Source organism: Cataglyphis hispanica, chromosome 9, assembly GCF_021464435.1.
Source record: "Cataglyphis hispanica isolate Lineage 1 chromosome 9, ULB_Chis1_1.0, whole genome shotgun sequence".
Lineage (NCBI taxonomy): Eukaryota > Metazoa > Arthropoda > Insecta > Hymenoptera > Formicidae > Cataglyphis > Cataglyphis hispanica.
The window spans coordinates 1,541,957-1,614,045 of record NC_065962.1 but is presented as its reverse complement, the minus strand read 5'-3'; the positions used below and the strand labels follow the sequence as shown (position 1 = coordinate 1,614,045).

At 34.4% G+C, this 72,089-nt stretch overlaps 3 protein-coding genes across 3 annotated transcripts in view; 1 reads left to right on the top strand and 2 right to left on the bottom strand.

Moving 5' to 3' along the window:
• Window positions 1–9,241, bottom strand: part of LOC126851850 (uncharacterized) — a 13,777-nt gene extending 4,536 nt beyond the window's left edge. The window contains exons 1-2 of the mRNA XM_050596188.1: window positions 9,203–9,241; window positions 8,673–8,941 (exon numbers count right to left, since the gene is read on the bottom strand). Of these exons, the coding sequence (XP_050452145.1) occupies window positions 8,673–8,941; window positions 9,203–9,241 (308 nt within the window). The remainder of the gene's footprint in view (window positions 1–8,672; window positions 8,942–9,202) is intronic.
• Window positions 9,242–9,284: 43 nt separating this feature from the next.
• Window positions 9,285–11,683, bottom strand: LOC126852025 (maltase A2-like). The gene is made up of 2 exons (XM_050596492.1): window positions 11,476–11,683; window positions 9,285–10,198 (listed from the first exon to the last, which is right to left on the bottom strand). Exons 1-2 carry the CDS (start codon window positions 11,535–11,537, stop codon window positions 9,622–9,624), a joined length of 639 nt encoding a protein of 212 aa, XP_050452449.1. The 5' UTR covers window positions 11,538–11,683; the 3' UTR covers window positions 9,285–9,621.
• Window positions 11,684–37,877: 26,194 nt separating this feature from the next.
• Window positions 37,878–71,785, top strand: LOC126851849 (uncharacterized). Its single transcript, XM_050596187.1, is given in 8 exon segments — window positions 37,878–37,961; window positions 58,906–59,353; window positions 59,632–59,917; window positions 60,043–60,142; window positions 60,566–60,633; window positions 60,635–60,674; window positions 70,587–70,854; window positions 71,220–71,785. Coding segments are annotated over 8 exon segments (1,860 nt in total).
• The last annotated feature ends 304 nt before the right edge of the window (window positions 71,786–72,089 follow it).

Below are 72,089 nucleotides of genomic sequence, written 5' to 3'. Positions count from 1 at the left end.
TGAGTATATGTTACCGTTGTATCGAGAAAAGTCCGGAATAATTTACTCCGACACGGACAGTCTTATCTATCGAATCGAGTACGAGGACATGAAGCGCGATATCGATAGATTCGACACGAACGATTATGCGATGTGTACGGTATTCTTCTTGTTAATAAGAGAGTACCGGGTTTAATGAAAGATGAGAATAATGATGCGATTATGACGGAATTTGTCGGACTTAGAACAAAAATGGACGTGCTGCGAGTAGACGATAGAAGCGAGACGAAGAAGATCAAAAGCGTGAAGAGCGCTATCATCGCAAGAATGATGACCTTCGACGATTACGCGCGCTGTTTGCGACGAGAAATCGAGATGACGCACGAGCAGTCATGCTTAAGATCAAAGTTACGATATTGGAGTCGAAGATCGCGCTTAGTCCGAACGACGACAAGCGGTACGTCGTACCCGGAACGACGAGTACTCTACTATAGGGACATTATAAAATACCGCTGTAATAATCTTTATTTTTTAGGCGATAGAATTTTATTAAGTTATGTAATAAAATACAATTATTTTATTAATAAATTATTTAAAATAAATACATTTTTATCCAATATGGGGAGCATTTTACTCCCGTTCGTCGGCGCAACCTAACATCCGCGCGGCGGAGAAATCGTGACGGCGGACACGCGTCGCGTTCGCGAAGGGAAAAATCGTTGCAGCACACATACAATATTGTCTCTCAAGACATACTTTTGCACACTCAAGCAAATAATCGTACATGAGTTCTGCAAACGCGCCTTGAGGGACAAAATCGTTTTGCTTGTGTGCGTGCGAGCATATATGTATGAATCTGAAAGTTGAAAGAGAAATAAATCTCACAATCCTGACAATATGATTATCATATCGCAAGATTGACTGCACCATTCTTATTCAAACTGGTCGCAATCGAAAGCTTGCAATCCACATTATATAATAAAAGTGCCATTAGATTTTTGATTACCACTCTGGTTTCTGAGATATTTTAATCAAAAGTTTATTAAAACAATTATAGATATAAAACTCCGGATAAGCTACTTGGTAGCATCGCGACCCCTATATATAGGCAAAACTCTTGACAGCCAGAAAAAATCTTTTTTCTATACTTGGCGTTTTTTATGAACTTATCGTCGCGACGCTACCGCGTTGCTTAATTACAATATTATTAACCGCATTTTGCAGATTTTATATACATTCATGATAAAATCTTGAATACGAGTACAGATAGTGAGTAACGTGTCACATAGCGGTAAGCGACTCAACTATAAATATTAATAAACACCAAATATTTCAATTGTTGTAATAAATTACAGATTTTGTTCGATTTTTTCTGTTTATCTGCCCTCAAATTGCGCATATCAAATCTTGCTCAGTTTCTGCCATTAATCTGATGTCAACCATATCAGCAAGCTTTACTCGGTTTTTGACACCAATTTGCTGTCCGAATATGTCAGCAAGTTTTACTCGGTTTTTGCTGACAATTTGTCAGTTTAATCAGTAATAACAACTCTACCAAATTTGTAGCTTTTTTTCTGACAATAATTTGTAGCAAGCATTTGGCAATATATGTTAAAACAGACATGGCTGACTAGGAATGAAAAGAGTACGTCAGGGATGTGTGATGAATCCATTTTTGTTTAATTTGTTATAGCTGATATAGATAAAGAATTGAAAATACGAAACATAGAAGGTGTACGATTAGATGACAAAAGATTATAGTCATTAGAATATGCTAATGATATGGTATTTTTGGCAAAAAATAGGGACGCATTATTAGATATGATGCAGACAATGAAAAGACTTTTAAATAAAAAAAAATTGGTATTATGAGGTATTATGTACAGAGAAAACAAAAGTGCTAGTTTTTAATAAAAAAAAATAGGGAAAGAAAAGAAAGTTGGAAATGGAAAGGGAAATTGAAGAAGTTAAAGTTTTAAATAGATTAGATTTCGTGTTTAATAAGGATAATTATAAGGATCATATAAGTAATAAAAGAAGGATAGCAGCCAACAAAACGTGGGAATTAGGGGAACGGATCTACAGGGATAATTTTATCACAAGATAGGGATTGTTTAGGTATTACAAAGTGTGACATCTTACTTGGAGGTGGAAATATGAGGATGAGAAGAAAAAAAGAAATTCGAAAAAATAATATTGGATTATGTGAGATGAATCTTCAGATTAGAATTTTGTAGGCATTTAATAACAAGAGAATTAAGATTAAATAAGTTAAGGGCAATAAAGCATAAGGAAAAGATAAGAGAGTTGAATGAAAATAAATGATTAAAAAGTATTGGAGTGAAAAAGAAAATAAAGGATGGGAGGATATGTATAGTAGAGGAAGGATGGGATATTATAATAAAAATGGATGGAGTATCGAAGATCATCTAGAAGATTTAAGAAGGAGAGGAGGTGACTTAAAGAAAGAATTAGGTAAAAGATATTGGGATGTATAAAGGCAAGTAGAGGAAGGTAAAATTAGAGAGACCGGGTACAATAAAAAATATAATAGGAATATAATATAATAGAAAAGAGAAGAATATAATAGAAGTTGAAAACAGGGATACAAGGACTAAGATATTTGAGGAAGGGCAGTATAGGTAATATAGGAGATATGATTAGGGCATTGTTAAAAGTAAGATGTGGAGGAAATATGGAGGAACGAAATGAGTATTGATTGGAGGAAGAAGCGACGTTGTGCGTATTTTGCGGGCGAGATTGTATAAATTATTATATAAACTGTAACGGGCCGCTTCACGAGCGGTTCCGAATACGCGCGCGGACAGCGCAATCGGGATCAAGGTTCGTGAAGGGGTTGAAACGCAACAGACGTGAGTTGTTGTGTACGTCGTTTATTCGCCACTCGAGGCAATGGTCAACTTTTACAATGAGAAGAACGTTTACAATAAATCGCGCTAATATAATAGTACGGGCGTAATGTTGTGACGCGGGTCTAGACGGTGTTTTTGCGCGTCTAGTTAAAGGGCCCGGCTCGTGGCGCGGGGCGCGCGCGGTGAGACGGGCTCGTGTTGTCGGCTTCGCGGTTGCTGGCGCGAGGTGCGCGCGGTAAGGCGGGCGCGTGTTGTCGTCTCGCGTTTATTGATGCGAGGTGCGCGCGGTAAGGCGGGCGCGTATTGACACCGCGTGTCAGTATCTCGATATCTCGCAATTTGATATCGTGCGAGATACGTGAGTTCAAACGCGTGTTGCGTGCGGCTGGATGTTCGGCGCGGACTGCAGGGTGTCAGGCCTGCAGTCGGGTAGATGCGTCGATGACGCGGTGCAAGTTCCCAGCGATAATCGCGGGAGTGCAGTTTGGACGTTCGGATGGTCGGAGCGTCAGGTCTCGAGAATACTCGAGGAAAGCGGCGAACTCGTCCACTCTCTTGTCCTGTACGCAGGGTTGGATGGTCAGGTGACAGGACCGTAATAGCTCGAGAATTCTCGAGGAAAGCGGCGAACTCGTCCACTCTCGTTCTTATACGGATGGTTTTTAGACTGGAGTCGTTTCTAGAGCAGATGGTCGAGAATTCTCGACGGAGGCTGCGAACTCGTCAACCTCCGGGCCACTGTCTATAGACGTTGAGGATCGGTTTCTGGATTTGTCTCGGAGTGTACCGCTCGAGCGGAATCAGGTGCCGGTCTGGTTTCGTCTGGTGTTCGGTAGGGCTTTTTATACCCTACCGAAGCGAGCGTGACACCCGCGCCGTTCGCATCCCTCTCGGGGTGGGGGAGACGACGCGAGCCTCCAGTAGCGCGCGTTTCGGCGATCGGCATTCGCCGGAAACGTTCGGTGCCGTTCGGCGCTCGCTTTGTTTATGACAAACACTAACGGCTTGTGTTTGTCATAAACATCGTACGCATGTTTAAAAATGGGCGCTAAGCGCCTCTGCCTCTGCCCGGCTGGTGTTCGCCGGGCGGCAGACTTCCGACGGGTGACGTGTCGGGAACGATGGGGGGATGCATCGTTACAAAACGAATGTGAAACAACTATAAGGATTAGTTTAAAGATTTAGGTACAAATTGTAATAAAATAAAGGCTAGGATTTGGAGTAATGTGATGGTTAATATAAAAGAAAGGTTATTGCGGAAACTTTGGATAGAGAAATAAATTATTATTAAGATAAGAATATAAATGTAAATGTGAATTAATCTTACTAGTCATAGAGATACGTGTACGAATGGAAAATATGAGTGTGTAAGGAAATTATCGTGAACCAAGTCCACTTCTTGGCTAATAGTCAAGTTTAATAGCGAAGTTTCAATAAATATATATAATATATGAAAAATAGTGATTAGTATGTTTGCAAACAGAATTATTTCCTACACTATATAGTAAAAGAGCGTTATGTGAAATAGAAGCGTACATATAATTAGAGAGACACACAAACAATTGTAACGTCCGATAAACGATAATATAATATAGATAACGCTGAGCAACGCAAATTCATGATTATACTCCATGCGAGCGAAACAAAAAATCAAAATAATATGCAAAAATTAAATAGCAAAAAAATATAAATTTTCTTCTCTTTAGAAAACTTAAAACTACTTCTTTAAGTAATCTTTTTTCACCACTGGGATTTTAAGACTTATATGTCTAATCGACTAAAGACATATCTTTAATGCACGAGTCAGAAATCAGAAGTTGGCTATATCGCAAGACATGAAAAAGTAGACATCGTCTGCAAAATTTTAAGTTAATTTCAATAAAATTTGTTTAATATATAAAGTATTTACATTAAACCATACATTGTAATATTAATTTCAAACAGCGCTACAACTTTTATTGTATCGAAATATCTACATTGTTATAAAATATAATTATGCATACCTCTCCGTTTGTTAACATAAGTAGCTTTTGTAAACAACAACTGCTCACAATAGAGTTCAATTTGAATCAGTTTGAGTTTAATTTGATTTATATTTGTTACAGTCTATCTCTTTTAGCTTTTAAGATAAAAAAGTTGGCTACTTTTAATGAGATATATGGGACATCCATATATTGTGTATAAATCAGTACATATTGTATATATTGTATATATATAAATCAGATGTTTTGTTTGAACATTTTGTTTAAATAACTAAATACTATGATGACCGTTACAACAAACAATTTTATTACAGTAATATATTACAATGCATGATACCTTTTTCTGTTATTATACTTTTTCATCAACATCTTCAGAACCAAAATAAATGCAAATAATAACTGCAAACTATATTTTCCAGACAGTTTTTATTTGGCATAAAGTTATTTAGCATTTTTGTTTGATTTCTATTTGAACATTTTTATGACGAAAATGACATTTGAATCGTGAAATTGGCGGCCTTTGTCATATCTTCACAACAATAATGTCACATATCGACATCAAAAATATGTCATTATTTTCATTTTATTATTTACAATTTATTAACGTCATAATAATAGACAACATTAAATCATTATTAAATTTATTATAACCTAGTAAGCACTAATTATGTGTGTATATCACCCTTAATCGGATTTAATAATGTAGTTCTAAAACGGTCAATCATAGTCATTTCATTCCTCAGAGAAATAGACATAATTGGTCAGTTTTAAAACTATAAATGTTATTAAATTCAATTAAAGATAATGCTTAAACATATAATCGCCGTTATATTAATATTATATAAATATAACAGAATTGAAAATTGCTAGATAATATTGTATAAGTATTATTGGTAAAATACCAACTAGTTGTAAAAATTTTTTACTCATAAATGTAACATATATAATAAATTATCATTATATCATATTATATATATATATATATTAATAATTGAGTCAAACATAATCGAAACAAATAATAAAATAAATTATATTTAATTCAGACGAAAATTTAATTTAGACGACATTTTACTATCTAAGAAAGAGTTGTTATTAAGATATATAGAATTTGGAATAATTACGCAGTTTAGAGGCGACCTTATAAATTTCAATGACTTTGATTTACATTATCAAGGATATCCTGAATAACTTTTAAAAGATTTTATCCGTCGCTTTTATTGTTTATTAAAAAGTTATTAACAAAATAAGTTTAATGAATAGCACGTACTTTTCCGACATTATGTACATTTAGAACATAATCACACACACACACACACGCGCGCGCACACACACACACCACACACATATATATTTTGAGCTTGCCTCTAACCTGCATAATTACTTAGAGTTTCAATGTAATTGAAACTCTAACTCTAAAATACAATCACACACATCAAGTCGCTTTTATTCACATAGATGATATGCATAAAAATTTGTTTATTAAGATCTAATATTTTAATATAGATATTAATATAAAATAATAAAGTTTATAATGCTATTATAAACACATTTATATTAGTCATTGTGATTTTATTAGTTGCTTCATTTCTTAATTTAGCATTATATTTTTGTATAATTAAAAAATTAAGTTTTGGTAATTCGTTTTAACGAACATAACTTATCATTAGATGATCTTCACTTCAAATCTTAACATCATTCTTTACTACTATGAAAATCAATGATTTCAATCTTAAGGTTATGTGTCTTTGAAAATTTAAATAATAATAGCAATAGTGCTCATAATACTAATGATACTATATGATGAAAAATTAGCAAATAAGAGGCGCAGTTCTTAGAATAAAAAAAAATATGATTTTTTTGAAATTGACCAATCGTAGCTATTTCTCTAAAAAAAAGAGTAACTATTTGGCCGATTTTGACATTATGGCTGCGATCGGGAAGATGCTAGAAAGTCTTCGAAGTGTTTGATTGACCAATCAGGACAAAAAGAGCAAAGATTTCTTTATTCTGATTGGTTAATGTAATGCTTCGAAGCATTTCTAGTGTCTTCCCGACCGCAGTTTATATCATTATTACATCATTACTTCATTAGTCCTATTAGATCTACAATAGGTTTAGTAATCTTCAAGCTATAAGAAATTGATCAATTACATGTGAGCAGAATAATCAATTGTTATTGGTAATTTCTTTACGGTTTAAGACTTACTACCTAATTGTAGATCCGACCTTATGGTTTGGATCATCGACAAATACATATGTAACGATGTCTAATATGCACTTGTTGTCTAATATGCACAGACTCTACTCGGATTTTGAATTGTTGTTCAATGTCGCTTATCACTTATCGATTTTAATTCAATTTTTGGTTGTAACCTTAATTATTATAAAGTATTGTTATAAAATTTAAATTTAAGTAATTTCCCGATAATTTTAATACATCGTTTAGTAGCATAAAGAGAGAGTTATAATAATGAAGTTTTATAACTTTTGAATTTATAACTTTTTGAAGCAAAGTCTATTTTATATCAACCGTGTCTGTAAAAAATAATAATTACAAATTTTTTAAAAATTTTGTAGAAAAGAATTGTATATAGAGAATATGTATATAGAGATTATATTGTATATAGAGAAATATATATAGAAATTTTTTAGAAATATTTTGTTGTAATGATATCCATGTTTTTAATGTAATTGTTTCACGATAAAAATAAAAATGTAACTCTAACATTACTCAGCAATATATTTTAATTGAGACTCTCATTTATCCAATTTTATAACAAATGCTTCTCCAGATGGAACAATAAGTTCTTTGAAGTACACTTCTCGATTCATTCTATAAGTTGGTCCTACAACAACACCATAATAAAGAAATGATAAATCCTTTTTGCGTGTCTCGTTGCCAAAATTTGCGACAAGTACATAGGAATTTCTTCGTGGATACCATCGCTCTATCACTATCATTTCATTTTCAACATATCTAAACAAAATAACATCAAATTAAGTTATAAATATTTCAGTAATATACATATATTAATGCTAAAACAAGCCACAAAATTTGCAATCTGAGAAAAATATAAAATTTGCATAACTTACAATTAGAATAACGAAAGTTCATATACATATACATATACATATATATATATATATATATATATATATATATATATATATACAGGGTGTCCGATAATTCGCGGATCACTCTCTAAGGAAAGGTAGAGGATGTTATTCTGAATAAAAAAATCCTGTACCATTTTGTGATTTTCTCAATATTTAAGAAAATATTAATTTTAAAAAATCAGCCAACGAAGTGCCGCGAAAAGCTCGCGGCACGAAGATGCCTCCCACTGTCAATTGATACTCGGTCCGCGGCCAAGCAATGGGAAGAGCGGTTTACGAGCGTGCCTCACTATGGCAACCGAAAGAATTACACACATAATGCGCGCTCCGTTTTATGTATGTGATCTTTTCATTATGTCTGTAATTCTTTCGATTGCCATAGCGAAGCACGCTCGCAAACCGCTCCTCCCATCGCACGCACGCACGCACGCATTACTTTAGTGATTATATATATATATATATATATATATATATATATATATATATATAATCATTAAATTATATATATATATAATTATTAAATTATATATACATTTAATATATATATCTTATACATAATTATATATAATTATGTATAAGATATATATATTAAAGATTAAAGATATATATATATATATATATATATATATATATATATATATATATTAAAGTTTATATTGAGAAAATTAATTTAAGAAAAAACTTAAGCCTGAAAATTCATAGCAAATACAAAAAATTTTACCTAACATCACAATTTACCTTAATTTGACCCTCTCTTAATACCGCTTTAACATAAATGAATGTAGTTTCTGCTCTTAGTCTTGTCATTTCTTCAACAGTGCCTATTAAACTAGTTTCCATGGGTTTCCTAGCTTCTAGTAACCAAGTAGTAATTCCTAAGGGTGAAAAACTACTACCGGGGCTGTTCTTCTTCTCCCAATACATAGGAACTAGATTATGCACGTGCGCCAAAGCTTTGTGATCCTGACATTCACAATCTTCGATACCTATCTGAGTAAAAAACATAACATAATTATTTTTTCTTGTAATAATGATTTCTTCTTAATAAATCTCAAAGAAATTGCGTCTACTAACATATCAAATTTATATGTCTATTTTCTTCTACAATTGATATATATTGTTAGATACAATGCAATTCTTAATTACATGACAATATGCTATCAGAAATATAAATATAAAATACAAAACAAAACAAAATTTTAATTTAAATATATAATTTCTAGGTTTTAGTTGTGAACCACTTTGATTCACCTCATCTCTATATAATATACTTGGTATTCCAGGTAGCATCATGCTAAGAAGAGAAGCCGCCACGCTTGCATTTTTGATATTAATGGTAGAGGCTACTCTACTGGTGTACACGCCGCCTACTGACCAATGTATTCACGGGTAAACAGGTTTATCAAAAAGTGTACCCTTCGTAATTTGCTTTATTTGTGTCTTGATATCCATTGTACTATTCGTCAAACGAAAAGTCACATCAAGTAAATTTATTCTGGATAGGATAGAGTTTTTTGCACTGATGGAAGTAACGTTCTTTAGAGCTTTTATATGACAAATAAAAATATTGTTTGGATATAGGAGAGACTTCCAATATATGAGGCTCTTCACGAATGTGTCTTCATTGACATAATGCTCCAATCCTTGTAGATAGAAACCATTCACTCCTTTCAATTGCCAAAATTTGATAGCCTCACTGTGGGATCTTTTTGTTGATGATTTAAACGACTCGACGAGGATATTTCCCTTCTCGCCTTCTTTAGCGGTGGTGGTATAGATGATAAGACATCACGAATAGTTTCGACTGATGCAGGCAGTGCGGATGGCTCGCGAACTCGATCATTTGCAGCATCTCGCTTATCCCGAAGCCATTCAATTCCATTTACTTTCGCTGTAGATGCCGATTGGTTACTCAAGGTCTTTATGAATGGATACAAAGGCAAATCCAAAATTATACTCATATTTCGTTTTTGAATCTCGCGTACAAGAACAGAAAAATCTTTTGTTGTACCCAGATCTTTATTTACATCTGTCATATTACTAATTTCCGAGTAATATTCTGGATAATGCGATGCTGAAAATATCGAATTTAATCGAATAACTCCAAGTTTTTTTAAATAATTTAGCCGCATAATTATTCCACGCAAATCGCTGATTCTGTCGGCTCCTTTTGTCGAGTCCTGAAAAGATGCCGGGAATATTTCGTAGAAAGTGCTGCTTTGCCACCATTCCACCTGAGGATCACATCTATAGCACAAAGTTCAATAAAAATAGTGACTTTTTTATCGCAAATTTTGATTATATCATCGATTTTATTATACAATTTTTTATTTTACCAAACTTATTAATCAGAAAAATAACTTTATATATATTTACGATATTATTTTTGTACAAATAAAGCAAAATTGCCTAAACATACAGATAAATTGATTAAACCATAGAGATTCTTAAATTATATCTATATCTATTGTATTTAAAAGTCATTAATACACACACACATACGCACATAACACACACATGAACGCACGCACGCACGCACACACACATTAACTGTAATTTAAAACATACTCTCATGATACCTCATTAGTTTAAAATCATTTTTGTTGACAAACATATCATACAAGAATTAGAAACGAAATTGTTTTAAAGATATTTTTCCATGTTTCTTTAAAAAAAAAGAAAAAATAGAAAATAAATGAGATTTACCATACTCAATTTTAATTTTTGATTTGTAGCAATAATATATACTTTTAAAAAATATTTAATATCACAATTACTTTAATTTATCAAATATAACTCATGCGTGTAGGCTGAGGTTACAAAATATTAGAAACTGCGAAATTTTCGAAATCGCATTATGTTGCTCAAATTGGTATGATTTGTATGATATAATTATAAGATTTCAGTTTTCTTTTTTTACAATACTAAAAATGAGTAGTACAAAATGAAAGAAACTAAAGAAAAAAATTGTTTCTTAAATAAATTTTTTTTTTAAATTATGCTTTTCTTATAATTTATGCACAGTTTTGAAATCATTAAAGACGAATCATTCTGTATAAAAAAAATGCACTAAAGAAAAATAACAAAAAAGAATAAACAAGAAAAAAGAAAATAGTTTCTTAAATCAAAAGTCTTTATAAACTTCAATTTAGCATTCTTATTATTTACATTTTATTATTTCTAGAATTTTTATTATTATTGAAATCACACACAATAAAAGAATTATTTTGTAACTTATTTGAGAATGCACAAAAGAGGATACGATAAAATGTGTGTTATGCAAATAATGGGCACATGAATTATGTAGAATTATATAGAATTATGTAGAATTATGTAGAATTATGTAGAATTATGTAGAATTATGTAGAATTATGAAGAATTATATAGAATTATGTAGAATTATGTAGAATTACGTAGAATTTCAGAAAAAAGTCTAAATACTAATGTGATTTTTAGGTAAAGATTAATTAAAGATGTTTAAACATATACTCAATATAAATTTTTAAACATGTATCGACACATACTTCTTAGGCATCGTAGTAATAATGCCAACAACGAGGGCAGCGCATCCGATCAATACCGACATCAGTCCAATAGCACGTTTTCCGTATCAATGATCAATTCCATTTCATAAAACGATAGTTTTTAGGTGGCTTCGGCACCACTAATTGAATCCCAACGAGGGATGGCTTACCACCGTTCTCCTGGTTGTAAAACTAAACAGTTACAATATGAGTACATATGGCGATGTTAGCAAGTAGCAAGCGATGAATTAGTATACACATCTATGAAACCATTAGAGAGATCGTAATCCTCTTGCCCGCTTATCAGATTCATTCCAATCACAATGCGAGACAGCAGAGTATATAATGTAAATGAAAATCATGGGAAAAAGGCAAAAAGAGAGGGCGGCATCTGCAAACATATCTGCATCTGTTTAAGTGTGTGACGACGCAATGACAAAGTGTCATTCCTAGGGTGACCAAATTTTTAAATTTTTTTTTTATGAGTCCTCAGACTCTGCAGTTTCTTTAGATTTCTTTAGATTCTAGTTTTTTCGGAGAGGCTTCGTTTGCTTACATTCCCGATTGCCTACAGCTTCGTTTGCCTACGACGTTTTGCCGACAGCTTCAATTGCCGACATTCCCGATTGCCTACAGAGCGATTGCCTACAAGTATTATTATACACATATAAAAATTAAAAATACAAATGTACGTTTGTACACATGTCAATATTATGCACATACACATTGTATACATGTCAATATTATGCACATACACATTGTACACATGACATTATTGTGCACATACACATTGTACACATGACATTATTGTACACATACACATTGTACACATTCGTATGATGTTAGCCGACGACTAACACATTTTTAAAATAATTATGTGTGAAATCAATTGTATTTTGTATTTGATGACTGTATTTGATGAGTGTATTTATTTTTGTTTGTTAGTTCATAATTAATTTTTAATTAATTATTTAATTGTAGACCATGAAACTAGCCGACATGTACTATAAAATTACAAAAATAGATGTGAAATCAAAATTGTATTTCGTTTGTAGATGATTGTAGTGCATTTATTTATGTTTGTTAGTTTATAATTAATTTTTAATTAATTATTTAAAGTTTGAAATATACCAAAGTACATGCATGGACAAGAAGCACGAGCGCACGCGCATGCACACACACACACACACGCGGGGGAATACAAGGGAGGCCTTCGGCCCCCCCTCCCGTCGATAGGTTGGGTGGATCTTGCTTTACATTGTAATACAATTGATTTCACACATAATTATTTTAAAAAAGTGTTAGTCGTCGGCCAACATCTTACGAACATGTATGTGTGTCAATATGTATGTACGTAATAACGTCATGTGTACAAAACGTTAATATGAATTTCTTATATTATGTACACAATAATGTCATGTGTACAATGTGTATGTGCACAATAATGTCATGTGTACAATGTGTATGTGCACAATAATGTCATGTATACAATGTGTAATTGCACAATAATGTCATGTGTACAATATGTATGTGTACAATAATGTCATGTGTACAATGTGTATGTGCACAATAATGTCATGTGTACAATGTGTATGTGCTGCGACGATTTTTCCCTTCGCGAGCTCGGAGCGCGTCCGCCATCGCGATCTCTCCGTCGCACGGATGTTTCGTGCGCCGGCGAACGGGAGTACGATTCGCCGGTCGGGAGTTTGTTCCCAGGGCGTGGCGATCAGTAAGCTAGGTCAGGGAACAAGGATTTATCAGGAGTTGGCGGAGCGCGATAACGCTGTGCCAATTGATGACTGGCTTCTATTCGGGTCGATATGTCCTCCAACGCGTCAAGATCGTCCACCTCATCCCGGCGCATCGCGATCTGCAAACGCGGCAACATATTTCGAAACGCAGAACTAACTTGTTCCGCCGCGCTCCAAGGCGGCGATAACCGATCATACATTGCCCTCAAGCACGTCAGGTAATCCGCCACGGACTCCTGTTCCCCTTGCGTTCGCCTTATTATCTCATCTCTCAGCGCGAATTGAAAATCCGGATCCCCGAATCGTATACGCCACGCAGATCTAAATGCGGCCCACGTCGATAGTCGATTCCGCTTTCCGCGGAACCAATGTAGCGCAATACCCGACAAAAAGAATGGTAGGCAGCGGAGAATATCCTCATCCGCTACAGGTACTAAATCGCGACCTTCCTCAATACGCATCAAAAACGTTTCGGCGTCTTCCCCTCGCGCACCCGAAAATTTCAAATTCCATTTCCTCATGACATTATACGCAGTCATCGCGGAATTTCCCGGCGAATCGCGCGTGGAATTATGACCGGGGGTACGGGGTGTACCTGGTGAACGCGACGGCCCTGTTGGACTGTAGCGCGGTATCGGACTATCCGGACGAATCGGCTCCTCCGGGAGCTCCAGACGCTCGGTATCCGACATCCCGTCCTCTCTATACGTGGACGATATTCGAAATCCTCCCCTATCGTCACGCACGCGACGCAACAACCGAGCGGTCAAAATAGAATAACTTCCGTCCGTCGAAAGTCTACGCCTATGTAATTCCTCGATAAGTTGCTCGGGATTCAAAACAAAAACCCAATCGTCCTCGGGATCGACTCGACTCATACGGTCTTCCCTATCCTTGTATTCGAGACTTAAACACGCACGACCGTTACACGTCAACAATAAGATCATAACATCCCAGCGCGATCATGAAAAAACAGAAAAACGATATCTTGAACGGTCGAACAAAGGCTAATAATACACGTAAACACGGTACGAACGAACTTCTAACGACGGTTATTCGAAATTATATCCGCGATAATATCGAAGAACCTTTTCACCAATAATTTTTCTTCACTAAATTTCCTATTAATTCGGAATGATCCGTGAATTTACAAAATTCCGACTTTTTCGTTAATTAAGGGATTCAGGTGCGCACAACACGAAAAGAATGAAGAAGACTAAAACAGAACGAAAAAAAAACAAAAAAAAGAAAGAAAAAAAAATTTATTATTGCCGCCTATCACGAAAGTTGCGATTAAAACATCTTAAACGATGCGCCTCTCACTTTCCCCTCGAATTCAACGAAGTTTTCTGAACTGCCCATTAATCAACTTGGCCCCTTTAATCAACGTGGCCCCACGTTGGGCGCCAAATTTTTGCGACGATTTTTCCCTTCGCGAGCTCGGAGCGCGTCCGCCGTCGCGATCTCTCCGTCGCGCGGATGTTTCGTGGCGCCGGCGAACGGGAGTACGATTCGCCGGTCGGGAGATACGGGAAAAGGGTCGATCGTCGTCAAAAACACAAGGAAATCGAGAAATGGTTACACGCCGGGAAGGAACGGGATGGAAGGTGTTCCGCGCGTGCCGTGACGAAGCTTTAATACTCGCGAGAATTGCAATTGGGCGCCAGATACGGTCTTGCACGTATCAATTTTCGTCGAATACGCGAGATAAACGCGAAAAAGACGCGAAGAAAGAAGTCGATTTCGTCACGGGCGGACTAGCTCACCTAACGGTAGAGGGGCAGGGCGGATGTTGAACTTACGCGATATGGAAGCAAGAGGCCACACAGATAGAGCGACGAACACGTGAAAACGAAATTAAACTCGTCAAGCGTAACAAATAAATAACAGCTTTATTAATTTAGAAGCGGTGCGTCCGAATGATAAACAAAGATAAACGGAGTTATGCCCGATGTCGATAATTTTGCAGAAGCGAGACTGGGTGTTCGAAACGACTTAGCGCCACCGAAATTAAGACGCCGTTAAATCATAATCGGTCGGGCCGGGACCCGAGCGCAATTACGCCAGGTCGATTATCGGACCCCTCGTGGATCGATAATATTCCGCTCGCTGTTCGGACAGGCTACGCAAGCACCACATGCATCCGGTGCACCCCTAACATGCACCGCGCAGACATCGCTCGAAACGCTTCATACACTATTACGCATTAATCGCGAATTCACTCGATCGCTAATCCACTACGAACGAGGTATTCGATACCCATAAACCGAATTATTTTCGCACGAAATACACTCACACTCGACGACTAACCGACGACATACAGAGTCGCGAAACACACTCACACGGCACGACAGACTACTCACACATATCGGACTTAGACGCTAGACGGGCGACAGGTTTCGCGACTATCAGATTACGCCGTATTATCGAACCGCGTTCTCTAGAGAGACGACTTACGCTAAATCTACCGCACGATATAAATCGAATCCGCGAAACCAATAATCCAGACGCTTCGGGGCTCGCTTCGCTTGCAGACGTGGCCGTGTCACAATCACCTTTTTGCCAATGCTAACGCGATAAACACCAATAATTTCGAACCGAGCTCGAACGCACAAATAACGCGAAATCGCGGCCACGACGGCAGAACGATGGATTCCGAACGCGATCGCGCGTGGCTACTTTATGGCGGGATAACCTCATCGGTATCGATGATCTTCCTTCGGGAATCCGGGGGTTCGGCAGCTTCTTCCCGTTCGGCCTTCCGAGATCCAGCCGCAATTCTCCCTCAACCGCCGTGCTCTCAGCCGGGAACCCTCCTCGCTCTCGCTCACGCTACTCGCACTTGCTCTCGATCTTTTGTTTTTCGCTGAAACACGTTTAACGCTTTCTTGCGCTCGCGCCAGTCTGACCCGGGAGCACCGCGATCTAGAATCGGTAACGCAGGGCCAGCCGGGGATGCGCAACCGGGGTGCGTGTTATCACGGCCAATCGCGATAACACGCGAGGCCGCAGCCTGACGGCACGCTCATGATCGTACCGGGGGCGCGCGCACCCCCGAGATCGCGATCAATATATTTTCCACGGGGCCCCTCGGAGAGGGCCTTGGCGAGTTCCGCCGTGATCTCGGAAACGAGGAACGCAACGGTGTCCCTCGCCGATCTCCTCTTTTTCCCGCCGTGTCTCGCGGCGGTGAAGCTCCTTCGGGATCCTTCGGGATACGTCTTTGCACGGTCCTGCGTCGAGGTGCGAGGATCCCCCTCGTCCTCTCGCGCTTCTCGCCACGCTGCTGAATTCGGTGGTTGATAATTCCTTTGCTGTTTTTCTTTCGTCCTCCCGAAGGTCCTCTTCCAAGTTGTTGTTATCTTTGTTTTTGCTGCGGCCGTGTTCGCTTCTTCGGTAAGGCTCCCGTGTCGTATCGGAATAAGGAAATAATATCATAGTTAAAAAAAATGAAATATATCCGACAAATAACGCCCCTCTGGAGATTTCGGTACGGCTCTAATGTTTTGAGACTGGCGCGGATGCGTTTTCCGCGCTCAGCGATCGGAGAGGGATCCGGCGGACGTGCGCGGGATGGCAACGTCACAATATATATACATATATACATATATACATATATATATATATATATGTATGTATATATGTATATATGTATATATATATATATATATATATATATATATGTATGTATGTATGTATGTATGTATGTATGTATGTATGTATGTATGTATGTACGTATGTATGTATGTATATGTGTATATATATATATATATATACAGGGTGATTCAAAACAACCTGATATCCTTAAAATGGCATATTCTTGAGCAAATTCTGAGGCGATTTTTCTTTTTACAAAATTTTGTTCAAAGCTTAATTTTTTAATTATAATTAAAAATAATTAGCTACTTACAAGTCCGGTACAACGGGTAGGCAATAATAGCGCAATGCGTCATTCGAGATTCACTTTATAATTTTACAATAATAATTTTACGAGATAATTTATATTTTATATTAAAATATGTCAGATTAAGATATAAAATAACTCAAAAAGATTTCTAAAAAAATATAATTATTTTATTTATAGTGTTTAGAAAAGCTCTCAAGGTAAGCTACAAAAATATGTAAAAAAAATAGGGAATCCCATTTAAAAAAATAAAGTTAAACTCCACATGACCTTGGCACGTTCACTCAAGATCAAACTAATGACACCATCTTATATCCTCCTTCGAACCAAACAACTTTTGCCTGAAACTTTTTTCTGTATCTTTCATTTTTTCGAGATATTTGTCTGGGACAATTAAAATGAAGTACCCTGTATATACATACACACACACACACACACACGCGCCCACGCACACACACATGCACACGCACACGCACACACACACACACACACACACACACACACATATATATATATATATATATATATATATATATATATTGTTTATAGAACATGTAGATGTGAAACAAAAACATTTTTTTGTTAAAATACAATATTATAATATTATTGGTTAATTCATTTACACTTTACATAGGGCGCTGACTTCAAAATTGCCAATTTTTAATTTAATTTTATTATTTTTAAAATACTTTTTATTATACAAATACAAGCTAATGATTAATCTTAATCTTGATTAATCTTATTAGAAATTTAATTGTTTTACATGTTAAAATAATATAAGTAAAAAATAATATATAAGTAAGAAAAGAATGATATAATCCCTAAAAATTTATCTTTTTAAAAAAAAGGGAAAAAAAAGGCAATAAGTACACGTGTCAGTTGCAAAAAACTGTTATATGTATTTATAAAATTTTCTAAAAAAATACTGATATCAAAAAATTGTACCAAATGAATAAAGATTTATGCTATAAATTTTTTTCTTATTATTATTACTTAAAAACATTTGAACTAAAAAAACTGTTATACAAAGTAGTTATTTTAATTTTCTAGAAAAAAAATAACATCAAAAAATTGTACCAACTGAATAAAAATTTATATTATAAAACTTTTTTATTTTATTATTTTATTATTTTATTATTTATTTCCAATATTAAGAAAAATTATATTTAATAAAATGTAATATAATTAAAACAATAGGCCGTATAGCTAAAATAAAATTATTTTATAATTAACTAAATGAATAATATACATACATCTAATGCTTGGGGATATATTTATTGAAAATTTCTCATAGTCGCATAACTCTAAGTAAGCCGTATAAAACAAATTTACACCAAAGTAAAGTATAAAAACTTTGCATACCCGGTCGCATTAAAACATATACATTTTATAAATATATACATTATTTTGATGTAATATATGCAAATGATATATGTGAATGATTTTTACGTGGCTTTAATAAAGCTATTTAAAGTCACACTAACACATTGCTATTTAATGCGCCACTTAAAACCCGGTATATAAAATATGTCGATATATATTTTTTTTTCTTTTATACATAATCTTTGTATGTACATACAGAAAAAATGATAAAAAAAATAATTTTTAAATAATTTTAAAAAATTATTTTTGCATTGTTTTTTAGAAAAAGTGTAATGTGAAGAAATAAAAAAAAGAAAAGAATTGTTCATATATATAAATTTATGTATGATTATATATAAATAATTTTTTTCAGATTTTCTGTGAAATCTTTCTATTTAGTTATATATAGGTGTTTTTTTCGGGAAAATAAAAAAAAATATAAAACAAGAAGAATGATAAAAAGCATATAAATAGTGATAAATACATAAATAACATTATTAAAGATTATGAGTTAGTTATATGTTTAAATATGCTGAATGTGTATACAATAATTAAGAAAAACATACCATCATTTAAAAGTTTACTCGAACTATTCACTATATTTATGACGTTAAATCCATCTTTCGTATTAATATTCTCAAGCATCGGTGCGGATATCATCTCTAATGAGACGCTTTCCAGAGCATTGAATATTGGCGTCAATTGTGGAGTTTTTTCCGTTTGCATAGGTGGTGAACTAGGTGTTAATAAAGGACAATCAGATGCTTCTTAATCCTGTTAAAAAATAAATAAATAAATATAATATATATATATATATATATATATATATATATATATATATATATGTGCAACAAAATTCTCAGAACAAACCTATTATAGAATAGGCCATTTGTTTTTCTCTAATATAATTTTTATAAATCATGGAACAATGTACTTTTCGTATCATGATGTAAATTATAAATGTAATATTTTTATCATTGCATTTTTAAATATTATGCATATTAGTTAACGCAAAACATCTGTACTAACTACTAGATTAATAAAAAATTGATCAAACTTTTGTCAAAAAAAGTCGTTTCTAAGAAAATTCATCAAGAAAAATCTATATTTTGTTTCTTTCTTCTATATACAAGGTTGTTCTGAAATAGTTCAAAATCAGGCATTGGATTGGTTTCGTCATAAGAATGAAAAAAGTTTCCATAAACATTAGTCCAAAAACGCATCCTTCATGAGTTACAATTCATTTACTTATTAATACCTTTCAGAAAAATAAAAGGCTGTGAAAGAAAAAAATTTATAGAAGTTGTTTATTTACAGAAAATGTCCACCGTTCTAAAATAATTTATTCCATCTAATCTTTCTATACGTCATCTATATGCTTCCGTCTAACCATTGAATCACAATAATTATAACTCGAGATTGATAACAAGATATGTAGACACTGACAGAGACAACACCAGACTGACTTTTTCTTTTTTAGCAATGCTTAGCAATCCCGGGAAAAGATGACTGAGATTGTTGTGTTTTGAATTCTGAAGTGTTGCCTCCGTGCAGATTACTCGATTAAGCTAATTATTGAATATATTGGAGCAATTACGATAACTACAGTCCTTTATTTGAAAGGTTGTTTCTGAAGACATTTTTTACATATCTCAGAAACAATTCGTCAAAAACATTTTTTACTATTTTTCCCGTGTTCCTCGTAAAAAATGCCTTCAGAAACGACCCTTCAAATAGGAGTCGTAGTTATTGTGCCAATACATTAATTAAAAAAGCATAAATCATAGTAAGTACCCAGGGAGAAACATAAAGTCGAATACATGTATAATAGGCATCTATTCGATATATCTAAGATAAATTGATTTTCACATCTAGATAAACATCGTTACGACCACTTTTAGACATGTCTTCTAGATGTTTTATAAATGTCCACAAGACTTCTTATATCAGATTATTCAAGATTGAAATTAAAAATTGAATTTTGATCAATCAGGATAAAGAAATTTTAGCTTTTTGTCCTAATTAATCAAATTTCAATCTTTAATCTTCAATGCACAGTTTGAGACGAACTCAATCCATCAGATAATTACATACAATGACTTAATCCGAATCTACAATATGGATATAATAAGCTTTCAACATTTACTGTGCCTTAAATATTAGTCTTTCTTGAATTTTTCGCACTATAGCAAGAGCATGTATTCTAGTTATGAAATGTAATATTTATTTTATATTTTAAGTAGATAGTAATGAACCACTTCCATTTATTTGGACACTTTACATCCGATCGGACATTTATCTGTCCAATTTTCCAAAAATCAATTCAATATCTGAATTTTCCTATAGAGATAATGTCAGAAATTAAACTGACAGAAATATTTGTTATAATGTTATTAATCGCCTTTTACAGGCTTTATATACACTCCATGACAAAAACTTGATCTCGAATGTATAAAGTGAATAGTGCGCTGCATAAAGATAAGCAAATGAACTATAAACCTGAAGCAGTCAATTACTAGCGATTTTTCCGTAAAATAATAATATTTATTCAATTAATAACCGATTATTGATATAATTGTACATTCAGCAGGTGGCAAAAGAAAACAGATATGCTATCTCTCTCTCTCTTTAGTTGAAATCAGAAACATCGTCAATCTCCAAACTCATATATGATATATTGAGAAATATGTTCTTGACAAAACGAAGTGAATTCTAGTGTATGACCACAAATATATTTTGAGAGTAATTTTCCAACAACAAAAAATTTTTATTTTTGTTATGATGCTACATATTGCATTAATGTTACTTAAAGATCTATTAGATGTCTTGCAGCCCGAAGAGTATTTTATAAATAATATATTGTTCTTGTGTGAATATTAAGTTTTAATTGTGTCTAAAAAATGTAATTACACAAAATTACATAGAATCTAATTCAGATATTTCTAGATGTTCTAGACTAGATGGCTCCGACATCTAATAGACGTATATTCGATCTTGCGCTTCTCCCTGGGTACAATCAAAATTTTGAAAGTATTTATTTTTCAAAATTGATAATTAAAAGAGTAGTAACTCCTGAAGGATACGTGTTCAGATTAATGTTTATAGGAACTTTTTTCATTTTTATCATGAGCTTAATCCAATCCTTGATTTAGAACTATTTCAGGACCACCCTCTATGTCGTATTATGTATGTCATATTAGATTACGATAGTTCAGAAGAATAGACATAGAGTACATGAAAATTGAATTATACTGTAATAATACATACACCTGTTGATCTTGATTTATAAACATTTCTTGTGAATTTGAAGATGATGAAAGTTCAGCTGATATAACTGCTGACAAGAGATGTTCAGACTTCTGGATATTCATCTCTGTTACAATCTCATCCAGAGTGTTCGAGATTGTCATTCCATCGCAATCGGCTTGCAATTGCCGCGCGATATGTCGTCGCCACGCGCGCTCGAATCGAGACAGGCAGCATGCCGTCATTGCGCCTATCGCATCGTTGAGAGCCGTCGGCACCGGCGCCCAATCGGGGGCGGCCTTTTCGCGACCGAGCGAAAGGTCCCGATGCAAAATAAACGTCGTCGGCCTTCGCAAAGGATCCAGAGATAAAATTGTGACAAACAAGTCGCACAAAAACAGTCGGCGGAAATGAGCGAATTTCGAGTGTCTTCTGGATCCTTCAAGAAGGCGGCGACTTTATAAAAGTGAGCCGACGGCAGAGCTCCGTGCAGTCCGCTAAGAACAATCGACGCGTGTACGCTATCCTAGTGATAACAGAAATTCGGTCTCGTGGAGAAATATTTCAGTGCCGTTGTGTGACTACCGGAATTATTCCGAGACAGACGATTTATCGTTGTTCATCCGCCACGTGCGAATTACGATTACAGTCGTGTGACACGCGTAATCTGTCGTGACTAGTGTACATACATAGTGTGCATCGTTCTAGACTTAATCGCGTTGCGATACTCGCGGGTGTGTCTGTCCGTTGTCCGTCTCACTTCACACTTAACTTTCCGCGGCACGCTCGCTCGCGCGTCCACCTAACATTCGCGCACACAGAGAATTTGGCTTATACTGTAGCCTAGTTAACTTTTCCATTTCTTCTCCACTCTTATAATCACTCCTTTGCTTCTTTTTCTTAACTTCAATATTTTCTTACAGTCATGCTCCTGATATCTACCTTATTTTTATTAGCTTTTTAGTAGTTTCACTCTTCTTGCATCGTAGATTTGATAATTATAATATTTGCTTTTTTTCTTTTTAACTGCTTCACTATAACTTCTTGATGGATTATAGGCCTGAATCATTTTCTTCTAATTTTCCAGTTCTTGTTTACATTTCCCTTTCCCGAACTATTTCTTTTATCACCATTCCTTTTTATATACTAACTTATCTTTCATTTCTTTCACTATTCTTACAAGCCAATTTATTTTTACGTATATATTAGATGTACACGTGCCTGCTGCTTTGTTTTCACTATTTGGTGTCGTAATCGATCCTATAGATCTTGTTGAGGTTAATCAATTTTGGCTACTTTCATCGATGTCGACGCCTTCTTCATATCTGCCTTTTTATTACTATTGATTATAAATGTCAATAGACATAACGATCAATTCCTGGATATAGATGTTTAATACAAATCTTGCATGTCATTGCTGGCTTTTTATTACTTTTTCACATGCTGAATATCGATATTCATCATATTCATCGTCATTGTACCGACAATTATCGATCGAAATCATTAATATCAGCGTAGATGATCAGTTATTTTTATTTCCACTTTCACTTTATTATTTATTTATTATTTATTATATATATATATATATATATATATATATATATATATATATACGGGGAGTCCCCTTTAGTATACAAGAATGTAATTTAACATCAGATTTCACAAAATAAAAATGAAAAAAAAGTAAGAAAAACACGGACATAGTAGATTTAAGAAAAACAAAAAATAATCATCATAACAATAAAATAACATTGATAAGAATAAGATAACATTAATGAGATTAAAGATACCATTAATAAATGTAAGAATAAACTAAAATTAGAAAAAATTAACGAAAACATAAAGTAACGATCACTTAAACGAGATAAGAGATGCTTGGAAGAAATCCACACGATCAGAAAATTCATTACCCAGTAAACATAGACGATTTAACGGCTTGAATTTACCGTAGGAAGTACGGTGCGCCTCCTCATAGAAAATTAAGCTTCCTCCTTAAAATTATTATTTCTTAGAGATCTCGCTGGGATATGTAGCTTTACACGTTCCAGTAAGTCTGGACAGATAATATATCCATTAATTAATTTATAGAGGAACAGTAAGTCCAAATATCTCCTTCTGTCTTCCAATGATAACAACTTGAGCTTATTTAACATTAAATCGTAAGAGTGGTTGGAATAAGACATTGGATTATCTGTGAAAAAGCTAGTTCTCCGAAAGAAACGATGTTGAATCTTTTCAATCATTACGCAGTATTTAATTTGATAAGGGGCCCAGATAGTAGTAACATTGCAGCATTTCAACTGTGGTCTAACCAGCGAGCAGAATAATAGTCTCAATGTGTTAATGTTATTAAAGTATTTATAAGAAAGCATAACAAATCCAAACCTTTTGAACGCACGGCTTGTGATGGCCTGAATGTGTTGTGTAAAAGATAAATCAGCGGAGAATATAACGCCTAAGTCACGAATAGAATCAGCTACCGAGAGAGGAGTTCTAGCCAGCGAATAACTGTGTACATACGGTTTCTTTTTGCGATTAAAATGAATTACGCATTTGGATATGTTGAAGTGTAATCTATTCGCATTACTCCAAGAATCTAAGTGAGAAAGATCATGTTGTAAAAGATCCGCGTCCTCTGTCAATCCGATAAAAAATTTTCAGATCATCTGCATACAACAAGAAATCACAATGTTTAAAGGCTTCTTTAATATTATTTATGAATAAATTAAACAAAAACGGACCCATATGCGATCCTTAAGGTACGCTTGAAGTGGCAGTTATTTTTCTGGAGAAGCAATTTTTGAATTTAACAATTTGGGTTCTATTCATAACAAAGCTTGACAGCCATTTTAACATAACTCCGTCAATGCCAAATGCGCGCAATTTACACATAATTAAAGTGTGATCAACGCTATCGAAAGCTTTTCTAAGTCAGTATATATGGCATCGATTTGGAAACCTCCCTCAATAGCTGAGTTAATAAAATTATGGTACAGTAAGAGATTCGTAGCTACTGAGCGCCCAGATACAAAACCATGTTGCTCAATTATTATATTTTTAAACAAGGTTGAAAGTTTGCCTGTGATTATATTTTCGAATATTTTCGGCATAAGATTTTGTTTGCTTATATGTCTGTAATTGGAGGCCAGAGTCTTGTCTCTATTCTTAAATATGGGCGTAACAATAGAGAGCTTTCTAACAGAGTTTAGGAAAAATACCGCACACTAAAGACTTGTTGTAAAAAAAGCCACAGTACCCTTGACATAATATAATTGCAGGATTGGAGCAACATTGGCAGAATGCCATCAGTATCAGGACTAGAATTCATGTGTAAATCATTAATACTTTTGAAAATATCTCCGATAGTAAGATCAATATTTAGTAAGCTAATATTCTGCTCATATACTACTCTTTATCGCACACATTCGTGAATAAACGGATTCAAAATAGTCGGCGAAACAATTAGCAATGGAGGCGTTATCCTCAATATAAACATTATTATGATAGATATGCGTAGGTGATTCATTAAAGGATGTCATAGAATTTATAAATTTCCAAAAAATTTTTACGTTATTTGAAATCGCATTCTCTGAATTTCGCACATAATTCTTAAGGCATCTAGCAGCGACAACTTTACATTGTGTTCTCAGGTTCGAAAAAACAAGATAATCAGAGAATTGATTTGTACACTTAAAACGATAATGTGCTGTTTTTTTTAGCTGTCGTGAGAGATATTAATTCCTTAGAAAACTAGGTAGGATATGAAGACTTGCGCACTGAATACTTTGGAACAAAAATGGAGATTGCGTAATTTAGATGTTTGTATAAAAGATCAACCGCATCATTTATATCGAGAGAACCAAGTACATCATCCCAACAGATGCTGCCCAGATAGTCATTAATGGCTGCATAGTTTGCACGCTTAAAATTTCATTTGTATTTAAAAGTTGGCGGTGAAGATGATCGAGTTAACTTTGGTAAGATTATTACAAAGGCTGGATGATATAGGTCGCATGTGCATAATGACTCCGCTGCTGGTAATACTGAGACATCATGCAATATAGAGAATATCAGATCTAATGTATTATGATTCACATTGAGAATATCATTATGCTGATATAAATTAAATTCATTAAAGAAATGCATGACAGTATTCCTCTGCTCCTGCATTTGACCACCGTGGTCCATATTATATAATAAGTAATCTTCATTATTATGCCAGTGTGTACGGGGCAAATTATAATCGCCGGCAATTAGAAAATCAGCATCAGGCAGCACAGTCATGACCTCTTTAACGGAAAGACAATGTGATTCATAAACAGAAGAATCCGACTGGGGATACTTAAACAGTCCCGAAAATTATGTGTTTATGTTCAAGCCGAATGTCAACAAATAACTGCTCAACGCTCGCAACAGACAATTTCAAGACGCGACTAAATAAATGATTTTTAACTGCAATTAAAACGCCGCCTCCACGCAAATAATCACTATTAATAGAATCTCTGTCCACGCGAAAGATATTAAAATTATCAAAACCTAATTCTGCATAAGTAATGCTATCATTTAGCCATGTCTCAACTAATGTTATAATATCTCGACAAAGCGCAACGGAGATCACACAATTTTGTTCTTAAGCCACGCACATTTTGATAATAAACTAAAGGGGACTGATTCCGTTTTTTGAAATTATATTGCGATTGCTATTAACAATTTTAGGCACATCACATCATTCTTATACCGGATTGTTTTATTAACTTCGCCCGCATCTTTTAATAATTTTAATTCAGATTGCAAGTCCTTTAAATATTTTCTCTGTTTAAGTGTTTGGTCCTGAGCGATTTTGACTGGACCAGAGTTACGCGATTTGTTCCGTAGAATATCACGCGCATCCCGCTCGCTAGGTAGAGAGACTCGCAGTGGACGAAAGCGACCCTGGGATTTCGTTCCAAGTCGCATAGTCTTCACTCCAAGAATATTATCCGGTTGAATCACACCAATAATATCCTTAATCAGGTTGACATCCGTGCGGTCATTTCCCTGAGACTCATCGAGATTGAAAAATATGAGGTTGGTTGCTCTTTTTTTCTATCCTCCATTTCTTCAATAATATCCTCTTCGAATGATAAAGAGGAAGCCGGTTGGAGATCCACAAGTTGATTTTCCAGATGATCAATGCGTTTTGACAGGTTCTGAATATCTTCCGCAATTTTAAGCATATCAGCTCTGTATTCCTCTTATTTCGCTGCGGAAGATATCAAATTCCGAACGTATCATTTCTTTAATTGCGTTAAGAAGAATGGAATTTACTTCTGTGTCCTTGCAGTTTACAAATTGCTCATTCGTATGTGGTTGATCGGTTCGGGAGACACAAGACGGATGAGATGCTACATTGCAGCCTTTACAGATAATAGGCTTGACCACTACTGTTCCACACCCCTTATAGATCCTTCTTCCGTCCATTTCGTGAGAAATCGGATAAATTTAGAACAGAATATATATATATATATATATATATATATGCATGTATGTATACATATATGTATGTATATATGTATGTATGTATAAATGTATGTATATAGTGGAAATCATTATTTTTCTATTCAGAATAACACTCTTTACTTTCCATTAAAGAGTGATCCGCGAATTATCGGATACCTTATATATGCATGTATGTATACATATATGTATGTATATATGTATGTATGTATGTATGTATGTATAAATGTATGTATATAGTGGAAATCATTATTTTTCTATTCAGAATAACACTCTTTACTTTCCGTTAAAGAGTGATCCGCGAATTATCGGACACCTTATATATATATATATATATATATATATATATATATATATATATATATTAGAGGGTGTTATTCTGAATAGAAAAGTACTGTACCATTTTGTGATTTTCTCAATATTTATATTTATATATATATTTATATTTATATATATTGTTACGTCCGCCTTCTGTTTGTCCGCCCCTGCGTGTCGCCTGTGCTGGTGTGCTGTACCGTTTTCGGGAGATGATTCCCTGACGCCCTGATTCCCTAAAGGAGATGTTTATAACAACGGCTGGCATTTAAATGTTTTAAGTCGCCATCTTAGTCTCGCGGCGGATTCGATTCCGTGCGGACGTTTCCGCGATTGATCCCGTTCTTCTTTTGTATCGAGTTTATCTGTTCTGTGTTCTGTATTCTGTGTTCTGTTCCTATATTAAAGTTCCTTCTGTTATTTTCAATAAATGTTGTTATTTACGACGTGGAGCGTGTGTACGAATTGTGACATGCGCGATTCGATAAAACTCGAAGTGGATGCGCGGATGTAACATTTTGGGGGCTCGTCCGGGATTGAGCTAGACAACATAACATTGGATTTGAAACGCGCAACGAGCTTTGGCATTAGAGCAACAAGATCTTACATCTGGTGTTATGACACGGAAAAGATTGTGAGCTGAGACTCCGCTTCGAGCTTCTCTGAAAGCCACGGCAACAGGATCGATGTTGGAAGCATTAACGCTTCAATTTGCGCTGCGGGAGATTCGTCAGCTACGGGAGGAGCGTTTGCAGAAGCGAGCTGAATTTGAGCCACAGATCCAACAGCGAAACGAGATGCTTCGCGGGATGGAAGAAAGGATGTGCCAGCTAGATGCCGATATACAGCTAAGTCGTTTAAATAATAAAAGTAGCTCTAGAGCGGGTAGCTTTCAGAAGGCGGGGGCGCGTATGGAAATCGGAGAGCAGGAGTCGCGAGAGTCTATTAATAGAGAGTTAGGTTACAAATTAAATCGAGATATTTTTGATGGTAGTGTTCCGCTGAGAGAATTCTTTTTACAATTCGAGTTGATCGCGCGAGCTAACCAATGGAGTAATGCGACAAAAACTATAGCGTTAATTTCCTGTTTGAGAGGAAAAGCGCGGCGATTTTAGAATGCGTTGACGAAATTGAAAGTTTAGATTATGAAGAGTTGAAATCCAAATTAGAGTTGCGTTTCGGAGAGGGATGTTGCTCTCAGTCTTATTACTCGCAATTTACAAACAGAAAACAAAATCGGGAGAGGATGAAACAATTATGAGCTCTGAAATTAAACGGTTATCCAAATTAGCCTATCCGGAATGCTCTCATCAAGTGTGTGATAAAATCGCTTGCGCCCAATTTGTTACTGCTTTATCGAATAATTTTATAAGGACTTCACAATTGAAGAGGGTCACTTCTTTGAAAATGGCCATATAAAGAGCAATGACACTTAAGGTAATTCAGGAAAGTAATTTTGAGAAGAAAAGAGATTTTAACAGCGTTAACAATAGTAGTAATAATTATAAAAAAAACAATTATAAGAGAGAAATTTTCTAATTTCAATGAAACTAAGAAATATTATAATAAAAATACTGACAAAAAAGTGATAGAAGTAATGGGAGAAAATTTGAAAATACGAATGATAAATAAAAGAAATTTTTGAAAGAATGTTGGCAGTGTGGCAATGCAGGCCACACGGCGGGGTTTTCGAGCGGAGTGTCCTTTTAAGGAAAAGGGAAACTAGAAATAGTCGAGCTGATCGGGGCAAGTTCGGCGATTAAACAAAAAGCCCCGATAGGATTAAGCAATTATTATAATAGCTGTAGAAATTATAATGTTGAAAATAGAGGAAAATTATTTTATTTTAAGGGTTATGTTGATGAACGGATTTGTACAATTAAAATTGATACAGGCTTGGATGTATCACTGATTAACAGAAATTTGGTTAGAATGCCTAGGCGGCAAATTCCTCTCGATCGATTTTCTCGAATTATATATCCGACGGGGGAAGAAGTACCTATCGAATTTAAGATTAATGTAAAGATTAGAATAGGGGAATGTTGTGTGGAGCTTCCGATTTTTGTAATTGAAATGACAGAAGATTGCTTATTAGGGGCTGATTTTCTTTCGAAAGTGAATTTGGAAAATGTTTTTGGGTCGGTGCTTGGAAATCCTATTTTAAGAGATGCAGAAAAAAATGTTTATTCGCGCATAGGAAATTATAAACATGAAATTCCTCAATTTCTTGTCGAACTTTTTGAAAGGGAGATAGAAGGGCTTACACAGAATCAGGAGGATCTTTTTGCTCGTTTTCTGGTGAATTTTCAGGAAGTATTTTGGGAGGAAATTGTAGCTGGGAATTGTGACGTCTCAAAACATGCCATTAATGTTAATGATTCAAATCCTATCAAACAGGCTCCCCGTCGAATTCCTTTAAAGATGCGAGGAGAGGTCAATAGAATTATCGAAGACATGAGACGTCAGGGGGTAATAGAAGAGTCGCAGAGTTCATGGGTTTCACCCGCCGTTATGGTTAGGAAAAAAGACGGATCGATTAGATTCTGTGTCGATTATAGAAAGTTGAATGCGGTTACGGTAAAAGATTCCTACCCAATACCTCAAATTAATGATATTCTCGATCGATTAGATGGTAGCTCTTGGTTCTCGACTTTGGACCTCAAAAGCAGATATTGGCAAATAAAAATTCGTCAAGAAGACAAAGAGAAGATGGCATTCTCGATTAGGAATGGTTTGTGGCAATTCACTGTTATGCCCTATGCAGTGGCTCCTGCCACTTTCGAACGATTAATGGAGAAAGTTTTAAAGGAATTGTTATTTAATATTTGCTTGGTGTATTTGGATGATGTGATAATTTTCGGTGAAAGTTTCGAAGATGCTTAGTCGTTTAAAACAGGTCTTCTCGCGATTACGTTCTGTGAATTTAAAATTGAATCCAAAGAAATGTTCTTTCTTTAAACGGGAAATAAAGTATTTAAGACATGTAGTTTCTCAGCAAGGTGTTATCACTGACCCTGAGAAGATTGCCACTATTGAGAATTGGCCAGTTCCTCGAACCAAAAAGCAAGTTCGAAGTTTCCTAGGTTTTTGTTCTTATTATATATTATAGGAAATTCGTGAAAGGATTTTCGTTGATAGCGAAGCCATTGTTCGCGCTAACTGAAAATCTGATGAAATTTGTGTGGACTAAGCAGTGCGAGATAGCTTTTGTAGAAACGACTTGTGTCTTCTCCTATTTTATCATTTCCGAGGGCTGAAAGGCAGTTTCTTGACACTGACGCATCTAATTATGGAATCGGTGCGGTTTTATCTCAGATTCAAGATGGAGTAGAGAAGGTTATAGCATATTAGTCGAGTGTTAAATAAATCAGAAAGTAATTACGCGTCGAAAATTGTTAGCCATAGTCGATTCGTTGAAATCGTTTCATCATTATTTGTATGGAAGTAAATTCGTAATTAGGTCCGATCATATTTCTTTGCCTTGGCTGATGTCGTTTAAGAATTTAAAAGGCCAGATGGCGCGTTGGCTGAAACGGATTCAACAATATAATTTTAGAGTCATTCATCGGAGAGGGAAGCTTCACGGTTACGCCAAAGGTTTATCAAGGCGTCCTTGTGAAGAAACAAATTGTAATTATTGTAATAAATTAGATACGAGGGAAAAAGAGTTAGTTGGAAGAATGATTTTTAGGGAGAATAATTGTGAGGGTTGGAGGAAAGATCAATTAGAGGATTCGACAATTGTAAAGATTCTTCGTGGAAAGGAAAAAAGGCAGCGTCCTTCCTGGCAGGAAATCGTTTCGGAAGGTTCTTCCACTAAAATTTATTGGTCACAATGGGATTCTGTGGAGTTGAGAAATGGTATTCTGTTTAGGAAGTGGAAATCTCCGAATTTGAAGAGTTGTGTTTCCCAGATCATAGTTCCGAAAAAAAGAGTTAAAGAAATCTTAGAAGAAGCTCATGATTCTCCAGGTGGCCATTTCGGGATTAATAAGACTCTTGAGAAAATTTGGAAGGGATTTTACTGGGCCACTTGTAAACAGGATGTAGAGGATTGGTGTAGATCCTGCTGAATTCGCTAAGAGGGGACCTTTTGATAAAGGAAGATCTGAAATGCAAATCTATAATGCCGGAGTTCCTTGATGAAGACTTTTGAAAGGATTCAGCTAGATGTTGTAGGTCCATTCCCTACGTCTTCTTCCAAAAATAAATATTTGCTAGTTATTTCAGATTGTTTTACTAAGTGGGTAGAAGCATTTCCATTTGAATGTTAGAGAAGAATGTTAGAGCGAATGTTAGAGAAGAATGTTAGAGCGAAGACTTTTGTAAATCAGGTAATTTCTAGATTTGGAGTTCCGTCGGAAGTTCATACAGATCAGGGAAGAAATTTTGATTCGCGATTGTTCCGAGAGTTGTCGCATTTTTTGTGAATTAAAAAGACAAGAACGATTCCGTTTCATCCTCAGTCAAATGGTGTAGTCGAACGGCAAGACAATAGTTAATTATTTAGCAAAGTTTGTTGCAGATAATCAACGAGATTGGGATAGATGAATAGGGATGTGTTTATTAGCGTATAAGTCTGTTAGACATGAGAGCACAGGAGTCTTTCCTGCTGTCGTCGTGTTTCGGCCGAGATTTGAAGTTACCTTTGGATCTTCTTCGCGGTATTCCTCCAGAGAATGAGGTAAATTTGTCGGAAGAAAGTTTTGTTTCAAAGTTGAGAGGAAAATTGAACGAAATTCATGATGGGGTTAGGCAACGTCTAAATATGGAATCTTTGAGGTCGAAAGCTTTTTATGATCGAAAGGCTCGTCATTTACGTTTTGAACCAGGAAACAAAGTTTGGTTGTACAATCCTCGACGAGTTGTAGGAAAAATTCCCAAATTACAGAGTAATTGGGAAGGCCCTTATAAAGTAGTTAAAAGGTTACGACGTGGTATATTGTATTCGGAAGTCCAAGAAGCATAGGAATAAGATAATTCATTTAGATAGACTAGCCTCACATCATGAGAGACATATTTAGATATTTTTGATTACATCCGAAACCCAATTCGGATTTGATTCTTATTACTTGTTTTGTTTAATTTCTTTTACTTTCGAAGGGACTCAAAGGATATGGTATGAGGATATGGTATGGTATGAGGATATGGTATGAGATGCTGAAGGAGACTATGGTGTGAAGCATACAGAGGAGTACATCGTTTATTGTTGAAGACTGCCTCACCTGCGGTTTTTGGGCCGTGGTTTTTCCGACGGGTCTTAGGGCAAATGCCGAGGCAGGGGCTTGGGGAGTCTTCTTTGAGGATGCCTGATCCACAGTGGATACCCCCCCCCTCCCTCCTCCGAAGATTTCCATGAAGCGACATGACGAATCTACCACAAGCAAAGCGAAGAGCAGAGGACAAGGAAAAAAAAAAGAGGGTTCGGCAGTTTTCTTCACGTTCCTGGAAAACATATGATTGGAACCGGTGATGGTGCTCGGTAACCTGTTGCAGTAGCACAGGGTAGAGCAAGGAGCTATTGAGGTATCCTGGAAACTACGTTTGGAAGAAAAGAAGAATGGTCAATCCTTGAGCCTATTTTATAGAATGTCGGGACGACACTCTTATAGAAGAAGGGGGTAGTGTCGCCTTCTGTTTGTCCGTCTCTGCGTGTCGCCTGTGCTGGTGTGCTGTACCGTTTTCGGGAGAGGATTCCCTGACGCATCGCTAAGGGAGATGTTTATAACAACGGCTGACATTTGAATGTCTTAAGTCGCCATCTTAGTCTCGCGACGGATTCGATTCCGTGCGAACGTTTTCGCGATTTATCCCGTTCTCCTTTTATATCGAGTTTTTCTGTTCTGTGTTCTGTATTCTGTGTTCTGTATTCTGTGTTCTGTTCCTATATTAAAGTTCCTTCTGTTATTTTCAATAAGTGTTGTTATTTATGACGCGGAGTGTGCGTGCGAATTGTGACGTGCGCGATTCAATAAAACTCGAAGTGGACGCGCGGACGTAACAATATATATATATATATACAAGGATGTCCTAAAACTACCGGATTTTTTCTTAATGTTAGATTTCTTAGAATTTTAAGACGAAAATATAAAAGTCGAGGCTATAATAGTTTCTAAACGGAAAGCGATTATATTTTATGAATGAGAGGGTTGAGATTTCGCGCGCTCAGGCACGGCCAAATAATAAGTAAAAAAAGCTCTATAAATGGGATGCCTTTTTTATGATTATCGTATAGATTTACAATAGCATTGTCATTATATGTTTTGCCGCTTCTCTACCCATTGCATTAGTACATTCTCTTTACGAATAATGAATGCGAGAACTAAAGTGTCAAAAATGATTCAAGCAAAAATTTGTGACATGTTTCAACTTCAGCTATCAAAGTGGTCGCTCAATATTATCATGAAGGTGTTTACTATGACATGCTATGCGAGACAAATAAATAGAATTAGATTAGACATTTATTTGTTTTTGTTTGAGAATGCAAACATCCGCATTCTCAGACTTGGCGTGCGGTTGCCGCACGGCATGTCATCGCCATGCGCACGATGCGAGATGATCGATATGTCGTCATTGCGCGCCTATCACATCGCCGCGAGCAGTCGTCACTGGCGCCCAATCTGAGGCGGCATTTTCGCGACCGAGCGAAAAGGCACGATGCAAATAAACATCGTCGCCCTTCTCGAAGGATCCAAGATCGGAATTGCGACAAACAAGTCGAATAAAAATTGGCGGTGGAAGTCCTAAAAATTCGAGAATATTTTGGATCCTTCGAGAAGGATGTGACGTTATAAAGCCGACGACCGAGCTCGGGGTAGTCCGCACAGAGCAATCGACGCTTGTCCGTATTTGCGTATTCGTGATATTTCGACAATTCGCCGTGTGAAACTGATTTGCATCAGTACCATTGTGTGACTACCGGATATAATCCGAGACGATTTTTAGCTGTTTATCTGCCGCGTGTGGAGTACGATTACGTTCTTGCCGTTTTTGTACATACCGGTGTATATACTGTGTTTGTCCGAGAATTAAGTGCGTTACGATAATCGCGCTCTCGTCGATCCATGGCTCGGCTCACTACGCGCTCGAACTTTTCGCAGCACGCTTGCTCACACGTCCACTTTTTAAACTCGCGCACAGTTTTGCATTTTGCAATATTTTGTGGTGAAATACAAATTGTAATCGTTTTAATAGAAAATAATTTAATAATTAATTAAAAATCAAACATTTAATAAATTTTAATTGTAAAGTAAATCAACTAATTACAATAAATATTCAAAATGATCATCATTGCATAATTGTAGTAAATTGTTTGTTGCTGATCATTTTTAGCGTTATTATAGCAATTGCTTCAATAATTTTTTTTCTATTTTTTGCGATTATTAATTTACCGCTTGTAAATATATACTTTCATATGACCTCGTAAAAAATAATCTAGAGATGTCAGCTCTAAAAAGTTCTTTAGAGATTTGTTCGTTTATTTATTATAATTTATTTGATTTTGCAACTTAATTTTGTTAAATATGTTAAAATTTGTTAAACTAAAATTTGTTAAATTAAAATTTGTTAAATATGTTAGATTTTTATTTACTTATTTAATTATTTTAATCATTTATTTTGTTTTTGTATGTTTGTATTTCATTGCAAACATATTCTAAAATATTGCAAAATGTAAAATAAATAAATGTTAAATTTGAATCTGTTACAATTTATTTGTCTCGCATAGCATAGTAGATACCTTCATAGTAATATTTATCGAGCACGTTGATAGCTGAAGTTAAAACATGCAGCAAATTTTTAATCATTTTTGAGATGTCTTTAGTTCTCGCATTCATTATTTGTAAAGAGAATGTACTAAATGCGTAGAGAAGCGGCAAAACATATAATAACAATGTTATTGTAAATTTGTACGATAACATCATACATAATATCATAAAAAAGTCACATTTATAGAGCATTTTTTTCACTTCTTATTCCTGAACGCGCAAAATCTCAGCCCTCTCATTCATAAAATATAATCGTTTCCCGTTAAAAGCTATTATAGCCTTGACATTTTTGTATTAGGATTTTCGTCTTAAAATGTTTTCAGGAATCTGCTATTAAGAATAAATCCGGTAGTTTTGGAACACCCTGTATGTATGTATATATATATATATATATAATTTTACATCTTAAATAGAGAATGAACAATGATTTTGGAACCTTTTCGGATATTTATCTGCTCAATTTCTAAGAAACAATCACTCTAATATCTGAATTCCCTATGTTGGGATTGTACCAGAAATCGGATTAATAGAAAGTAAATAAATAGTTACATTTTTAATCTTATGTCTAGTTGGTCTTTGCAAGCTTTATATAATTCTCATGACTGAATCTCAACTGCGAGATAGATGCATCGCGCGTCGCATAACGGTAAACAAATGAACTAGTGGTTATTGTATATTTTTTGTAAAGTTTTTGGAATGTTGCGCGCAATAACATTTCTCATGAAATATTAAATAAATAATTATTTTGAATATATGGAAACATGCACATTAAATTCAATTATTAATATTAAACGAATTTTTATAGTTTTATAATAATTTTAGCATACGCGAAATAATTGCGTGTAAGATTACTGAAATTCATTAAACTTCCGACAATATTAAAAAAATAGAGTTTATTATAAAGTAGTATATAACAGTAATATGACCATTAAAATGTTAGTTTATAATTTCCCTATAATCTTTTACTGCAATGTTCAAAATTTCGTGGAGGAGACATTCCTCAGATAAATGTTCGAAAAAGTTAAAATTATCCGTTATTTAAAATGAATATATATCTTATATTTTCAAAAATACACTAATAGAAATTTTTTATTTCGTTTTATTTAATCTTGGATTTTTTGTGAGATTCCATATATATTAAAGAAAGAAGTTTAAACTATTTAATTATTGGTGAAAAAACGATGAAAGTTATTAAAAACCAATTGTGTTTAATCGATTTTTGTTAATATAATATTTTTTTGTAAGAGTTCCTTAATAAAAATAATATTAATTCCTTAAAATAAGTTCCTTAAAATAATATTACTTTCTTAAAATAATATTAGATCCTTAATAAAAACAATATTATTTGTGGCATTATATGAATATTAATACAACGCTATGCGCAACGTCTTTGAGATGTTAATGAAATGAGTTTGGACGAACGTCTTTATGTTGGGAAGTTAATGGTAGATTTATTAATCTGTGTGGAATGTAACCATCTTACAATTTAAGATGATTACATCAATTTTATAATTAGATTTTGATGCAGATTTATTATGGATACTTTTTCTACAAAAATTAAAAACTAAACTATCTTTTATAAATTGTTTTTATGAATTTATATTATTTTCTCATCTTTGTGTGCATTCTAATTGTATCAAACACAAGAAATATATTTCATAAAATCAAAATATTAGTTGTTTTTAATACAATTATTTAGGCAATTAAATATTTTATTTTTTTATATTTATCTGTTTGTGTGCAAAAAAATAACTAAAAAATATATTTTTGATTTTATAAAATACAAATCAATTATATAATTTAGTTATGTTTAATTTTCATATATAAATTAAGAATTTTATTTGTTTAATAATAAATTAATAATATTATATATTATGGATTCTGTAAAAAATTTTGATATTGAAGAACATTCTTTACCTTTAATATTAAAATCTTGTTGATCACATTTTAAAGTTTAATAAAAATTTTTAATAAAAATTTGAATTGTCTATAAATAATATATATATATATATATATATATATATATATATATATAATATTAGCAAATTTTAAGCTTTTTCTCAAAACATTAATTGAAAAATTTAAATAATACTTAAAAATTAAATTTTATTTTGTTAGAAATATATGTGTATATATCTATTACACATCCAACAAATGTCTAATGGATTCATGATGGATTTATAGACGATATCTACTGTGGAGATAATATGGATTTCTATTAGAAATCTATGCAATTGTTGAGATAGATATCGCATAGAGCTATAGAGATTATATGAACGTCCAATGGATGATATATTCCGTGTGGAAAGAATCGGGAAGAAGCAAAGATTCCTTTGCGGCAGCATCTGCCTCCTCGTTTGATAAGTAAGTTACAGGTATGATTAGGTGTCTGTGAATTTAACTGCTAATGGGCAGTAGCGAGACTGCACTCTTGTTCGAAAATGCTCCAGTCTACGCGGACAACGAAAAAGGATAGCCTGCAAGAGAAAGGGGTCAGGGACATATCGTTTATACGTATGTGGATGAGAAAATGGTCGCTGTCAAATTTATTCTCTAATAATGACCAGGAGCATTGGTTGGCAAAGGACGGAGAAAACGAGGGTGAGATCGACTGGCTATGAAGATAGGTTCCTAAAGGATCAAGTAAGCGAGCTATTGCAGCATACAAAACCAGAAGCGGAGATAGCATTTTCAATCCTCTCACCCTCGTAGTTAAAGGCAACGGCTGCAGAATCCCATAGAGGATTCCTGCCGTTGAAATCCCCGCCAAGGACAATCGGCTCGTATCCAGCGCATGTGGCTAAGAAATTAGATCGATCGTCGCGAGAAACCGAAAAAGAAGAGCTCTTAGGAAGATAGTAGACTGAGCCTACATGAAGATAAGAGCTGCCTCCGCTCCATATCGCAGCCAAAATATATTCAATAGCGTTAGATTTGACTGAATTCAAAGGTATTGTCTTGTAAAATAGTAAACTTAAATTTTTTGTCTATTAGCAAAGCTACATCTTCTCTGTGCCTATTGCGATCGCAGGAGGCAAGGACATGATTAGAGAAATGGATATGAATGTTTTCGTCTATATGTCTCGCATAATATTGCGATACTTCTTCTTTTAATTAATGGCACCGCGTAAGGTAATGAATGAACCCACCACACGGCCAGATAATATTGCGATATAGCAGTTTGTCAAGTATGAAGTGTTATTAATTCGTTTCACCATAGAGCGGCAGTTCCATTGAATAATATCAATTGAAGATTTGGAATTATTTGTGCTCATAGTTGCGAGTATTTAGGTTTATATCAAAGGTGCGTCTCAGTAAGTCATTAATCTGTCAGATATCTGTCTGTAAGTATGTCGTGGTGAAGAGTTTTAAGAATTAAATGTTTGTCAAGGCATTCACGCACCCAGTCATTAATTGTATTATGTATGAAGGAGAGGGATAAAATGTGCTATGTGAAAGGAGTTCCTATCTCCCCCAAGAGATTCAGGAGGTAATTTCCGGAGCGAAGGAGCGTGGTGGGTTGGATTAGATTGAGAGGAAGGGGAAAAAGAAAGACGAGAAGAAGAAAAGGGAGAAGTGTCTCTCCCTGAAGGAGGAGAGGAAAAAGGAGAAGGATGAAAGGTAGAGCGCCCCGTGGCGCAGGAGGAGGAGGGAAGAACCCGTCCTATGCGAGGAACACCATTGCCACCCCCGTCCTCAGACCCCTCCCCTCTTTTAAGAAGACAATTATTAGACGGTTTGTTGCGACTGGTTTTATCCGATTGTGATGAACTAAGACCCGAGGAAAGGGGAGGAAAAAATTTCCCTTTGTCAATAAGCCTCCCAGCCTCCAATGGAGACAAGTCATGAAAGGCAGCAAACTTTTTGATATTTTTCTTTGGCGTAAATATACAGGGCAATCAGGGCTGAAAGACTGGTGTGAGATATTGATATTAGGGAGCTTAGAACGCATGTAGATAATACATCTAGACACCTATCATCTATGTATTTATCATTCGATTTGCATAGGAAAGCATCATGGCTTGTTGGAGCCACATCTCATACAGGTAGAGGTTCGATGACGACCTACACATTTTAGCCAATTGGCCAAATCTTTGGCAAAACTCACAGCATCTGACTCTCTGGACGAACGTTCTAAATGCACTCGGTTGCTATCCATATCATTGTCGCCTCCACCAGCACTCACGCCTGTCTCCGTCCCGAATATTTTCCGCTTAAGTCGAAAAATCTCAAACGGAGGGGTCTAGAGCGAATCCCAATTTGGGGGAGGGCAAATGAACAATTTGGCGTCCTCTTCAGAATCATCGTCATCAATTTCTCTAATAATTGTTTAATTATCTTGTAGTTGAGCATATAAGCCAACCAAGGTTTGAACTTAAACAAGTTGTTTTTTTTGCTGTTAAAATTCCTGACGAATTTTATTTTTGTTGATAGAAGACCACTCAGCAAATGACACGCAGAATTTATTTCTGCCCAGAGATCGCAAGTCGAAGGCCGAAGAAAAGCCCTTGATGCGATCAGCCACACGCTTGCCGAAAGCAAGGACACTAATCCGAGGCTCAGCAGAGTCATTCGGATACTTATTATGAATATTTGTTGGAACAGAGCAAGATAGGTTGGTATGTTGATATTCGTATTGTTTGCCGAAAAGAGTGAGGAAACAGAGTTACTATTAAAATCGTCAAAGATTTGTATATTGATTTGTTTTTTTCATATGGACTAAAAGGAGATATAGAATTCTGATCGTATTTATTATAAATACGAAAGTCAAGTTTATGTATTAGAGGACGTTTTTGCTGCCATAGAGGAGAGAAAGGAGAGATCTCACATAATAGTAAAAAAATGCGAATGCTTGGATGGCTTCAAGCATTCGCCTTTTTTTACTATTCTCTGGCGGAGGAGAGTTTGGCAGACAAAATTTTTGATGCCATTGAGGTCAAGGGTGGAAGTAAATGAGTTAGGATAAGCAGAACTTTCCTTGCAGCAGTTCATATCGTCGTTGAAATTTATGAATGATCTGATGACTTGCATGATGGCGCCAAATCCAGCCGAAAAGCAGCCGTGGTCAGATTAAGTAGTTGCTCGAAAGTCTGAAAAGTGTGCCAAGATGAAAGAAATCCTCCGTATAATTATTGAGGTTGCTCAGCTCAGCTCTGTTTTGTTTGTGATGTCTTAAAAAGACTCACACCGAGTTATGAGAGACAGGTATCGCACCAGCATTACATTCACACGTGTTTTTACCATAGTTCAAGGCGGAATCCCATCAGCCATGTTCGATTGAATTTATTGATTGATAATTTATAAAGATCAGTAATTTTTATGAACAGTGAGAAAGTATTATTTCTCATCAAGAGACACGATAGTGTCTCGCGCCAAGTAAGCGAGACACCGTGTATCTATACGCAAGTCAGTCAGTTGCAAGTACCTCATAATTACGGTCCTCAGTAACTGCTTAGCCGATCGAATTTTTAATAGGCTTAATGGATAGCTTGGGTCTTAATTATATAAAGACAATGTCTTAATTTTTGCTTTACTTGATCTATAATCAGAGATTTTGTGATGCAAAGTTCCATATGTAAAAATTTTGTTTAAAAAACGTCCACGTCGTCCTTATCATCAACAAATATATGTATATATAGTATAATATAAAATGTCCATTTGTTGCTTTCGCCGAAAGATTGCGCTAGCGTTTTTCTGAGTTATATTAGCAACGCTCTGCAATTAGCAGTTGATTGACTGAAAAATTACTATGATAACCGCAGCTAAACTAAAAGCCTTCATTTTTGCAAGTCGGAATTGAATCTGACCATAATGCGTGTCCCTTTTTTTTGGTCGAAACAAAGTTTATAAAAACATGGCAGAACCAATAGAAATTGTTCGGAAAAACAATAACTTAAAAAGAAATGAAATAAAAAATTACAAACAATTTATTTAAATAAGAAGATTACGAACAACTTGTACTTTTTTATAAATTCTTAAATTAAAGAATAAAAAATAATTAACTCAAATAACAAGAATAAAACTATATTTAATATAATATTCTAAGATAATAATATACGATATTATAAAAATATAAATTATATAATAAAACTTAAAACTTTTTAATTTTTTAATTTTTAATAATAAAATGGCTATTGTTTTGCTATTGTATATTGATTTGGGTATTCGGCTTTAGTACAGACAATTTTTATTCTATATGAAATTGCCTCATAATTTTCAAATCTGATTGATGACAATTGTGAATAAGACTTGCATAAGAAATATTTTTTTATACAAACACAATTATAATTGCTTTGCATTACATACAATGTTGCCATGTTTTTTCAAAACAAATTAACCAGATTCTATCTTTAAGGACTCTATGATTATAACGAGTGTAGTATAATTCAGTTATAATTGCATTATATAAAAATCTTCCTTATGCAAGTCTTATTAACAATTGTTATCAATTAAGTTTGAAAATTATTAGATGATTTATTTCACATAAAATAAAATGTGCCAAAAGCCTACTAATCAAATTAATATAAAATAGCAAAACAATGGCTATGCAATTAAATTAAATTAAATAATGTTAAAAAGTTAAAAAGTTATAATATTGTTATATTATTATTAAAAATATTATTCTTAGAATATTATATTAAATATAGTTATATTATTATTATATTTAACTTAATTTTTTTATTCTTTAATTTAAAAATTTATAAAAAAGTACGAGTTGTCCGCAATTTTCTAATTTATATAATTAATAATAAAACTACATGAATAACAACGATTATTCATCAAAAAATATAGAAGTATAGAGCGTAAATAAGAATGAATATTTTTGATTATATTAAATAGTTATATTATTGTTATATTTAAGTTAATTTTTTTATTTTTTAATTTAAAAATTTATAAAAAAGTATGAGCTGTCAGTAATTTTCTAATTTATATAATTAATCAAGAGACACGGTAGTTTCGCGCAACTTCAATGCGAAGCAGCGAGGCACTCCGGGTATCTTCGCGAATCGGCAAGGTGCGAGTATATTAGATTATCGGACTTCAATAACGGCTGAATCGATCGTATTTTTAGTAGGCTCAATTGATAGCTTGGATTTGAATTATGTAATAAAAATATCTTTACTTTTTTTCTACCTATATCGTGAACGAAGATAATATAATGGAAAGTCAAAATGTCTAAAATTTTATTTAAGATACGTCTCCGTCATCATCGCCGCCCCAAGTCCCCAATGCGCATGTACAAAAATTTGTACGGTTGAAGCGTTTGCCATAAGATTGCGTTAATGGCGCTTTATGATGTTACTGTTCGTACCTGCTTTTGACAAGATTTTGATATTAATGAATGACAGGTTAATTTGACAAGGCGATTTATTAGGCAAGGTTAATTTAATTGATAATTGACATTAATAATTTTTAATACAATAATGCAATAGATGAAATAAAAATATCATGAAATAATATTAAGAGATATTGATATATCGCAAAAAGTGAAAAATAAAAAAAGTTCTTCATCTCGCGCCAAGTCACGCGAAGCAAAGATTACGCGTTGTAACGGCGAGATGCATTGTGTAAAAGTACCGCAACCAAAAAATAAAAAAATATAAAAAAATACATAAAAATATGTAACGAAAATGTAAAAATAAATATAAAAATAAATAAATAAATATATATAATGTAAAAATAAAAATAAGCAAAAAGAATTATATTTTGATGAAAAAAAAGAATGATATTATTAAAAAAATGATATTATTAAAAAAATTACCTTTTTAAAAAAAGGTAAAAAAGGCATAAGTACACGCATTATGTGAAAAAATATTATATTTAAATAATAACATTTTAAATAAATATACTTCTGTAATGAAAATAATTATAAAATAATTATTTAAATTTCCTATAAAACAATGATATCAAAAATGCGCTAAAAGCATAAAATTTATGCTATAAAATATTTTTATTTTATTGTTTTCAATATTAAGAAAAATTATATTTAATAAATCACATTATAATTAAAGTAATAGTATAGCTAAAATAAAAGTTATTTTCTAAATAACTAAATGCACAATATGCACGTATCTAAGGCTTTGGGATATAATTATTTTTATATTGAAAAAAATTTCTCATAAATTCTAAATCGCATAAGACAAATTTATATCAAAGCAAGGTATAAAAACTTCTAAATATAATTGAAATATATATATAATAATTTAAAAATCTACTAAAATTAAAATATAATTGAAATTTTGGTAGATTTTTAAGTTATTATATAAATATATACTTTTTTTATTTTTGATACATGCTTTTTGTATGAAACTTAATAAATTTTTATATAAAATATAAATATTTAATATAATAATATTTTTATATAATTGATGCAACTAATTTTCACATAATATGAGGTATTGTGCAAATAAATCTAACAAGTAATACAGTGAAATAGTGAAACGTATTTAAGTCTAAAAAAATTTTTAATAAAAAAAACTTGGCTCTCTTAAACTAAACAAAATGCTAAAATTAATGTATTTTTTGATAGATTTGCATTGCAATTATTTTGATTAGATAGATTAATAGATTAGATAGATTTGATTGGTAAATTAAACTAAATTAAACATAATTTTAAATTAAATTAATTATTTATTGGTTTTAATATATATTTTGCAAGTTAACAAAATGTAACAAATAGATTAATTAGCAACACCAAGTTTTTTTAATTAAAAATTTTTTTATACTTAAATATGTTTCACTTATTTTAAAAGACATTGCAATTTAGATATAGTATCTTTTTAATATGATAGAAATAATAATCAACAAATTTTGTAGCATAAATTTTTATTAATTGGCGCGCAATTTTTCAATATCACTTTTTGTAAAAGATTAAAACAACTTTCTACAACAGTTTTCTTGATTCGGATATCATTACTACATAAGTGTTTTTTACATCTGGCACATTACTTGGCGCCTTTTTTACATTTTTTTAAAAAGATAAGTTTTTTATAGTTATATCATTCTTTTTTTACTATATATTATTTTAATAATATGTAAAACAATCGATTTTTTGATAAGTTTATTCAACATTGTGAGTTTATACTATAAAAAGTATTTTAATAAAAAATGTGTTTCTATTTCGACTCTATATGTTTTATAAACCATATAAATTTATTAACTTAATGCAGTGCTCGGAGTTAGTTGCCCTTTTCGGGCCGATATCTGAACCGACGCTTTGATCCCCCACTACCGTTTAAGGCTCTGCGGCCGAGCCGCCGATCGCGCGTGTAACGTTACGCCTCATGAGCGTCTCGATCTAAAAAAATATGCTGGAATTGTACCTTCCGTCAAATTGTTGTTAAAATATGCTTTGCCTATATTATTATTTCTTAAATATATTATTATAACATATATAATATATGAATAATAGACAAATTGGCAAAGCACTGATTTATATATATTATCATTCACGTACAATACTTAAAAATATACAGGGTCCCATAATTCGCGAATCACCTGTCATATGCATATAAAGCATGTCAAATTGAGTAGGAAAGTCCTTTACCATTTTGCGATTTTCCTAATAATTATTGAGATATTCATTAAAAAAGATCGGCCAGTCCGCGCCTTACACAAGTGCGCGTCGAGAAGAAACATTCTACTGTAATGCGATACTAAGCGCACGACGAAGCAATGGGAGATGCGCTATGAAGGCTATGTATGAGCGAACTCGAGCCTCGCGTCGAACTATTCTCTCTTTCTTACTCTCTATCTCTCTTTCTCTTTTTCGCGCGCGAGACATGGAAAGTATTATCGTTTCCACATCATCTTGCGGTAGATAACATGGTGCATTTTTTTTTAAAGTGTCCCCAATAGATCTAAGCCACTCTCATATTTTAATGTAATAATTGTTCGAAGTGCCTTCTTCGTTCTCGTAAACAGAATTCGATTCTTCGAATAATATCGCGCGTCGCGCGATACGTCTTTTCCGGCGTAATGGTATTAAAATCTGCAAGAATTGCTTCTCGTACTTCAGCTTCTGTACCATGACGCCGGTATTCAACTAAATTTTTAATGTGACCCCGTCAAAATAATCTAGTACATTAAGATCTGGCGATCGCGCCGGCCAAATGATTGAGCCACCTTGACCTATCCATCTGTCCGGATAATGCGCGTTTAAATGTTCGCAAACTCGGCGAGCGAAATGCGCAGGAGCCCCATATTGAAAGATGAGTTCCATTCTTACATCGAGAGGTACATCCTCGAGAAGAATCGGTAACTCATTTTTTAGGAAATTCAAATATGTTTTCCCATTTAAATGTGATGGTAGGAAAAAAAGACCAATCTAAACATTGCAAATAAAGTAATTTATTAAAGCTGCGAAAAACAATTCTTTAATTTACTAAAATTTACTACTTACGACTCGGTTCGCTGTTATTCTGGCCCATATATTTATCGACCATTGATATTGGAACGTGCTCTCCCGAACGGCGTGCGGATTGTCTTCCGCCCATAATAAAAAATTATTAAATACACCGTTCAGGTTGAAGGTTGCTTCATCCATCCATAAAATTCGATCGGGGAAAAAATCATTTTGCCGACACTGAGCGAGAAACCCTGTGTATGTTTCACTGTTAATATTTATTTTTTTTTCAGTAACAAAAATATTAATTGAAAGTAATAAGATAATACCTTCACAATAATAGATTCGTTGTTCTTCATCTCTCGCCAAAAGTTATTGTACTTGCCGATAAGGATACGATCACAACCCGTTTCGGCGTAGAGTACGGTATACTATACTATTTGTCGAGATAAGCAGAGCATTTGAGCGACATGACACACTATTCCCAGGATTCTCTTCAAATGTTCTCAAAATCCTTTCTTCATCGTTTACACCGTAATGCATTGGTACACCAGCATTTTGATGATTTGGAATAAGAATTCCCGAGTTTTTAGCGCGTTGAATACATCTAAAAATCATTATAATTAGGATGTCGTTAACACTCGGAAAATCGCTTCGCGTAGAGATGGGCCGCGGCTCGAGCATTTTGTCCGGTTGCTCCATATGCAATAATCATATCGGTATATTATTCTGCATTATATTCCTGCATTGAAGACTTTTTTTACAAACTGTATAGTCGCAGTATGCGTCGCGGGGCGCATACTATGGTGAAACAACAAATAACGATCGAAAAGGAATGACCAATAATAAATGAACGCAGTTGACTTTTTACAAACGTTTATTTTTTCAAACGCTTGTACCGCGGCTTATCTTTATGCGGGACGATTTCTTAGTTCACGCGTAATTTAATATCCTTGCAATCAGCATACGCACTCAATACCGAAAAACATCTTGATCGGCGAATACTACAAATTGTCACTTATACTATTTAATTTTTTTTTCTATTTTATTTTCTAATACATTTGTTATTATTAAAATTGATTATTCATAACTATTATTTCTAGATTTATTATTTTTGACCTCACTCATTTCATTCATTCAATAAAAAAATAAAAAAACACGAAATAAAAACAATAATTATTGCGATGGCAAAATACTCGGCTATTCAAAACGCTGATAATCAAAAGCGCATCTATTTTTGTGAAGATATTCTTATTATCTTTAATTAATATTTTTGCGTTATTAAAAGAAAAATAAATATTAATAGTCAGCGAAATATACAGAGTTTCTCACTCAGTGTCGGCAAAACGATTTTTTTCCCAACCGAATTCTGAATGGATGAAGCAACCTTCAGCCAGAACAGTTTTTTTAATAATCATAATTTAATACTCATAATTTAATAATCATAATTTAATAATCATAACATTTTTATTACGGACGGAAGACAATCCGCACTCCATTCGAGAGCGCGCGTTCAGATATCGATGGGCAAGCATAAATGTATGAGCAGGAATAACAGCGAACCGAATCGTAATAGTAAATTTTAATTAATTAAAGAATTTTCTTTTGCAACTTTGATAAATTATTTTATTTAATGATTTTCAGATTGGTCCTTATTTCCTACCGTCACATTTAAATAGGAAAACATATATAAATTTCCTTCAAAATGAGTTCATGATTCTCCTTAAGGATGTTTCTCTCAATATAAAAACAGAATTTTTAGAACATGACAGGTCTCCTATACATTTCGCACACCAGGTTTGCGAATATTTAAACGCGCATTATCCGAACAGATGGCTCGGTAGAAGTGGCCCGTTCATTTGGCCGGCGCAATTGCCTTAATGTATTTGATTATTTTGTATATAATTTTATTATAAATTTAGTTGAATACCGGCGTAGTACAGAAACTGAAGTACGAAAGCAATGTAAGCAGCTTTTAATACCGCTGGAAACGGCGTATCGCGCGACGCGCAATATTATTCGAAGAGCCGAATTCTGTTTACGAGAACGAAGAAGGCACTTCAAACAATCATTACATTAAAATATGAGAGTGAATTAAACCTATTGGAGATACCACTGTAGAAAAAATGCACCGTGTTATCTACCGCAAAGTGATGTGGAAACGATAATACTTTCTATGCCCCGCGCGCGAAAAAGAGAAAGAGAGATAGAGAGTATGTGAGAGAATAGTTCGACGCGAGACTCCTGCGTTCGCTCGTACATAGCCTTCGTAATGCTCCTCCAACTGCTTCACCGCGCGCTCGCATTATAGTAGGACGCCTCTTCTCGTCGCGCGCTTGTATAAGGCGCGGATTGGCCGATCTTTTTTAATGATTCAATAATTAATAGGAAAATCGCAAAATGATAAAGGACTTTTCTAGTCACTTTGACATGCTTTATATATGCACATGACTTGTGATCCGCGAATTATGGGACCTGTATATACTGCAATATCTCAATTCATAATTAGTTTGGTGCAATTAAAATTCCTTTGATTTGCAAAGTATATCTTACAGAATGTATAATTTAAAAAAAATTTTATTAAGTTTTATACAAAAAACATGTATCAAAAAATATATAATGATTTACTCTAAGTCTATTAAAATTTTAATTTTTGAATACATATACATTTACATATTATCTACATATATTATCATTAACATATATATTAAGGCATGAGTTTGTCGCGTTCTTTATTTTATATTTTCTGCGTGTTAATGTCCATGACGTATAAAGTCTCGCTCCGATCTTTTCCGCGAGTGAGAGCAAATGTTCAGTTGAACAGTCCAGAATGTTCGGTCTGTCGGAACAGTCTAGTCAACCGTTTCTTCAAGCGCGGACATTGTAAGAAGAGAAATAAAAGTATATATTTTTCTTTCACAAAGATCTCTTTTCTTTCGCCCTTAATTCAAACTAACTTTGCAGTAACAATATATTATATCATAATAATATATATATTTATAAAAATATACACGTCTTAATGCAACCCGGGCACTCCAAGTTTTTATACTTTGCTTTGGTGTAAATTTGTTTTATGTGATTTAGAGTATATGAGAAATTGTCTTTCAATAAATATATCCTAAAGCGTTAGAAATGTGTATATTGTATATTTAGTTAACTTATAAAATAAGTTCGTTTTAGATATACGCCCTATTATTTTAATTATATTGCGATTTATTAAATATAATTTTACTTAATATTGGAAATAATAAAATAAAATTTTATTACATAAATTTTTATTTAGTTGGCAACTTTTAATATAATTATTTTTCTAGGAATTTAAAACAACAATTTTGTATAACAGTTTTTTAGTTGAAATGTTTTTATTTATATAATAATAAAAGAAATAAATTTTATAGCATAAATTCTTATTTATTTAGCTCAATTTATAGTATTATTTTTGTAGAATATATTTGTACAACTTCTTTTGTTAGAAAAGTAATATATATTTATTGGTTTTATTTTCAATAATTTAACACAGTTGTATAAATGTATATAACTGTTTTTCACAACTAGCGCCTTTTTATCTTTTTTTTAAATGTAAATTTTTAGGATTATAATATATACTATACACTAATTGAAAGATTACATTCAACGACAAAAACTGACAGAATATATTTATAATGTATAATACATCTTTAGTTTAATTGTTTATTTACTCAAAATTCACAAATATTCAAAATGTCTTCTATCTGCTTCAATGCGCATATGAATATATTATGGGCTGTCGTACCCTTTCAAAGATTCCATGATGACTTTGCAAACATCTATGATGCGTTGATGAAAACATCTTTTCATTTGCAATTATAGTGCATAATTAGAGCTTTTAAGGGTTTTATAGATAAAAATCTCATGAATATAGGTCGTGAACATACTGAATTCAATGTAATCTTTCGATTATAACTGTTAGTGTGCTATTCTATCTTAACGTCAATCTTATGAGTCTCGGCTTGTAGCGCCCTACATCTCGATACACACGTTATTTCGCGCGGTTTGAGATTTACTTTCCGTACTTCTACTTCCGGCGTGTGCCTCCGCGAGAACGTAAGAGTCGCTTATATTCGCCACAATTTCTTATCGTAATAAAACGATTTCTTTTGCGCGTCAACACGTGTGTCGACTTATTATCTCCCCACTAACCTCTGACAGGTTATGGGCTCAGACTCGCATGTGTGAGAAGTAAAGAAAGTTCAAAACTGAAATCTCGTTGTGTCGCAAATCAAGTTTTTTGGTTAGACTTCGATCGTGGGCGTACTGAGTTTCGTGAAATCATCATGAAAGCGATGAATTCGGTGAAGATCAACTACCACGTAAGGACACTATTATGACATATGGAAACTGCAGATGAGAATCGTGCTGGTCAAGAATGATCTGTGGAACTACGTAAATAGAATTCTAGTGAAACCCGAGCCGGCCAAAGAAAACAAAGATGATGTGCAGAGTTGGACAAGGAACGATCAAAAGGCGATGTCGGACATCATTTTGTCGATCAATCCAAACGAATTACGAATAAAGATATGTGAAACGTCTCGTGGCATGTGACTAAAATTACAGGAAACATATGAGTCGAAAGGGCCAGCCAGAAACGAAAAAGTTAACGCTGCTCAAAAAGACGGACGGAGACGATGTGCGCGCGCATCTCGATGATTTTTTCGATGCCGTAGACAAACTGCATGATATAGGCGTGATTATGAACCAGATCAGTTGACAATAATGCTACTATACAGTCTACCAGCAAATTTCGAAAATTTTTGAATAGCCATCGAATACCGCGATTTGCCAACTCCGGATGCTTTCTGTGTGAAAATAGTGGAGAAGTACGATGCGCGTAGGAATATCGCGTACGGCTGAGGGACATCAAACTCCATGTTGGCTAAGGCAGCGGTCGGAAATATTGAAAAAGGAATACAGAGGCGCACACTGACGATTCTAAAACTATTGACCGATCGAGAGAAAATCACGAGATTTGGTACTACGAGTGCAAGCAAACAGGACATAAAAAGAAAGATTGCCCACAAACAATAGGATACTTTGGCGAAGTGCGTGAACAATGTCTGTTTTAACATGATGACATTATCCACATCGAAAATGAAAGAACGGTGGTGGTGTCTCGACAGTGCGCAACTAATCATCTATGCAACGACGCGAGCTTGTTCTATGAGATTTACAGCTCGTAGAGCGGTATTTTGAATCTCGCAAACTGCACCTCAACCAAGATGGAGGGCGAAGGAACGGCACAACTAGCAGGTAGCTAGATAACGTACCAGAAAGCGAGATAAATGGTGAGATAAATATTACTTCCATATCGCGAGCTCGTTGGAACTCTCACCTACTTATCGAATCACGCGACCAGATATTGCATTCGCGGTGAGCTACTTGGGCTAATTCAATAACTGTTTTGGAACTGAACATTGGAAGGCGACCAAGCAAGTATTACGATACTTGCGCGGCACATTCGACTTCGGACTACGAGAGCAACTCGGAATCTATCAAGGGATTCGTGGACGCAGACTCGGAGCTGTTGCGATGACAGGCGATCATACACGGGATACATTTTTCTATTCAACGGATGTCCTGTGTCCTGGGATGCAAGAAAACAGTCTACGGTCGCGTTGTCTACAACTGAATTGGAGTATATGGTTCTAACTGAATGCGCAAAAAAGTCTATTTATCTCCGTCGATTTTTTTAAACGCTCGGGTTCAATTAATCGGCTAACATTACTGTCTTTTGCGACAACCGAAGTGTTTTGAAACTAGCTGAGAACTCCATGTTTCACTCGAGGAGCAAGCACATCGACTTATGCCATTACTTCGTCAGAGATGCAATCTAAAGCGGTCAACTTATCGTGGAATACATCTACGTCAGAATAACAGATTTCTGATTTTCTGATCAAGGGTTTTCTCTCGCCCAAAACACGAACATGTAACGTCTGCAGGAATGGGCACCATCATCAAGGAGAATTTGCAACGATTCTAGATTCGAGGAGAAGTGTTAGTAATCTCGACGCCAATCTTACGAGTTTTGGCTTGTAGCGCCCTACGCTTGTACGCCTCGATACACACGCATCATCTCACGCGGTTCGAGACTTACTTTCCTGTACTTCTACTTCCGGCGTGTGCCTCCGCGAGAACGTAAGAGTCGCTTATATTCGCCACAATTTCTTATCGTAATAAAACGATTTTTTTTGCGCGTCAACATGTGTGCCGACTTATTATTTCCCCACTAACCTCTGACAAAAACTCATAAACCTAAGGATAACTATGGGGAAATGTTTTTATGAGTAGTAACTTCACAGTTTTTTCAGCTAAGATACTGGTCATTCTTTTTTATTTAAAAATTTAGTTTGAATTTTAAAAATTAATTAAATTTGGCACATTTGTCTTGTTCCCACGGTTTTTGTTTTTATAGTTTTGTTTTGTTTTGTATGACTTGTTTTTGTGAGCTGTATGTATTTCTACTATATGATGAAAAACTTGCCAAAATTAAAAAATTGATGGATTTTGAATTTGAACTTAAATTTAAAAGTTTGGATCGAATTTAATGTCTTGTGTGTTGCCTTTTCCTACTATTTATAATTTTATCACTTGTTTTTGTAATCTGTACGTATTTTCCCTATATAATGGAGAACTTACAAAAATTCAAAAAATTAGAAGACAAATTAAAAAACTTAAATTTTTTTAAATTTAATTTTAAAATTTGAATTGGATTTGAAAATTAACTCAACGCCGCATTTCTTTCTTTCATGGTTTCTGTTTTTTGATTTTTGTTTATTACTATCTTTATGATTGTTTTTGTAACCATACCTAACGTATTAACATTAGGTATTATATTTAGTTATTAGTTATTATATTATAAACCATCGACAATATACGTGTAGTAATGGCATAAGCAAGTTTTAGTGAGCCTTTATTAATTTCCTTAAATCCTAATTATTAATTTTAATTTACAATTTAATTGCAACAATAAATGTGCATATCAAGTTTTAAAATTCCAAATCAATTTTTATATTTTTATGTCTATACTAAAGAAATGGATCAAAAATGCTTTAAACTGTACATTTTTAATGCACTTTTGTTAATTAAAATTTAACAATAATAAGTTACTATGCATCACATTTGCGCCTTGGCTATATCTCTCAGTATTCCCAATTTATTGTTATTAGGCCTATATTTACTTGTTTTATTTGCTTTTTCTATTTTTGGGATGGGTAGTATCGTGAATATTTTCCAATTATTTAGATAGCAACCTTCCATCAAAGAATCATTTATTATATTAATAAACTCTTCTTTTATTATGCAAAACATTACTTTTAATATTCGAGTATCACTAGTTATATTCTCTTTCGTGCTTTTCTTTTTTGACGGTCTCATAATGATTTCTAAGTCTTTTATTTTAATCATCTCAAAATTTTCCATAATTCTTTTATTTTCAATAATTAATTCAATAAATAATTTTTCTACTCGCACCCTCGGATTTATCACCATTTATAGATTTAATATTATTGCAGTTTAATATTTTTTTGTTTGCTAATAATATTTCACATTTAATATCATCTCTTACATATAAAACTGCTTTTTCTATACTTTTATTTTCCGCATCACATCTAATAATACTATAACCCGATACATTTATTTTACTATTTTCAATTTCAATATTCAATCGAGTCTCCGCAAATACTATAATTGCAGAATTGATTTTCTTCATAATCTGATGCTCATCTTTTTTTTATTTTATTTGTCTATAATATTTTTTTTTCTCGTTATTATTTAATATCCTCTCAGCCTGCTCTCTGTTTCTCTTTTTGTATCGCTTTCTTAAATGTCGGAATTAAGTTCCAAATTAAGTGTTCATCATTATCTTTAGATCGTATCTTTCAATTTTGTCTGAACAATGTACACATCTTTTCTTAGTCGCAATGCATTTATTTTATGATTTTCTGTATTTGTGGCATGTTCCGTTTTGTATGCAATTTTTTGCAATCTGATAACTGCAGCATTTAAAACATTTTTTAACGCTAATATGATTGAACGCAGAATATTTTTTCTATCGTACGTTTTCTTTTACTTAACATTAATTCATAAGTTTTTTCATCTGCTTCAATTATTACGAAATTTCTTTCATTTTTCTCCTTCCGGATTGGATTATTATTTTTCATCTCTTTAACTATTCTCTTCATTGTTCGCATATGAAATTGTTTATTTACCGCAATTTTATTCTGCTTTTTGGTTGTATCTGTTAAATCGTCATCCAATTTTATTTCTTCTTCGCTAATGTTGACATCTTAAGTTTCATGCGATCTAACTCACGGTGATTCACTCAATAACTTTGAAATTCTCATCCAGAGAATTTGGCTTATACTGTAGCCTAGTTAACTTTTCCATTTCTTCTCCACTCTTATAATCACTCCTTTGCTTCTTTTTCTTAACTTCAATATTTTCTTACAGTCATGTTTTTGATATCTACCTTTTTTTTATTAGTTTTTTAGTAGTTTCACTCTTCTTGCATCGTAGATTTGATAATTATAATATTTGCTTTTTTTCTCTTTAACTGCTTCACTATAATTTCTTGATGGATCATAGGCCTGAATTATTTTCTTCAAATTTTCCAGTTCTTGTTTACATTTCCCTTTCCCGAACTATTTCTTTTATCATCATTCCTTCTTATATACTAACTTATCTTTCATTCCTTTCATTATTCTTACAAGCCAATTTATTTTTACGTATATATTAGAGGCACACGTGCCTACTGCTTTGTTTCCACTATTTGGTGTCGTAATCGATCCTATAGATCCTGTTGAGTTTAATTAATTTTGGCTGCTTTCGTCGATGTAGATGCCTTCTTCATATCTGCTTATTTATCACTATTGATTATAAATGTCAATAGACCATAACGATCAATTCCTGGACAAAAATGTTTAATACAAATCTTGCATGTCACTACTGGCTTTTTATTGCCTTTTTACTTGCTGAATATCGATATTGATCATATTCATCGTCATTGTACCGACAATTATCGACCGAAATCGTTAATATCAGCGTAAATGATCAGCTATTTTTATTTCCACTTTCACTTTTTGATCCATCTTTAATGCCTACCTGTCGAGATTTCAATGTCCCGTACATAAAATGTCGCTTTTACACTCACAAATCTGGATAGATAATATTCATGGTTAATTCCGGTATATGCAATAATGATTTTAATTATTTTTTATCATTTTTTTCTGATTATTAATCACTTAAAAGTTAACACTTTTACGGAGCGATATTTGACACATCTTCTCAACAGCAGAAAGAGAGAGAGAGAGGCAATGTGAACAAATCAAAAAATAGAATTTTACTTTAAAGTGTCAAAATGTGGAAAATTTGAACCATAACTTGAACAATTTCTCGCATTCGTCTATTCTGCCTATTTTCTGATTGTATGTAGTTTATTTATTAGGTCTTCTTTAATTTTCCGCAGGTAAGTATTAGTAACAATGAAAAATAAAAATAATGGAACAAAGAAGAGGAGAAAGAGAAGAGAATTGTCGCAAGTCGTAATCACTACTTTTTTGATATACTTGTTGATACCACAAATGCAAGCGCAACTGAATGGCAAAGACTGGCTATAGAGATAAGACGGATGCTACTTCATAAATGTGCCGTGGAAAATTCGCAGGTAAATAACGGCCGAAAAACTTGAGAAATATTACTGACAACTAAGTTTTGAAACATCTTCATTAAGGCACAAATCAATTTCAGATCGATAGCGTAATTGCATGACGCGAATAAGAATCTTCGAGGTTATATATGCTCAGATCAAGTGGAAAAATGGGGGATAAACAGGTACAATTACGGATAAAATCGTGTATACTGTAGTACAACAAGACACTCAATTCCTCTTCACTTAATTTTTTTTTTATAGAAATACCTGTTTATATACTCGATTTACCCTTTTAGAAAAGAAAGTAGATATCCCCATAGGAATATCTAACGAAGAGCAGTTTTTGTTAGATCATTTCACAATTCTTTTTTACCCTCTCTATTAAGTAATTTTAAAAAATATAACGAATTGGAGTGTTGTTGAATTTGTCTACAAATAGAAGATCTTTTAAAATAAAAAATTCTAGGGTTTTCGATATGGTCGGTGGCATTCATTATAAAACGGATTAACTTTTACTGGTCATTTGAGTTTATGATAATGCGTGTATATCTTGTTTTCTTAGCCTAGTTTTAATGCACGTGCGGTTTCGTAATTATATGCGTTTTTTAGTGGGCTACCTTCATTGTTTTTTTATATTTTATGAAGTTTCTCGCGGTGAAAAAATATCAGTTTCTCCGCTTTGCTATCACTTGGTTGGCATTAAAATATGAAATTTCAGTGCAAGCGGATGCTGTAGCCTCCAACATTTTACTATTTTATGTTATCCAAGTGTTTTAGGCTTATATTTTCTAAAGTGATTGTACTCGCTAGCTATTGCTTAATGCATATTTTATGTTTATAATTTTTTCAAAAACCCTGTGTGTGCTTGAATCGTGAGAAAGAATAGAATCGTAGAGTCCACTAGACGTAACAGCCATTACAAACCTATCAAGCAATAGACAGGTAGATACAAAATTTTTAAGTTCCGTCGATCATTTTAATTAGAATATTTCTCTCTAATTGACGAAAATTATAAAATAATTGCATTCTATAAATAATTGTATTCTATAAAATAATTGCATTCTATGCCATTTACAAAGATAATTACGTGGAAAATATTGCTAAGTATTTATTGAAAAAATTGAGAAGTTTAAGAACTATCTATACTAATGTTAAAAATGTTTAATGTTTTTATACAAATTATAAGAAAATGAAAGAAATCAAATGTAAGAAACAAAAATACAGATTTGCTTTTGATTGCACGAGACAGTAAGATAATTGATGTAATAAGAAAAATTATAGTTAATAACAGCCTAATAACAGCTATTAGGTTAAATATCAAGCAGACACACACACATATATCAAATCTAAAAAAATAACAGATTGATAAAATGATTGATAAAATTATACAAATGTCTAATGTCCAGATTTACATCTTGACTATTACGCATTTATAATCGTGGCATAATATAAGTGATCGCAAAGAAACGAGTCGCTGTTACGGATTATCAGTCGAAAAACTGCAATTCGATTTGCCATGAATGTAAGAAGTTAATGTTTTACTACAAAAATATTTTTTGTAATAGTCCCATCAAGTCCCATTCATATCTACACTGAATAAGATAGGGAATTATTTTTTTATGTTTAATAAATTTTTATTAATTTAAACTACAAACAAAATTTTATTGTACTATTTTCTTTTGTTCAAAAGTCAAACAAAAACTTTACCGCTCTATACCTTGAAAACGAAGATCCGTAGAACATAATTTTATATAAAAAAACCCTTTTATTTTTTATTGAATTTTTATTTTTTATTTAAATACGCTGTTTAATTTATTCCTAATTTTTTTATTACACTCTGTGCATACACACACACACACACACACACACACACACTGCTGTATATATATTAGGGTGTCGTTAAAGAAATAATTATCGCTGCCGCCCTCTAAAAGAATAATAATTGATAAAAAAAAAAATTCTGTAAAATCCCAAGTCTGTAAATTAAAGGGAACAGCTAAAAATACAAATTTAATAATCTGTTTTTTCTCCATTTTTTTCATCTTTTATTCAAGATTTTGCTTATCATTTTTAGTATGATAAATAGATGTAATTTTACAAGTTTCAATTTGTTAAATAACGTATAAATATTTATAATTACTGATTATTTGAATAATATACTTGATATAATAGTTATTTTTTATTGAATAAAATTATATTTTGTATGATGAAAAAATTCATTAAAATTTGATTGTTTTGTTGCATTGTAAAAAAAAAATTTCTTAACTGCTGATAGAGCTAATTAACAAAATAAAAATAAAAAAAACGTCTTTCAAACTTTTCTTTTTAAGAAGCACCCGTTTTTAATTTACAGATTTGAGGTTTTACAGAACTTTTTTTTGTTAATTATTACTCTTTTATGGTGCGGCAACAATAAATTTTTTTTTACGCTAACGATCACCCTAATATATATATGTAAATATAATATGTAATTTAAAAATAGATGATCAAATTTAAATAATAAATAACACGAGAGCGAGCCGATAAAAGTATAGACGTTAGTTATATGTGATTTCTATATGCAACCTCGAAGTTATGAACATGAGAGAGAGGAACAATATGCAAGCGTTGTTATCTTATCCATTGATCGGAGTTTGGCAAGCGGACAAAATAGTCGGTGATTAAAAATTATTTCTAAGTTTAAAGTGTGGCAGTTATCTGATTTTTCAAGCAAAAGATGTAAATCTGAGTATGAGATTCATCATTAGATTAGTGAATGTTTTAAGAAAAGAAGTATGCATGTGATGTAAGAAATTCAAAAAAATATCATTCAACTTAAAACATTCTTGCCATAAACATTCACTAATCGAATAATGAATCATACTCTCATTCAGTCTTTTGCTTGCAAAAATCTTATAACTGCGCGCACCTCGAATTTGGATAATAATTTTCAGTCATATTGGCCATCTTATTTACTTATCAAACTTCGATAGATGGAAGACTACAATGTTTGCATGACTATTAATCTTTTCCTTCCTGTAACAATGCCTGTAACATGCCTGTGACCTTGAGATTGCGCGCGCGCACAGATCACGTATAATCAATGACTGTACCTTTATTATTGGGCCGCCTATGTACAAACAAATTGTTCATACGAAAATGGTTTTGTCTGAAAGATGATGTTATGTATAATGTTTATTATGATTAGCATGATTAGTTTATTGTACGTCAAACATGTTAAGGTTTGAATACGAAATTAATTTTTATATATTGCTATCTATGCTGAAGATGGAACTAGGAAACAATAAAAAACGAACACATTTAATGCATACTTGTCAATGAAATTAAATAACCAAAAGTTTGCTCTATAATAACCGAGTTTCGGCTCTTATTTGCCAGTTTCTTATTTAATATCGTTACACTATTATATTAACTGTTAAATATATATTTTTATAATATATATAACTGTTATAATATATAGTATATATATTTTTTATTGTAATATATATTTTTAAGGCACAATCTCTAACTATTGTGTGTGTATTATTTCCAACAACTTCTGTATAAAAATTGTATTACAGACCAAAGTCGGCGATATTGAAGATTTATTTATTCATTTAGAACGTATTTTCTCCATTGGGGGAATATGGCCGTTCAAACGAACATATATTCGTTTCGCAATTTATATATCATATTATATTCTGTATCTCGTTATGGCATATACTGATCTTTATGACGTTTTTGGTAATCTGGAGCTGATGGTGATGAATCTCGTGGAAACAGTAGCATATACTATGTCATTTACATTATTATGGCTGATTCGTTGTAGTAATTTGCTGAAGCATCTAATTAATGCGATTAAAAAGGATATGAAGGAACGCAAATTTGAAAATTCTGAAGAAGAAAGAATTTACTATAATTATAATTACACGTCCAAGATATTTACATATGGCTCGATTGCTGGCATGTTTATTACAGTCATGTCGTTGTATTTTAGACCGCTTTTACGTTTCTCAACTAGCGATAAAGGTACACAAAATTTATTTAACTAATCATAAGAAAAGAAGTGTAAATTGTATTTACAATATTTAATAATTTTAAACAATATTATTAAAAATTTATAAATTATTTTGGTTTACTAAATTGATATAATGTAGTGTATGAGTAATTAAAAATTCTTTCATTGTAAAATAATAGATGAAAATGATTATTAATTATTAGTCATTATGTATTTTTTAACTACTGTACACTACAATGTTATTTTTTTACTATATAAAATATTTTTATTTTCTTAATTTTTTTTTCAGTGTTACATAACGATACAGAATCTTTTATGTTACCCTACAGAGTGCATACATTTGTCGACACTACTAATAGTTATACATATATATTAATGTATTTGTACTTATTCCCGATGTTTTATGCCTCTATTTGTCACATGGCGGCGATTTGTTTAATAGTTATTTTAGTGTTCCACATTTGTGGGGAATTATCCATTTTATCATACCGTATTAGAAATATCAGAACGTATTCACAAGATATAGTGGTAAATAGAATTCGTAATTTTGTTCGAATGCATCTCAAAATAATGTGGTAAGAATACTTACAGTTATATTTTTAAATAATAAGGCACTTATACAAATATTTATTGTTTTTTCTCTATACTTAATTCTCTTTTTTATTCGCATGATTTTATTGAAATACTATGGCCGCTAAAGGATGGCGAAATCCGTGGATAATATTTTCAATTTAATTCTTTTGGATGAACTTCTTGGCAATAGTATTGTATTGGCTATTTCGCTGTACTATGTCATAACAGTATGTATCACTATTATCATTTAATTGTTATTATAAAAATTAAATTTATTAAGATTTTAGTTAATAGCATTATGTAAAATGTATTATAACAATATATATATATATATATATATATATATATATATATATATATATTTGGGGAGGAGAGATATTGTATATATTGTATATGTTGTTTAATTTAATCATTAATTATGTGATTTTTTCTGCTATATTATATTATTTTAATTTTTGTCAAAGTTAGAAAAGATTTTTCTTCAATAAGAATATAAGCTCTTTTATGTCCTTCATATAACTAATGAATAAAAAGCTTATAATAAACACTTCTGCGAGAGAAATATTGATTCCAAATTGCTCACAAAAAATCTTGATTGCGATTTAGGAAACATTCTGATATATTTATAAATGACATTTTATATTTGTTAGAACTTACAGGTTTCGGAAATGGCGACTTGTTGCACTTTTATATTTTTGCCGCTACAGCGCTTGTTATCCTTTTGGATACTGTTTAATTGGTGACCAACTGACTCAACAGGTATTGTTGGATAGAAATAATAAGCAATTATGCCACACGGTAGGACAAATCCTTTGCATGTATGGAGACAATTTAGATTATTTATATAATATATATTATTCATATAATTTATATAATATATATTATTTATATAATATATATAAACATGCCCCTATACTACTGTAGTTTTTTGGAACGTAGCGGGGATAAGAAATAAGGGAAGAGATTTTTGGAGAGAATTGGAGGAGTGGGATGTGGTGGTGATGAGCGAAACTTGGTTGGACAGAAAAGGATGGGATAGCTCGAGAGGATATTTACCGAGAGGATTTAGATGGGAGGCACACAAAGCATGCCGCAAGGAAGATATCGAGGACGAGATATCAAAGTCCGACGTCGTCGAAAATCGCTCATCCATCAGATCATCAAATACGATCCGTCGGTCATCGACTTAATGTCAGAGAAATCAAAGAATCTCGGCGCTCGGCGGCATTTCGTCGAGTCGGCATAATGGTCGAGAGACAAGAAATTTCGATAACGAGACATGGAGTACGCGGTCGGCGAGATCCGCGTGTTCAAAACTGAAGACGGCATGGCACTCGGATCGACAATCATTTAATGGATACGGAAAGGAGATGGAGGAGGAATGGACTATCTCCCACGGAGGAAGTGAAATGCTCCAGTAATAGATTATGTGTTGGGGACGAAGATAAGGATGTTGGTAAAGTAGGGTGGGTAGGGGATAATGGGACTCGATCACCATCCAATCATAGGCAGATAGGAGGAAGAGAAAGTTAAAGGGCGAGAGGACAAACAAAGATGGGTATGGACACAAGAGGATAAAGGGAAGAATTAGGAAGGCTGGGAAATGACAGATAAGATAACAGGAAGGATGCGATGACAGGCATGAAAGAGAATAAAGGTCGTGGTGGATCGTATCAAAGGAATGCAGGGCGGTGGATAAATCTGTGAAAGAAGCAAAGATAGAGTCAGAGGAATCGAAAGATCCGCGTAGAGCATCGGAAAATGAGAAATCGAAGCAGGATCAGAAGATCGTCATCCGGCGCGGAAAGGGAGAAGTGAAACGAAATAGGAATAGATCGAATGTCTAAAGATGTAATGGAGAGAGATCGATCGCAGAAATATGAAGGAACAAAGACGGAATGGATGGATGAAGGAGCGATCATGGAGAATAAAGATAATCAAAGTCGGAAGACGTCGGGTCTGGAGTTCGGCGATGTGGAAATACGGAATCGGAGAATGGAGTCGTGTGGAGAATATGCAATAGGGTTTGGAAGGGAGAAGGATGGATAGATGAGTGGAGTGAGGGGGTGATTGTGTCGATATTAAAGAAAGGGGAGGGGGAGAGGGTAGAAGAGTATAGGAGGGTGTCGCTGACTTCGACGCTCTATAAGGTGTATGCTTCGGTGCTGGCAAATAGACTAAGCGATGAGGGGGAGAAGAAGGAATTGATGCCACAGAATCAGACGGGTTTCAGGAAGGGGTTAGGAACAATGGACAACATATTCATATTGAATTATTTGAACAGACAGCTGGGGAAGATGAAAGATAAATTAGTGGTGTTCTTTATAGACTTGAAAGCAGCGTTCGACTCGGATAGGAGTAAATTTGTAGAAGCGATGAGAGAGAGGGGGGGGAGTAAGGGAAGGGCTGGTTAGAAGAAGTGAGGATATTCTGAGGAAGATTAGAAACAGGGTGAGGAAAGGGGAGGATTTGGGAGCAGGGTTTTGGACGGGAAGGGAAGTAAGGCAGGGATGCCCATTGAGCCCTCACTTATTTATCTGGTTATTTAATCTGGTGACGGCGATATGGAAGAGGTAATGAGTAGAGGAGGCTGGGGGGGATTAAGTTAGGGGAGAAGAAGATCTACACTTTGCCATACGCGGATGATATAGTTTTGCTGATAGAAAGAGGATGGAATGAGGAGTATGATAGAAAGGTTAGAGAGCTATCTGGAAAAGAAGGGATTGGAGTTAAATGTGGGAAAGACAAAAATCTTAAGGTTCAGGAAAGGAGGAGGAAGAGAAAGGAATGTAAGTTGGAGATGGAAAGGGAAGGTTGTAGAGGAGGTGAAAGAATTTGCTTACTTGGGTTATGTAATGCAGAAGAATGGAAGACAAGAAGCACAGATAAGAGATAAGCTAAGGAAGAGTGCCGCTGTAATGGGTCAGGTTTGGGGAATTGGCAAAAAGAAATTTAAGAATGATTGGGGAAAAAGATTATGGCTTTTCGATAAACTGGTGTGGACGGTGGTGGGGTAGAAATTTGAGGGTGGAGGGACAGGAGGGAGTTGGAGAGGCTACAGGAAAGATATCTAAGATGGGTGTTAGGATTGGATTGGGGATCGCCAGACTATATGGTAAGGGAGGAATTGCAGAGGGAGATGTTCAGAGGTAGGGTCGGGAGAAGTGCGTGGGGGTTCGAGAAAAAGTTGGAGGAGGGTAGGGGAAGTGAGATTGCGAGGAATTGAGGGAGAGATGTAAGAAGAAAAAGGAATTATCGAAGTGGAAGGAAAGATCGGTTATGAGGATAGAGATAAGGACATAGATGAAGGAGATGGAAAGACAGAAAGGATGAAAGGATCAAGGACAAATAGGAGCATGGAGAAATCAAGGAGAGTGGATCAGAGATCGAAGAGTGATGGTGGAAATGGAAGATGGAAGGAATCGGATCGAAATGGAAGGATGGAGAAATGGATCATGGAATGGAATCGGATCGGAAGGATGGAAGATGAAATGTCGGAAGGATGGAGGCATCGGATCATCGGAAATGAAATGGGAGGAATAGTCGAAGTGGAGATCAGGAAGGAAGATCAGGAAGGAAGATCAAGAGGAAGGACGAAAGAGGGAGAAAGAGAGAGAGAGAGAGAGAGAGAGGGAGCGAGTTGACGAGAGGGAGAGGTCATGTTTGATGTGGGATGTGTGAATGATATGTGTAAAAAGATTGGAAAAATGATATGAGCCGGAAGCGGAGGTCCCAAGTTAGAGTAGGGCGAATAGCGTTGTGTGTGTGTAGGTAGATTAAAGATAGTTAGAGGTTAAGTATGATAAGTTAGAATTAAGCTAGTTGTAAGATAGAGTAAGATAGTTGTAAGTTTTTTATGTAAGAATTTGTAACCCCAAGGGGATTCAATAAATTTATATCTATCTATCTATTGCGACGATTTTTCCCTTTCGTAATCGATCGAACGGTAGATGCGTCTGACAGTTGATCTCCCTCCGTCGTGTGCGGGTGAACTTTGTGTCGACGAATGGAAGTAAGATTTGCCAGACGGGAAATGCGGGAAAAGATATCTTTGACAAAAACGGAAAATCGAGATATAGTTACACGCGATGGGAAGGAACGGGGTGGAAGGTGTTCCGTGCATGCCATGACGAAATCTCTAATAATTCGCGAAACAATTGGGAGCTAGATACGGTTTTTCACATATCAATTCACTAAATACGCGAAATAGGTGTGAAAAAAACGTGAAAGAAAGGAGTAGATTTCGTCGCGGGCGGACTAGTTCATCTAACGGTAGAGGGGCAGGGATGTGGAACGAACGCGATATTGAAGCAAGAGGCGACAAAGACAGAGTGACAGAGGCACGCTAAATGAAAGTAAAGTCGTTCGATGTAACAAAAAGAATAACAGATTTATTAATTTGGAAGAATAGTGTCCGGATGAATAGACAAAAATATGCGGTAAATCGTGCGGGTATTCGGTGACGATAAATTCGCGGAAGCGAGACTGAATAATAGAGGCAAAAATAACGTCGTAAATTCAAGATTGGTCGGGCCTATGCCCGAGCACAATGATATAGAGTCGATCGTCGGATCCTTTCGGACCGATAATATTCCGCTCCTTATCTGAACATGCCGTACGCCAACCCTATGCATCCAGTGCAATCCCGAAGCATACATCGCATAAATATAGCTCGCAATACTCTATACAATATTTCGTACCAAGCGAGATCACGCTATCCTCGCGCAATCATCGCTCATCCACTCCAACGCATATAATTCGACGGAAACAAGTATAAACAGAAATATATCCACACGAAACATACACTCGACGCCTAACAAATCCAAAAGAAATACATAATCGCGAAACACACTCATATTCGACGACAGACTACTCACGCAGATACGACTTAGACACTAGACGGGCAAGAAATTACGCGACTAACGTATTACTCAGTATTTCCGATCCGCGATCTTCAGAGAGATGAGTACAGCTGGTATTAAACGCGTAATAATATTTTAATCCGCGAAACCAATACTCAAGACATTTCGCTCGAATCGCTTGCCAACGTGGACGTGTCACAATCGAAATTACGCTAATGCCAACGCGATAAACACCAATAATTCTGAGCTGAGCTCGAATGCAAAAATAACACAAAATTGCGGCAACGACGGCAGAACGAACGATTCCGATCGCGATCGCGCGTGGCTATTATGTAGCCGCTACATTGTAACGGGATAACCTCACCGGCAACGATGCTCTCTTCCTGGGAGTCCGGAGGCTCGGCAGCTTCTCCTCGTTCGGCCTCGTCCTCTCGAGATCCTGCCGCAATCACTCTCACTCTCCTCGCTCTCGGCCAGGATCTCTCCTCACTCGCTCACGCTTGTTCTGTTCTCGAAATTCGTTCTCGTCAAAAACACGTCTATCACCCGCTAACGTTCGCGCCAGTCTCCCGGGATCGTCGCGATCTAGAATCGGTAATGCCGGACCAGCCGGGAATGCGCAATCGGGATGCGTGTTATCACGAACAATCGCGTGATAACACGCTAGGCATCCGCCGGTCGGCACGCTTATGATCGCACCGAGGACGCGCACACTCCCGAGATCGCGATCAATAATTTTCGCATGGTCCTTCTGAGGAGGCATCGGCTGGTCTCATCTGGATCTCGGGATCGAGGAACGACGCACTGCCGACGCTCGACGACCTCTGTTTCTCCCGTCGCGCCTCGCGGCAGCGGAGCTTCTCCTGGATCCTTCGAGGACACGTTTCCGCACGGTCCTGCGTCCAGGCGCGAGGATCCTCTTGTCCTCTCGCACTTCTCGCTTCACGCTTCGGCTGTTGATTACTTCCTACCGTCTCATGTCCTCCCGAAGGTCGGCTCTCGTCTTCCGAGCCATCTTGAATTGTTGTCTTTCCGCCTCCTCGCTCCTCCAATGAGGCTCCCATATCATAATAATAGAACAATAAGCGAAAATAAAAATAATGAAATAAATCCAACAGATAACGCCACTCTGGAGATTTCGATCTGGCTCTCTCGATTTTCGACTGGTGTGGACTCGTATCTCGCGCTCAGCGATCGGGGAGAGATCCGATGGACGCACACGAAACGGTAACGTCACAAAATGCATATATAAATATATATAATTCATATCTAAAGTAAATAATTGATGTATAATTATATTCGAATATATATAATTCAGATATAAATATATATAATCTTATATACGGTTTTAATGACAATATATAACATATCATACAGGATTATATATAACTACCCGAGAAAAAAGCACATATATAAATATATATAATCTCATATATGGTTATATATGACAATATATATAGGATTACATCATAAAGGATTATATATAACTATATATACATCATGAGTCATGTATTTCAGAAAATTTACCTATATATAATTAATTTGATTATATACATATATAATTAATATGTAATATGTTATATTTAATATACAGGATATCCGGAAATTTTTGACACACCGGAGGTGTAAAGGTAGATTGGATCAAATTGAAAAGAAAAGTCCTGTACCATTGTCCTCTATAACGCTTCATAAAGAAGTTAGTGGTGCGCCGCTGTAATAGCTGAATATTCACGCACACTACCAGGCACGTGAGTCACCGACGTGCGCCCGGTTAAAGATTAGCAATGATTTGCCAGACTTTACTCAATAATAACTCTTTTATTAAGCGTTATGCAAGAAAATATTTCAGGACTTTTCTTTTCAGTTTGACCCAATCTACCTTCATACATTGGATGTATCAAAAGTTTGCCAGACATCCTGTATAATATGTTATATTACATTGTGTAAAATTATATGCAATTATAGCGTAAGCATAGTTGCATATAATTTTATACAATTGTATTCGAATTATAATTCATTCGCTTACCGCTATGCGGCGCGTTCCTCTATTTATACCCGCATTCAAATCCTTGTTATAAGTATATGAAGACTGCAAAATACGGCTAATAACATATATTATTATTTCTATCAGTTCAATATGATTTCCATACAGGGAATACAGATATTGAACTTATTTTTGGAAAATCCGATAGATAAATGTCCGATTTTATTTATTCGGACAATTTCTGTCCAAATAAGTGAAATTATTATCTACAATATAAAATAAAAATTCCATATAAATAAAATCTTTTAAATTTTATAAAATAAATTATTTAAATTTTCCTATATTTATTACAATAATATTATATATTTATATATTTATACATAGTAAATATTGTATATTAATATGTCTTGTATAATATTATACTGAATATATATTATATATGAGATTATGTATGATATACCATCATACTCAAGTAGCAAAAGTAGTCTTTTGACATTATTTTGATCGTCAATTTGACGATCAAAATAATGTCAAAATTGCTATTTTGCATATATGTAATACTATATATTATAATACTACTATATGTAGTACTACTATATTGCTAGTCACGTATCTTCCCAATAAATGGCATTAAGCGGATCGCACACACTTTTCGTAACTGTAATCATAACCGTAACGTAAGGATTCGACCAATCGCATTGCTTAATTCGACTGTCCATAAGCGACAACCGAATTAAGCAATGCGATTGATCGAATTCTTATATTACGATTACGATTACGTTTATGGAAAATGTGTGTGACCAGCTTTAGCGAAAACATAACGATATAAACTTATATCGACCTCTCGTTTCCACAATTTGTGTATTTGACGCAATGCGCATGCGCGAATTTCATTGAGCCAGTATTACATATATGATCTCTACGTATGTCAACGCATGCGAATTGTGGAAGCGAGAGGTTGATATACATCTGCACCGTAATGTTTTCGCTCGCGTTGAGCTTTGACTAGCAATATAGTAGTATTACATATACGTATTTTTGCTACCTGGATACATAATTACATATAATCATATATAGTTGTATATGGGCATATTTCATATATTTTTATATAGTTATTTTCGTTTATATATATTTATATATGAATTTCTTTTTCTCGGTTACCCTCAAGTCATGGTATGTCGCCATATTGTTAGGTGTGCTACGATTCAAATGCAATAAAAAAAATATTTTCTGTACAATTTGAATTATAATCCAGAGAATTTACTAAAGTAGACGAAATAAAAAAAATATTTCTGCATAATTCTGCATACACTTCTTCTTAAAAATTGGCTCATAAAATCAAAAACATGTCATGAAGCTATAGAAATTGTTACCTATGATATTTTAGACACAGCCATATTGTAGATGTACAAATTCGCACATGCGCATTAAAATACTATTACGTACGTTGGACGACTTAAAGCACTTGCACAATGCGATAACAGGAACAAGGGAATAATGGTAGCGATAAGCAATATCCAATGATAACACTGCATTTTCAAAAAAACATCTCTCATTGGCTATCGTCTATCGCTATCGCTATTCTCTTGTTTCTATCGTTATCTCCTCGCATTATGCAAGGACCTTTATTGTCGTTACTGGGTATAGTTAAGCGAGGAGCACACACTTTTGCATAAGCGCATAACTATAAACATAAAGAAATTGATTGGTCCACAAATATATGCATAAGGAAATGAACCAATCAATTTCCTTATGCTTATAGTTATGCACTTATGCAAAAGTGTGTGCGTCCCTCTTTATACTGTGACACTGGCTTAACTATTAAATGCGTTTCTACTATTACGATGATTTAAGGGCACATAAAAAAACTTGAACTTAAGAGTAAAGCGGGGAGCACACACTTTTGCATAAGCGCATAACAATAAGCATAAGGAAATTGATTGGTTCATTTTCTTATGCATACATTTGTGGACTAATCAATTTCTTTATGTTTATAGTTATGCGCTTATGCAAAAGTGTGTGCTCCCCGCTTTATAGTAAGACTTAAACATAAGCGAATTGACCAATCACGATCGAACAGTAAAGCAGTCATATTGAAACTTAAACAACGCTGAAAATTCTGCATGGATGAAAATTCTTAAGTCTTAAATCTTACTGCTTAAATTTTTTTATGCCACGGCCCTAAAAAGCACTGAAGCTGAGTTATTACCGTTGTCCGTTTAGTTCAGATCGTGAAATTCGCACATCATATGTCCGAGCTTTCCGGCGCTATGATAACCTGATGAGCAGTCACTTTTACGAAAGAACATGCGCATGACTCAGGATGACGTCCCATGGCGCATATTGCGATACGCGCATATCAAGCATATTGAAACTCCGAATCAATCACAGATGATCCGCTATTTTCAATACGTTGGAATTTCGTTCCTACTGTCCCATGAAGCGGATTATGCGGAAGCGGAACCAGCGGATGGCCAATCACGAGATTATTCCTATAAAGAATACATCAAAGCAGTCTCGTGATTAGCGATCCGCAGATTCCGTTTCCGCGTAGTCCGCTTCATGGGACAGTAGGAGACCAAACTACAGCATATTGAACACACACATACAAGCACACATGCACCTAAAAAGTGAAGTTTTCAGAAGCCAGTCGTTTACAAATAATAATAAAGTATAAAACTGCTAAATAAATTTAAACTGCTATTCTTGTTACAGATTTTGCCGTTACTTTCAAAAATTTAATAAAAAAATAACGAAAAATAATTTGCAGTAAATAGAAATAAATAAATTTTTTGATATATTAAATTAGATTAGTGTGTATATTATTTTTTGTATGTTTATTTTTATTCTTAATGCACGTTATAAGTTTTTGTTTCAATAATCTCTTTTTCTTAATTATATAAATTATATTAGATTGTATTATCTTATCAATGTTATATCATTTCATTTTTGGATTAAACTTAATTTTTATATTAATAGTCATTTTTAAAGTCACCTTAATTAATATTAAATTTATTTACTTATCATAAATATTTAGTATATATTAGCTGCAATTAATCAGCATTTTTAATTTTTTTACACATACATGTAATGATATACAACTATACATATGTATGAGTGCAATCCGCTCAAATAATGAATTGAACGGATCGTCGGCATATCAAAAACGGCGGATAATCTGTCATTAGTCACGAGTTTGGTACGCTTGATACGCGCGTATCGCGACATAGAACGATACCCTTAAGATACCTTTAAATGACAGCATCAAGCATCAAGTGTCGAACGTCTGCGCTGCGCAGAAGACCATTGCGCAGGATTTCAAAAAGATAAATTTCAGCTTCTTGCTGCTTTTTGCGACTAATAACATAGTGAGTACGAGTCGCATGAGTAGAGTCGAGATTAAAAAGATTATATTCTAATATACATTATTATACAATATTGAAAATTAATATTTATTAACATTATACATAAAGAGATATTATTATTATTAAACGAATATATCGTAGAACGTCACTATCGATAGCGCATATTAGAATCTAACCAATCATTAAGGGATTAATTTTCATAAATTTTTTTACATGTTTTTTCATAATACACACAATTTTACTTTATATATCTTTTTTCTATGTTAAAATTTCTTTGCAATATTGTTTTTTATAGGCATCAAGCTTAGAATTTAAGTGTGGGGTCTGTATGTCAAGTGTGGATGGAAAAGAAATTTTAAACTCGACCGTACTCGTGCGACTCACCATGATATTATTGCAAAAAGCAGCAAGAAGCTAGAATCTATCTTTTTGAAATCCTGCGCAATGATCTTCTGCGCAGCGCAGACGCTCGACTCTCAATGCTCGATGCTGTCATTTAAAGGCACCTTTAGAGCCACTGCACAACAGAGCTGCCAGATTGAGATGGAACAACGCGCTTACTGCGTGTGGGGATAGGTGGCAACGCACACGAAGGCATGAGTCTCGTCGGCCGAGCGTCGAGCGCACACGAGAGCTCATGCCTTCGAGTGCGTTGCCAACCCATCTCTTCCACACTATAAGCATGCTGTTCCGTCTCAATCTGGCAGCTCTGCTGCACAAGCTCTTCCGTAATGCGTTATGTTAAATACTGACGGTAACCTCAGATTTGTACATAATCTTAAACTTCAGTTCTTAATGCACAAAGAAAATCATAACGTAACAAAAGAAATCGACACGGAAATGGGAGCCAAATGTACGCAGAAAGAGAAAAGAGAGAATAATGTTAAAAAAACGGACAGAAGTGAGAAAGGAAAAGATAGAGTGGATAGTGGAAGCAGAAAGAGATAGAAGCAGGCGTCAGAAAGTCGAGCGCAGTCGATCAGATCGACGAGATACGATCAGCGATCAAGATCGGCGAACATCGTCGAATCTCATCGGATCCATCAGAGTAATCCGCTTATCAATCAATCGGCTTATCATCGAAATCCGACAGATCAGATCGCGTCGGCGGCGATCGCATCAGAACTTGCGCATCGACGTCGACGCGCGCTCAGATCGGATCAGATCCGGCAGAATCCATCGGCAGATCAGCGTCAGATCGGATCGCAGGATCTGCTGCGCGACTCGCAGATCAGATCCTTGCGCCATCGGGCGCTTGCAAAGCCGTCAGGCGCGTCGATCAGATCGCTTGCATCAACGCTCAGGCAGGATCCGGCGTCGACGATCGACCAGTCGGCAGATCGGATCGCTGCTGCAGGATCCGGCGCGTCTGCGATCAAAAGCTCGCGGATCAAGAACGTCGATCAGGATCGACGCAGGATCCGCGCGTCGAAAATCCGCGGGACATCACGTCGAAGATCAGATCAGGTCGATCAGGATTCAGGATCATCGGATCTCGCGTGCGGCGGATCAATCCATCGTCGCGTATCATTATCAGGCGAGGATCCATCGGACAAGGACATCATCGGCATCAAGATCGACTGTCGACAGTCATATTGCAGAATCGTCGATCAGAGATCATCGGATCGCATTCGCGATCAATCAAAGCATCATGCGTAGATCGAAGAAAAATAGGAGAGAAGGGATGAGCGAAAAAGGAAAAGGTTAGAAAGAGGTCGGTGAAATGAGGAAGAGAAAGGCGGAAAAGTTGTAGTTTGTAAGACTGCAAAGGCCAGGTCGGGACAAGAGAGGAGTGAGGAGAATGTAGGACCGATGTATAAATTGCAACTCTTTTGGGGAGTTAATAAATTATTTCATTTATTCATTCATTCATCGATGCTTTCTATCAGATAATGAGTTCCATGTATCCATTAAATCAATCAACTATTTCCTGCTTTAACAAAAAAATTGTTTAATATATTAA

Bases quoted from the DNA above. Each gene is read 5' to 3' on its own strand.
- LOC126852025 (XM_050596492.1), bottom strand. From the start codon at position 11,537: ATGTCGGTATTGATCGGATGCGCTGCCCTCGTTGTTGGCATTATTACT. The intron at 10,199-11,475 runs GTATGTGTCGAT...TTTGTGCTATAG, and splicing joins ATTACTACGATGCCTAAGAA to ATGTGATCCTCAGGTGGAAT.